This window comes from Taudactylus pleione, unplaced genomic scaffold (assembly GCF_031769625.1).
Source record: "Taudactylus pleione unplaced genomic scaffold, aTauple2 ptg000051l, whole genome shotgun sequence".
Lineage (NCBI taxonomy): Eukaryota > Metazoa > Chordata > Amphibia > Anura > Myobatrachidae > Taudactylus > Taudactylus pleione.
The window spans coordinates 954,392-1,013,198 of record NW_028284453.1 but is presented as its reverse complement, the minus strand read 5'-3'; the positions used below and the strand labels follow the sequence as shown (position 1 = coordinate 1,013,198).

General features: G+C 43.6%; 1 protein-coding gene and 1 pseudogene across 1 annotated transcript; both read left to right on the top strand.

The window, feature by feature from the left end:
- Positions 1-9,401: 9,401 nt before the first annotated feature.
- LOC148535430 (cell adhesion molecule CEACAM7-like) lies at positions 9,402-53,508 on the top strand. The gene is made up of 7 exons (XM_088462620.1): positions 9,402-9,741; positions 14,588-14,854; positions 26,949-27,075; positions 43,364-43,410; positions 48,237-48,259; positions 50,384-50,446; positions 52,978-53,508. The coding sequence occupies exons 1-7, from the start codon at positions 9,402-9,404 to the stop codon at positions 53,065-53,067; spliced, it is 957 nt and encodes a 318-aa protein (XP_088318746.1). The 3' UTR covers positions 53,068-53,508.
- LOC148535431 (uncharacterized) lies at positions 16,497-24,149 on the top strand (annotated as a pseudogene).
- Positions 53,509-58,807: the final 5,299 nt, after the last annotated feature.

Here is a 58,807-nt window from a genome sequence, read left to right as displayed (position 1 = left end):
TTAACTTCACAACTAAAAAAGCTAATAATACTCTGAGCATAGACCAGAATAGTGGGAAATATAAAGGACTCTCAAGTATGTTTATTATCCTCTAACCCTGATGTACATTTGTGCCAACTAGGGGCCTAATACACTACCGATCGCAACTGCGACTACGTATCCAATCGGGCGATTGTTGCGTACTGTGCATGTGTATACATCGCAGTGCATGTGCGTGAACTAGCCGCTGCAATCCAAACTGACTACGCAGACCCATCGCAGAGTGATTGAGGATGTGCTGTTTGTGTGTGGTAATGGGTCGGCAGAGCCGTAACTAGACTTTTTGGTGCCCTGTGCCAGAAAGATCATTGGCACCCCCCCTATTTTTCAAATATGGACCTAACGCACCCGAAAAAGGGACATGGCCTCATGGGTAAGGGCCAGGGAAGAGATAGGGGAGGCCAGGAGATGCTGGGGATGAAATAAAAGGAAGCTAAAAGGAAGTGAGAATGATAATAAACAGAAAATTGACAGCCCCAGACAGCGCACCCTGCTCTGCGGTGCCCTATACCATGGCACGTGCATAAATTAGCCACTGCAATGCCCTACGCAGCCTGAGGTCTCATAGAGTGCGTGGTTGTAAGCAATTTCTGAGAAAGGTCAGGGCTTGTGCAAGTGTGCGTGAGGCTGCAGTGGTGCTCTATTGTACAGATGGTTTCACTATTAAGTATTACGGATGTGTGCAATGTAAAGTGGGCGTCCTTATGTAGTGCTGAGTTTGCATTGCGATTGCAGTGGATTAGCTTGCTATCGCAGTTGAACTGCGTGCGTATGCAATATTGCGATCCGTAATGAATCAGGCTCTAGATTACATTATGAGTTGCCAGGAGGGTGCAGTACATAAGGTACAGTAGGGGCAACCTACTGTTTCCATCTTGAAGCTGTGTTAACTTTTACTAAGGACAAGTGGTAAACTATCAAGTTATCTTGCACCATAATTTAACATATTCAACTCCTAAATTATAAGGTTAAGGCTAATCCTTATCAATAAATCAATTTTCATTCCAGCACGGCAAACATCACTAAAGCACAAAGAGAAAGACAAGTGACTTACTCAGCCCTTATTTAATAAAAATTTCTTAAACCTTTTTAATTTTTTGTCATCCTCAGTTAAGGTGCAAGGTTTCTTGGCACCCTAGGCATTTCTGCAGCCTTACGCCCTCCTGCCCCCACCCTTGATAGCTACACAAGCCCTTATACAGTGCCCCCAGTAGTGGCTCCCCTATGCAGTGCCCCCAGTAGTGGTCCCCCCTATGCAGTGCCCCCAGTAGTGGACCCCCATGCAGTGCCCCCAATATAATTCCCCTTATACAGTGCCCTTTATACAGTGCCCCCAGTAGTAGTCCCCACGTATGCAGTGCCCCTTATATAGTGACCCCAGTAGTAACCCTCCCTATGCAGTGCCCCCAGTAGTGGTCCCCCCGATGCAGTGCTCCCGGTAGTAGTCTCCCCCCCAGCAGTGACTCCAGTAGTAATCCCCCCAGTAGCAGCCCTCACCCAGCAGTAATCCCTCCCTATGCAGAGCCCCCAGTAGTGGTCCCATCAGTGCAGTGCCTCCAGTAGCAGTGTCCCTAGTAGTAACCCCCCCAGCAGTAATCCACCCCTATGTAGTGCCCCCAGTAGTAGTCCTCCCAGCAGTGCTCCAAGTAGCAGTCTGCCCCAGCAGTACCCCCAGTAGCAGTCCCCCCAACAGTACCCCTAGTAGTAATCCCCCTCTATGCAGTGCCCCCAGTAGTACCACAACAGTGCCCCTAGTAGTCCCCACAGCAGTGCCCCCAGTAGTACCACAACAGTGCTCCTAGTAGTCCCTCCAGCAGTGCTCCTAGTAGTACCCCCAGCAGTGCCCATAGTAGTACCCCCATCAGTGCCCCTAGTAGGACCCCCATCAGTGCCCCTAGTAGTACCCCCGTAGTGCCCCATCAGTGCCCCTTGTAGTACCCCATCAGTGCCCCTAGTAGTACCCCCGCAGTGCCCCTAGTAGTACCCCCACAGTACCCCATCAGTGCCCCTAGTAGTACCCCATCAGTGCCCCTAGTAGTACCACTGCAGTGCCCTATCAGTGCCCCTAGTAGTGCCCCATCAGTACCCCTAGTATTACCCCATCAGTGCCCCTAATAGTACCCTTGCAGTGCCCCATCAGTGCCCCCATCAGTGCCCCTAGTAGTAACCCTACCAGTGCCTCTAGTAGTGCCCCTAGTAGTATCCCCATCAGTGCCCCTAATAGTGCCCCCAACGGTGCCCCTATTAGTACCCCCATTAGTGCCCCAAGTAGTGCCCCAGTAGTAGTCCCCCCCCGCCAGACACACACACACACACACACATGAAAAAAAAAAAAGTCCACTTACCTTAATTCCAGCTCTGGCATGCTCCTCCGTCCGGCGTCCTCCCGGGCCGGCCCGCTCTGCATGATTTGAGAGACGTCATGATGTCTCTCCCATCAGCCACTGTGGGAGCCGGAAGCCCGGCTCCGGCAGTGGGCGCAGCAACCGCTGAGAGTCTGTCTGACTCTCATCGGTTGCTAAAACAAGCACACAGCTGCGGGCGGCTGTGTGTTTGTTCCTAGTAGGTAGTGCGGATGGCACTTATGTGTGGTCCACACTACCGCCCTGCAGGGCCGGCGCTCTTAGGCAAATGCCTAAGTTTGCCTAGTGGTAGCGCCGGCCCTGATGCTATAGCAAGGAGACACGTAGTGGTCTATTTACTAAGCAGTGTTAGGAGACAGAGTGAAAAGTAGTAAGGTACCAACCAATCATCTCCCAACTGTCATTTTTCAAACACAGCCTGTTAGATGGCAGGTAGGAGCGGATTGGCTGGCACCTTATCACTTTTTACTCTGTCTCCTAACACTGCTTAGTAAATAGACCCCATAGTCTGGTATATCCCGGCCATAATGTCAACCAGGGAGAAAATATTCACAGCGCTGCAGTCAGGTCAAACATACACAAATATCTACATGAGCAACTATGATGTAATATATATGTGAATGTATTCAATATTACACAGCTAAAATACTAGTGTATGGTTATTAATAGAGATACATAGATTTTTTTGTTTATATGTCACCCCATCATACAGGTGTTTTATTATTTTCCAAAAATTCACAAATCATTAAATTAACCACCAGGGCATCCTATTATTTCAGGGAAAGGGTCATTTACTTCTAATTTATGTTTTTTTGTTGATCACTTTCTAAAGAGAAATATGTTGTTGCTCAGAGGTCGCATATCCGGGATATTATACATCTACTAGAGAAATTGAAAGAAATTACCTGGCGTCCTGGTTATGGGTTTCTAACTCAGGCTCTCTATACAAAATATTCTGCATGAGGTTGGTATCTCTGTGGTAAGGAAGTTATTAGATATAGATACAGATGTGTCCTCATACACCTTTCCTATTTTGCTTCATTTGGCATGTGTTGCCAGCACGGCTAAGACGCTCCACAATGAGTAGCAACTGGATGGATCCCAAATTTTTTTTTGCAAAACTATTCATATAAAGTAGCAGATTAAAGTAGCAAATTTTAAGAAATATTACAAGGTGTGGCTAATTTGCAGATTCAAAGGCATGGCACATTTGGCCATATGGCTCGATTTTAGTAAAGGTGTTTGTGGACACATCTGTACCAATACCTCTGAGGACCAGCAAAATTTTCTATTGAATTGTATTCGGTTTATTTTGACACATAATAATTTTATTTTGACTCCACCAGATTCATGGGACGGCAATGGGCACCAGATTCACTCCGAGGTTTGCTAACATCTATATTGGCCTATTTGAAGATCTACATATATGGGATGGACCAGCCGGAATGAATCTGGTGTTCTATGGCTGGTACATAGATGATTTATTTTTTATTTGGGATGGGGAGGCACCTTCAGTCACTGATTTCACCAGTTTTTTGAACACTAATACAAATTATTTATGTTTCACTTCACATTTTAGTAATTTCTCTATCGATATTTTAGATGTCACCTTATCAGTTACAGATGACAGAATCATTTCAAACCGATACATGAAAAATGTAGCTCCTACTTACATTATAATAGTGGACATTATCGTTCATGGATAAATAACATCCTAAAAAGCCAAATGGGAAGAATTAGATATGATTGTACCAGAGATGACGACTTTCATCTGCATGCAGATAAGCTGAAGCCAACTTTTTGGAATGAGGCTACCCCATGGGACTGGGGCAAAATGCAAAGACTAAAACAATACATAAATGAAATTCTATACAAACCACAGGCTCCTCCACAATGTTGAGTCAGACGGGTTTTGGATCTCGACCATGGTAATACAAAAAGACTTATGAAAAGTGATCCCTCTTTAGTGTTTATTTCACAATATAATAATTAGTCAAGGCAAACAAGCACTATTAATAATAAAAATTATAAGATTCTACATTGTGACCCAGTACTTTCTAATGCCATTGCCTGTATACCGAATATAGTGTTCAAGAAAAATAGGAATCTTAAACGCTTTTTAGCCCCAAGCCTATTGAGGAATGATAAAGATAGCTCAATGGGACCTGGTACTTGGCTTCCAAAGAAACCTAAAGGGTGTTTTTCTTGCAACCACACAAGATGCCTAACTTGTAGACATATTGAAAATAAAAGTAAGCAGGTGACATCAACAAAATCAAATGTTTCCTTTGATATCAACAGCTTTGTCAATTGTCAATCAACATATGTTGTGTATGTACTGAGGGCTTGATTCAGAGCCGGACGCTCTGACCAGAGTGCTCGCTCTGAATCAAGGCCGGCCTAGCTGAAAATGGTGCGGCCTCCTGGCCGCTCGCATAGCTGTGGGTGACCACTCACAGCTTATGCGAGCGGCCAAAAAGATGGTCGCGATGGTCAAGACCATCGCGACCATCAGGCTTGCGACGAGACCCTTGTGGTAGGGTCTCGTCTGCCACAAGCCCGGAGTGCTTTTGGCTCTATCAGAGCCAAAAACACACCCACTGACATCACTAGTGATGTCAGTGGGGCCGGACCCAGACGGTACGCGTTCCCATGGGAACGCCTCTGTCTGGGCAGCCACGCCTCTGGCACGCCCACCAAAGGGGGCATGCTGTCACTCACCATCGACAGCATGCCCCCTTTGGTGCGAGACCCCGAGCGACGGTTTCCCTGTCGCTCGCCGGGTCTCGCGCATGCGCACAACGAAGCAGCCTCCGTTGTGCGCATGTGCATTTGGGAAACATCAACCCGCTTGCGAGCGCTCAGCGCTCGTGAGCGGGTCTGAATGAGACCCTGAGTTGTGACTGTCCAAAACAATATGTGGGTCATGCAACAAGAACACTTAAGGAACGTTTTTGTGAGCATAGACTGAATGTTCAGAAGGGCTTGGAGACGCATAGGGCTCGATCCAATTAGGTGCGAATTGCGATTAGCGAGTTTGTTTCTCCCGAGAATTCTCCAATCCAATTAAAACGCCTATTCGCACTACTCGCAGCAATTAGATTTGCGAGAAATGCATGAAAATGTGGGGAGACCATCCTGGACCCCCCAAAATGGATATTTTCGTTAGCAAGACTGTATAGAAGGCTGTTTGTGGCCATTAGGAAGTTACTGTAGGTTTTGAACTGGTGTCAAATGGCTGATTTGTGCATTTTTTTTTAAATGCAAGAAAATTATAAAAAACAAACTTTTTTGTTTAATCTCAAACTAAACGAAAAATGCAAACAAAACTATGAAAAAGAGTGATTTTGGAGTACTTTGAGGGTACCTTGAAAAATTGTAAAAAAATAATAAAAACAATTATTGTTCAACTAAATAATTATTGTAATTAAATTTGGGGTGCCTAAACTAATGAAAAATTTGTTTTTGGAGTCATTTGAGGAAATTTTCCCCCCCAAGAAAATGACATGTAATTATTGGACTAAATAAGCTAATTAGAAACTTCCAAATGCCTATTTAGTCATTAGTGGGGGGGGGGGGTGTCCAAGGGGTTCAGCACAGTGTCCCCACATTTTAACCTTAAAATAAAGATTTTCCTTTCCATCTCTCACCCTCAAGGAGGTGTGAGTGGAAAGTTGTGAATTCAGTCTGACTGATCAGTGTGAGTTGCTAACTGGATTGCAAAATGAATTCGCTATGTGAATTTGAAGTGAAAATCGCACCTCACATCTCGCAATTCGCACCTAATAAGATTGACCCCATAGTGTCTTAAGGTATTTTTCTGAGGTGCATCAGAAGAATCCTGACTGCTTAAGGTTTACAGGGGTTGAGATTATAGGGAAGACTGTTAGAGGTAACGACAGGTTTACAAAGTTATGCCAGGTGGAATCCAAATGGATTTTTAAACTCCAGACATTGTCACCGGATGGTTTTAATGAAGCATTAGAATTCAGTGATTGAGCCTTCCTGGATTGGGATGTGGGGTGTGTCGTCACTGTTCCATATGTACTGTACGGTCAATGGAGCACCCATGATACCCTCGCCATCCCTGCCCCCACAGAATCTGGATTATTCATATTATTTGGGCTCCTTTCCTAATCCCTTTCCTTCCTGTCATTTATCTATATTATTACCTAATCCTATACTATTGCATGTCTGTTAATAGATTGTAGGTTAGGATATTGTATTCATTTATATGTTATAGGATTTATATGTTATCAGTAGCATATTTATGTGGTTTACATGAGTCTTCTATCCTTACGGTTAATATCAATGGGAATTATTGTCGGTGAAGTTACGAATTTTGACATTTATATGGTTTTAGTATTATAATTGATTAATTTATTTAATATATTCTGATCATTGTACTGATCCAGCTCCTATATAGTAGTACCCCTTATTTGGTGATGGGGTAGCAGAGGGTTGTGAATTTGGTTTTTATTTTAATTTAATCTAATCTAATCATTTCTGCTATGATATTAATTATTTTTCTGTTATACTAATTTTCTATCAATGTGGATAAATTATTTACATAGAAATTAGGTGGGTAGAAAATATAACTCTCCATATACTAATTACTATATATTATACTCTATGTTATATAAATATGAAAATACATGGATATATAAATATAAAAATGTAATAAAATAAAATCCTTTTATAACTGTAAATTAATAATACTATTGCTGACCACACTACATCATGTTTTTGCTGGGATATTACAGATTATAGATTCATGGATATGCAGTGACAACAAAATGATCATATGACTCTTAATAACTTACTTTTATGTATGTGTGTTATTTTTTCTGTTTATTTTTAACAGATATGACATTTTACTAGTGAGAGAGATATTTAATTGTTGCTTAGTTTCTTCATGATCAGACAAAAGTTCTGTCCATAGGATAAACCAGAGGGATTAAGATCAGCTCTGGTAAATATGAGGACATGGACATCTAAACAGTTACATTGGATTAATTTGCTGATCAATGATATATGCCTTTATACTATTTACATTGCCCAATAGGCAAAGGGGATTTCCAGCTTGAAAAAGGCTATGGTGGTAGCCGAAATGTGTTGCTGCTCTCCTTACAGGACACTGGGGATTTTATCCATCTATATACCCATCACAAGCAAGAAGCCATTATTCACTGACACTCACTATCTGCTATCTATCCCAAGCTGTGAACAGTTATTGAGCCTGGAGATGACCGCGGCCGCGACGCTTCATTACACCAAGCCGTCACCTCACACTGTGCCTGGGCAGACTGGCTGTCGGGGGACTAAACAAGCGTGAGTTGCCCACGTTAGACACTACTGTGATCCGGACTACGGATGTGTATTCACGGGATCCACAAAGCAATTGAAGTATAAGGTCACGTAACCTTTTGTCCCGTAATAAATGAGATGTGAAAATACATTATATACTGTTTCGTTCTGATCAACAGTGAGTCCATGGGCTTACTGAGATGGGCTCTGTATCTCCATAAAGCATTAACTGAAGAGCTGGATAATTGTTATGTGCACATGTTAAAAAGTATCCCCAGAGAACTGTTTCTTTTTTAAAAATACAATCTACAACTACGGACCATATTAAATTTGAGGCGAAAAGCCGGAATCCGCGGAAAAGTTTCACCGATGACGTCATTTCGCCAGGCGGAAAAGTATCGCCGTATTCAATTTGAAAGACTTTCCACCTAGGCGGAAAGTCAATGCAATGTAATAGGCGGAAAAGTTTCGCCTATGAATAGCAGGCGGAGAAAAGTGCAGAATTGGGGTTTTGGCGTGCAACGTTGCGGGAACCCCGGTGCAGCCTTCAGACAATCCCCCAAAGGTAAACTGTGTCAAAAATGTTTTAAAAAAACACCTAAGAATACCCCAAAAAATCACTTTGAATTTGGGGGCGAAAAAAAAAATGTAGGGGGACAAAGATAAAAACTAGCAAACTTGACTCTGGGGGGGGGTCCCCAAGTATGCCCCAAGTGTTTTTTTGATTGCAGGGGCTTGCGGAAGGTGGATTTTTCACAATTTTTTCAACTTAACTTTAGCAACTTTAAAATATGCTGACCCCCATTTTCAAGTACCCCAAATTTGCTGGGATAAGTTATTTTCTGGAAAAAATACTCCTAAATACTATTCTGCATCACTTATACAAAAACGCTATTTAACAGCTAGTGAGCACATTTACAAACACCAAATACCTTCAGCAAGCCAAATAGCTAACCCCCATGTCAGAGCATCTTTTCGGAGTGTCTTTCCGCTTATTCAAGTTTCGCCGGGTCCTGTTTTTGCGTACTTTCAAATTGAATACGGGGATACGCGGGCACGCGCGCGATACTTTTCTGCCTACAAAACACGCGATGTAGGAGAAAAGTCCAGGAGGTGGAAAAGTATCGCGGGTCCGCTGAAATTGAATATAGCTCAATGTCAACTTTTTGTGTCTTTAGGAAAACTACAACCTGGAATGAAGATATTGGCTACAGTAACTTATTTTTTGCCTACTGAAAAAGAACTGGCCGAATTTCCACATCTTGTATTAGATTATTAATATTGTTTTTCTAAATTATGAGAAGAGCCTGATCAGCTCTACTTTATGTAACATAACCAATCCACAAGTGGTGTGTGTTATTTGAACCATTTCTTGTGCTTCGAGATGTTCATATTTATGCTTTACTTACTAACCAACGTCCTCTTATGTATATGTCCTAGTTATTTTATTTATTTTGTTTTGAATAAATCCATTTAATTAATATATGGTCAATTTTATGTCCCATCAAAGGTACTTTAGTGAGTGAGGTTGGATAACACCTCTTCTTTTACTGCTGCAGTAATGCCTGATTCCTCCTTAGTAGTATAAGTGCTGTGTGTTTCTCTTTTACTTGGGATTTATGTGCCCATTACCCATGTGATAACTGTGATGGTTCTATACTGCTTTCTCTTCCAGCTCTCCTCAGTCTGTGGATGGATCTGACCAGTGGGATGATCAATATTCAGCTGATCCCTCAGTATCCAGTGATCCAGGAATCTGTCACCTTGAGTGTTACTGGGGTCACTGGGAGGATTCTGGCTGTTACCTGGTATAAAGGACTAAGCACCGGTGCTGGGGATCAAATCCTTTTATATATTCCTGGTGTTACTCCCCCACTAATTCCTGGGCCTTTGAACTTCTCTCGGGCCAGCGCTGTCCCTAATGGCTCATTACTGATCTCAGATCTGCATATAACAGATAGCAGTAACTACACAGTGCTGATACAGACAGAGAAACCAGCAGAACAAGCCTCTGTGACCCTGACCGTCTATGGTGAGTAACATATAATCACTGTGCCAGGCAGAGGTGTAATGTATAATGACCGGTGTCTCCTCTCCTCTGTGTGCGGCTGCCGGGTACAGGGGTAACTCAAGTGCTGAGCTGTTACTCAGTATCCCGGCGCTGCTCATTTGCAAATGAACTGGCTCTATTTATATTACATCAGCCCTTATTACTAAGCCATAGTGCTTATTACTAAACCACAGGGAGAGGTGATGCACTTTATTCAGGTAGGATGAGCTGATTGAAGAGGGTACAGAGGGAGATGGAACACTCTAGCTTCTCTATTTGCAGAGATGTTAGCTTGTGATTGTACTGCCATGTCATTATGCCACTGGATCCAGTGTTAGAAGAACCCAGTGCATATAGGGGTTATTGACACCTGTTAGGAGAGCTACTCAGACAACCATCTTCTTCAGAGTACAAACTACTGTAGAACCTTGTTTTCAGTATATAAACAATAAATAAAATAACCATTAAATTAGAGTGTTTGACATTCCTATACATTTCGTCCAAGCATATTGTAATTTATATTTGTATGACCGCATATTGAAATGTTTAATTAAAACAAATATAATATTATTATCACTGGCTTCATATGTACAGCACCTCACATGCAAATCACCTTGGCAAATGGTAGGGTGCTCTTTAGTCCTTTACCTACATGATAGAGACTGAGGCCCTGATTCAGAGCCGGACGCTCTGACAGAGCGCTCGCTCTGAATCAGGGCCGGTCTTTTTTTTTTTTTAAGAACGGCCTCCTGGCCGCTCGCATAGCTGTGGGTGACCACCCACAGCTATAGCGTGAGCGGCCAGGAAGATAGGTCTCGTTGCCACAAGCCCCAGAGAGATTTCGTCTCTAACCGAGCCAAAATCTGTCCCACTGACATCACTCGTGATGTCAGTGGGGCCGCCCCCAAATGAAGGCGTTCACATGGGAACGCCTCCGTTTGGGCAGCCACTCCCCCGGTCCGCCCACCAAAGGGGGCGTGCTGTCACTCAACATCGACAGCACGTCCCCTTTGTTGCGAGACCCGGAGCGACGGAGTGCCCGTCACTATGCGGGTCTCGCGCATGTGCACGACGGAGCCGGCTCCGTTGTGCGCATGCGCACTGGCCCACCATCGACCCAGTTGCGAGCGCACAGCGCTTGCGACTGGATCTGAATCAGGCCCAGAGCCCAGTATCTTTCTGCTTGTGGTGGGCACATAGTAGCAAAAACTATGGAGGTCTCCTTGCATCATCATTGCCCAGAGAATGACACCTTCTGCAATTCATCTGTGCATTGTCAAACCACTCTTACATCCTCATTTACTAGAGGCTGCCACAGACCAACCCCAGTCCCCAACTCATTTGCTGGCAATCTAGCATGTGTGGCACCATCATATCTAGTAAAGCAGGGTGCAATGTGATGTGATCTTTTTTGCCTGTGCTTAGATGCAGTTCCCAGGAGGCATATTACAATACACAACCAGATGTTTTGTATACACAATAATTGCATGTTTGTATGTATTTAAGATAGGAACTCTGCTGGATCCTAACCCTGATACTTTACACCCAGATGTGTTGAATGATTCTGCCATACTCAACAGTATTTAGGGGTCTATTCGTCAATAATTTGTTTACTTAAAAAAATCTGTGTGATCGCTCCCCCCACAGGCATAGGAGACTGTTGTGGCTGCTGCTCAGCTCCCACTGCAGCCCAGCACACAGCAGTGTGTACTGGGTTGCTGTGAAGGAAGAGGAAGGGGGTGGTGGCCCCAGACCCAGGCCCCCACCAGGCCCCTCCAGCAAGCCCGGAGACAGATAATTAGTACCCACTCCCCTCTCTGCGCCCCTGATTATACCATCTCACAATGGCGTTATATGAAGAAATTCATTAATTATCCCGAAAACTACAGGGCCAGAGGGAAATTTTCCCATATGTCCCTGCGGGATCTTGAAACTCCGCCCCCATCTCTGTCCCTGCTTTGCGGTGACCGCCAGCTGCTAAGTCCAACTAGAGCTTGCCAAAACTGTCTAAACTGATTGAAATGTTCACACAGGATTTATATTAGTCTGTATACATGTATATGTATGTGCTTTTATATCTAAAATGTATATATAAATGTATATATATATATTTTAAAAATAAAAGCACATAAATGTAAATGTATACAGACTAATATAAATCCTGTGTACATATTTTAATAAATTTAGACAGTGTTGACAGGCTGGACATGGACTTACAGTCGGCGGTCACCGCAAAGCAGGGGTGGAGACTATTCCCAAGCGCATGACTGAGCATGTGCAGAAGCAGAAACAGAAGGTTTTGTTTTCGGGAATCCCAAAAACCCCATGCCTTCCGTAACATTGCAGGGACAGTGTGTTAATGAAACTGCTGTCCCTGCATAAAAACTTGCTGAATAGCAGCCATAAATTTAATGATCAATAAACAATTGTAACAATGTTGCCCGATAGTATCATCACATTTACTGAATAGGGCCATTACTGACCCTCCCCTGCCTTTATATTGAACCACTTCTCCCTAACCCACGTTTACAGTTTTCACTGTTCCATCCTACAGCAATTATAGCATCTATCCGGTCACATCAATCCAGGCAGGTACACAGTATTCCTCCTCTTTTTTTGTTTTTCTACTTACAGTAGTTCACACCCAAGTATTGCTCAGTACACAATAATTTCATTTGTCATTGTACTCTATTGATTGGTGATAACTCAATTCTCTCCAATTTTATCTATTTCATTGCAAAGCTGATTTATTTTTTCTGTATACTATGGAGTTTCTACAGCATTAATAAAAGTATTCTTACTGTTTGTTTTTTCATATTACTCCTGCAGACACCCAGTGGATCTCCACATACAGTGTTGCAACTTTTTTCAGATGTATACATATTGTTTACTATTTTCAAAATATCATAATAGCAAAACAGACACCATTGACACATTTAACAATTAATTGAATTGGTTTCCAACAAAGATGATTCCTCTTTGTATTGCATTTGCAGAAAGAACGTTATATAGACTGTCAATCAGCTTCTCCCTAATCGGCATTGTATATAAGAAATCTCCTCCTACCCCGTCTCAGTGTTCTGTTTTATATTTTGTAACATATTTATGTATACTAAATTAACTCTCACTGCATATAATGATTATAGATTAACTTCCATTTGTATCCCATGTACTAATTAAGTGTGGGCATACTTTATCAAGACCTCTAATTCACTACATCACCACTCTGCTCTGAGGAAGTAAGCAAGTCCAATGAAATGTGTAAGGATTTTACTCTACTTTGGCTATAGAACCTCTGTCTATGAATTGCACAAGCTCCATTTATACTGCTAATTTTCAAGTCCGCCATCAGCTGGCAAGTATTGATTGTGCGGGCTCTATTTTGTCTTAATACTTATATTGTGTGTGAGTGCACAGGCAGATATAATAATGCATGACACATGGCTACTTTTATTATGGGCATGTGGTATAATGTGTGGACACAGGCTGGGTTAATAATCTGTGGATACATGGTCAGTGCATTATATGCTGCGTTGAAGGGCTGGTATTACAGTATATGTTTTTCACCAGCTACTATAATAGTTTATATACATATTAGCTGTGCAACACACTATGGGCCCCATTTATAAACGAACGAAAATACCAGCGGCAATTTTCATTTAGTATCACTGTGATACAGATGAAAATGCACTAGAATTTATTAATACTTACCCCTCCGGCGAGGTCTTGCAAAGTCCAGCGAAGTCCTCATCCTCGGCGAGGTCCTCCACTGGGCTGCTGGCAGCCTAACGTGGCACAAAGGGGCTCCAGTGTTATGCGCATGCGCGATGGTCCGCCTGCGCATGTACATGGCACGGGGACCCGGTAGTGCCTGGAAGGCTTTGCTGAAGCCGGAAAGGCACCGCCGGGTCTCTATTGCCGGCAATGGGGACTGCATCACTCTCGCCATCTAAAAGATGGTGAGAGCAATGCTGTGAAAACAGTGGTAATCTTAGATTACCGCAGTTTATTAAATGCAGAAAGGTGGCATAACCCCTTTAGCGAGCTCTAAAGGGGTTATGTTTTGTTAGTAAATGGAGCCCCATGTATGGGCATATGGCTGCTATAGCGCCAAATAGCTTTTCGCCCAAACTGTGCATCTTATACACATAAATCAGTTTTTTCTAGTGTACGCAGACCACTGTGAGTCTGAATCTGTGCAAACAGGGCTTTCCTCATGCCAAGTTATGTTGTGCTAAACAAATCCTGTACAAAGTCGCACCCCAGCATCTGTAGAGCACTGTGAGCGGCTTTTCACGGATTCTGCGATACATGTAATGCACCAAATTTCAAGAAATATATGACACTACTCCTTTCGTAGCGTCTCAGTAGCGCCAGGTGCCTAACGCCATATTGCGCCTAAAGGCTAGGTGTATAAGGACATATCAGTAGAATGTATCACAAAATGGTTAGCTGTCAGAGAGCACTATTTGCTCATTACAAATTTGCTGGCGCCTGTCTTTTTGATAAATTTGCTTGGATTTGCTCTTATAGTTTTCCATAAACGTGATTGCTGGGGATCTATTAGACTTGTGAAGGATGCTCTATTAAATGTATTGATCAGTGCAGATAATGGGCCTGATTCAGCACAGATCGCTATTGCGATCGCAGCTGCGATTACACACTCGGGACCTTATTCAGAGTCAGTCGCGAGCGCTGAGCGCTCGCAACCGACTCGATGTTGGTCCACAGGGCATGCGCACGACGGAGACGCCTCCTAATTAGTTTTATTTCTGTATTATTACAGCAACATGACCTATTACCAGTCCCTATGTTCCCTCATTTACAGAGCGAGTCAGGAAGCCTACGGTCACAGCATCTACCTCCCAGCCCAAGGTAAATGACACATACACCCTGACATGTGACACCAGCAATGCTGAGAGGACACTATGGAGCAGGAACAGTGGCGGCCTCCCCGCTGGAACCAGCTTATCAGCAAATAACAGGACAGTCACTTTCTCCAGTGTCACATGTGCAGACTCAGGAGAGTACAGATGTGAGGCTGAGAACCTTGTCAGTAAGAGTATCAGCGATCCCTACACTGTAACCGTAACCTGTGAGTACTCTGAGATTACTTTATGTTTAAGTAAAGGGGGTGTGGTATATTAAGTCGACTTTCAGAATGCCAACATGTACATAATGTCAACATGTCCAATATTAACATTCACAATGTCAACACTGACATAATGTTTAAATTTTTTCAGAATGTCAACATTGTGAATGTCGGCTGTCAATTTTTCATGCACTTTTCATTTTACACAATCAGAAATGTCGACGTGAAATACATACATTCTCCAGAATACCCACAATATGCTTAAGCTGCCAGAGTGGAGGGTTGGGGTTAGGCTTTGTAAGGTGAGATTTAGGATGAGACACTAGGGAAGGGTTAGGGTTATGCTGTGGTGGGAAGTGGGGTTTAGGACTGGACACTAGGGTTAGGATTCGGCTGTGGGAGGTGGGGGTTAAGTTTAGACACAAAGGGCAATGTTAGGGTTAGGCTGTGTAAGGGGAGAGTTAGGCTGAGACACTAGTGGAGGGTAAGGGTTAGGCTGCGGGAGGTTAGGATTAGTGTTAGGCACTAGGGGAGGGTAAGGGTTATGCTGTGGGAGGGAGGTTAAGGTTAGTATTAGGCACTAGGGGAGGGTAAGGGTTAGGCTGTGGGAAGTTAGGGTTAGTGTTAGGCATTAGGGGAGGGTTAGGCAGTGGTAGATGAGGGTTAGTGTTTGGCACAAGGGGGAGGGTTAGGGTTAGACTGTGTAAGGTGAGAGTTAGGCTGAGACACTAGGGAACAGCTAGGGTTAGGCTGTGGGAGGTAAGGGTTAGTGTTAGGCACTAATGTCAACATTAGGCAGCTGGCCCCTATCTATCCTTCTGTTGGCTGCAGTGTATTATGGTGAGAAGAGACAGGACTCCATGGTCTTGAACTGGTCTTGGTGAATCACCAGTCTCCCAGCCACAACTTCTAGTGTATCCAGAGAGGAAGAGCTCACCCTGACACAGATCAGAGCAGCAATGTTTTTAATTCACTAATCATATATCTAGTAAAGAAGAACTATTACATCTTATATCTAACAAGGGACATCAGCATTGCTCCTTCTTAGAGAAGTAACCTAAGGATATTGCACTATGAGGAAAATAAGGAGCCAGCACTAATTACCACATTTACTGTAGAGCTAAAGTTTATTCTATACAGGGGGAAACACTATTCTAACAACAGGAGTAAATATATACATCTCCCCCTGTGTAACCTAAGCCTAAGGGCCAAATGTAATAGTGTGAGAGTTTAGAAAAAGTGAGAGTTTAGCAGTAAAACTCTCACACAAATACATTGATCAAGTTGTATTTTCAATACCTGGATGAGAGTTTAAGGGGTCTATTTACTAAGCAGTGTTAGGAGAAGTGAAGAGTGAAAAGTGATAAGGTGCCAGCCAATCAGCTCCCAACTGTCATTTTTCAAACACAGCCTGTGAGATGGCAGTTAGGAGCTGATTGGCTGGCACCTTATCACTTTTCACTCATCACCTTTCACTTCTCCTAGCATTGCTTAGTAAATAGACCCCTAAGTCTTGAGAGTTTTTTGAGTCTGAAAAACATGCAAGTTTGCATGTTCTGTGACTTTATTACATTGGCTGAGTTTAAAAATGTGAGTGTTTTTTCTCACATTTTCTAAACACTTACACTATTACATTTAGCCCTCAATGTCTAAACCCTGGTTACATTTTGGAGGCACTGCTGAGATTGGTAAAGACTGAGAGCCTGTTTACCATCTTTGTGTCAACAGTCATTAATTATAGTTGAGTGGGTACTTATTTTCCTAATTCCACATGATGGGCACAGAGAAGAGTCTTTTAACTGTATGAGCAGGCGCAATTAGGGGACTAGAAGCCCATAAGGAACTAGAATGCAATAGGAGGCAAGACTTCAATGAAGGGGATGTGCCAAATCAAAGAGAGTATTTGATTCTAGGTCCTGCAAGAGTAACAGACAAGAGAGGGTTAGAAGAGGTCTTGGTAGAGACAGAAAACATAAATAAAAGCTCAAATGGCAAGAAAGTAAGATTTAGATGTGACAGCAAAGATAGTGATACAAGTGTAATAGAAGAAATAGTTAATACTATGGTCTCTAGTAAGGTTGGTAAAGAACCAGGGGAATTGGAGGACAGACAGTTATGGTAATGTAATGGTGATTGATGAAGCTTTGGAAGCTCCAGAGCAGGAGGATTGGAGCAAACATGAAGTGGAGTTGGGGGAAAGAGACATAGATACCAGAGAACAGAAAATTATTGAAGTTATGTAAATAATATACATGGACCTGAGAGAACACAAAGCGCTTTTAAGGGATAGACCAAATGATGACCAAATAGCTGAGATTAGGTAACACATAGCAAGTATATGGTTGAACTATATCAAATGATTACCAGTATTCTTCAGGAAAAAGTGACTAGGAAGAAATTATCTGATATAACAGAACTGTAAAAGAAACTTGATGAAGTTCAGATGCATAATATTCAATTGATAGAATAATAAAATAACTACACAAGGTGCTTTGTGGGTTAAAGCAAGAACCGCTCCCAGAGGGAAGGCAAAGGCGGATAGAGGAAGAGCAAAATCATAAATGGAGATTGCAGCAAGAGGAAGAAATAAAGTGCTTTTTGGAATCCCAGCTGACAGATGTCCAAACTTTTAGGACCAGCTGAAACAACCCAACACCAGATTTCTATTGGACAATTGCAAGACCAACTAGTGCAGTTGGTTACCTAGAACAAAAGCATTGCTACTGCCACATCCATTGCTAAAGACACTGAAGAAATGACACTCCCATATGGAGCCTTAGCTACTACCCTATAAAAGAGAATCACTGATAGCAGGAATGAATTGGGGGAAATAAAAATCACCAGCCCTAAAATAGTTGGTAAAGAGTAATAAATAATGTAGTGCTCCACTTATGGTTGAGACTGCTCCCAAAAGAAATTGCCAATTCTCTTTTTTAGCTGAAAACAGCTACAAACACAACATCTAATTTAATTGGAGCGCCAATACTAAAAAGCTAAATACAACTCATGGTTTTTGTACAAATAAATTTAATATTCATTAATAATTACAGAACATGTAGAATATAAAGTTAAAAAAGCCTTCAAAAGGACATAAATAAGGACATGATATTTTTCAGCAATAACTGTGAAAAATCAGCTCACAAGGATGAATATCCAATTTAATATTGTTAATTGGAGCAGCTGCCTTGATGCAAATGTATCACTAGAAAAAATATTTCAGCAAACTTACAAATGTCACTAGTAGGTATACACTTGCATTGGCCCAGAACATTTAATGAGAGCTTGGGAAGGTGTATAGTGACTTGCTGCTGTGCTCCTGGTCATGTAGGACAGAACAAATGACCTGACTGCAGCTCCACTTCCAGCTATTCTCCCCATCCATCCTGTCCTTAGCTAACCATAAACTTATGATCAAAAAAACTTACAAACCAAGCGCTTATACAAAAATAAAAATAAACATAAAAGACAGACTTAAAAAATTCAAATATAAGCTATATTTATAGCTGTTTCTATGGATATCCAAAAATTGATATTTTCTGCTAAAAATAGCATTAACTCCACCTTAATAGGGGATTTATGCCCTGTAAAGACTATTAGAGCAATTTTATTAAAGCTGTGATGTTTATAGTCTTTTCAGACCAAATGGTGGAGTGACAGATTTAGAACAGCAGTGTCCCGATGTTATTCGTTCGTGTAGGCAACTTCTACCTGTCCCTACCTTACTGTTCCCCTCTCCGGGGTTCCTCCGTGTGCCGCGGTGCTTGATGGAAGTGATAGCCGTCACGTGGTGGGACCCGCACTGGTGAAGGGTCGCTGAGTACTTTTTCCCACCGGGGATTCTTCCTCGCGGCGCTGTCCTCACAATGCGTGGTACCCATGGCACAGGATGATGACGTCAGACGCCGGGTGGTTCACTCGAGTAAGGTGACCAGTCTGCTGTTGAAAGTCTCTCAATCCTCCTCAACTCTCCAACGCGTTTCGAACCTGATGTGGTTCTTTTTCCAGGATGAGTGTGGTAGTTGTGTAACTGCCTTTAAATACTAAATTTTATTCTCCAAACAGGAAGGGGTAAAACCGGAAATCCTCAAAAATAGCGGCAAAAGCATGTTTTTTGGGACTCCATTAAAATTATTTAAAAAAATAAATAAATAAAAAATGAAAGTTCTGTCTTTTGTTAAAAATGATAAATGTATGATGAAAAATAAAGTACAAAGTGTATAGGAGGGATAATAGGGATATAACATTTTAAAATTAATAATTATAAAAACGCTTTTAATTCTATATCAATATTTAAACCGTTAGGTTCCAATGTGTTGAGGGTAAAAATCCATTTTGTTTCTGCTTTCTTTAACTTCTTTACCAGGTCTTCACCTCTCCAGTTAGTTTTTACTTTCTGAATACCGAGGAATTTTAGTCCTTTTGGGTTTTTTTGATGGTATTTCAAGAAATGGGCTGAGACACTATGTGAACTTAATCCTCTTTTAATATTGTTGATGTGTTCTGAAATTCTTGTCTTTATTTTTCGTTTGGTTTGTCCAATATATTGAAGACCACACGGGCATTCGAGCATATATATTGCTCCTTCTGTCTCGCACGAGATCTCTTCTTTAATTTTGAAGGATGCTCCTGTTTCTTTGGACTGGAATTCCAATGCTGGTTTGGTGCTCTTTGGTTGTTGTTTACAGCCCATACATTTAGTACAGTGGTAGAAGCCATTCCTATTAGTTTTTTGGTTATTTTTAGTCACTGGCAGAAAACTTTGTGTTAATTGTTGTTTTAGGGATTTGGCTTTCCGATATATCACTTTTGGTTTTGGTGGCAAAAATTCTTTAATATCTTGATCCAGTTGTAGTATATGCCAATGCTTGGACAAAATGTTTTCTATCTCTTTATGATTTCCGTTAAATTGTGTGATGAAAATTGGCTGTGTCTCATTTTGTTCTGTCTTTATAGATTTGTATTTGAGCAGTTCTGTGCGATCCAGGTTGGATATTTTTCGAATTTCGACTTCCAATTTTTGTCCTTGATATCCTTTTTCTATGAATTTTCTTTTTAGTTCTTCACTCTGTTTCATATAATTCGTATCATCGGTACAATTCCTTCTAATCCTTCGGAATTGTCCTCCAGGAATATTTTCGATCCAGCTTCGATGATGATTACTGTTATAAGGTAACATATTGTTACCATTACACTCTTTAGTATGTGTTCTTGTGTGAATGTGGTCATCCTTAATAAATATTTCAAGATCTAAAAATATTACTACTTCTTTACTGAAAATGGTTGTAAATTCCAGGTTCATTTGATTTTCATTTAAGTAGATGAGAAACTTCTCAAGGTCTTCCTTCGAGCCACTTCACACAAAGAAAAGGTCGTCTATATATCTTCTCCAACACTTGATATATTTTAGGAAAATATTGTTGCTCCATATGTGCTGGTCCTCCCACCACGCCACAAATAAGTTGGCGTAGCTGGGGGCAAAAGATGTACCCATGGCTGTACCTTGCTCCTGGATAAAATAGTCTCCGCCATACCAAAAATAGTTGTGGCGGAGAATAAAGTCAATATTGTCCATAATGAAATTAATCTGAGTGTTCGATAGTTCTGATTGTGTGGAGAGATAGTGTCTACTGGCTTGGCATCCTATTTCATGATCTATAACTGTGTAAAGTGAAGTTTCTCATCTACTTGAATGAAAATCAAATGAACCTGGAATTTACAACCATTTTCAGTAAAGAAGTAGTAATATTTTTAGATCTTGAAATATTTATTAAGGATGACCACATTCACACAAGAACACATACTAAAGAGTGTAATGGTAACAATATGTTACCTTATAACAGTAATCATCATCGAAGCTGGATCGAAAATATTCCTGGAGGACAATTCCGAAGGATTAGAAGGAATTGTACCGATGATACGAATTATATGAAACAGAGTGAAGAACTAAAAAGAAAATTCATAGAAAAAGGATATCAAGGACAAAAATTGGAAGTCGAAATTCAAAAAATATCCAACCTGGATCGCACAGAACTGCTCAAATACAAATCTATAAAGACAGAACAAAATGAGACACAGCCAATTTTCATCACACAGTTTAACGGAAATCATAAAGAGATAGAAAACATTTTGTCCAAGCATTGGCATATACTACAACTGGATCAAGATATTAAAGAATTTTTGCCACCAAAACCAAAAGTGATATATCGGAAAGCCAAATCCCTAAAACAACAATTAACACAAAGTTTTCTGCCAGTGACTAAAAATAACCAAAAAACTAATAGGAATGGCTTCTACCACTGTACTAAATGTATGGGCTGTAAACAACAACCAAAGAGCACCAAACCAGTATTGGAATTCCAGTCCAAAAAAACAGGAGCATCCTTCAAAATTAAAGATGAGATCTCGTGCGAGACAGAAGGAGCAATATATATGCTCGAATGCCCGTGTGGTCTTCAATATATTGGACAAACCAAACGAAAAATAAAGACAAGAATTTCAGAACACATCTACAATATTAAAAGAGGATTAAGTTCACATAGTGTCTCAGCCCATTTCTTGAAATACCATCAAAAAAACCCAAAAGGACTAAAATTCCTCGGTATTCAGAAAGTAAAAACTAACTGGAGAGGTGAAGACCTGGTAAAGAAGTTAAAGAAAGCAGAAGCAAAATGGATTTTTACCCTCAACACATTGGAACCTAACGGTTTAAATATTGATATAGAATTAAAAGCGTTTCTATAATAATTAATTTTAAAATGTTATATCCCTATTATCCCTCCTATACACTTTGTACTTTCTTTTTCATCATACATTTATCATTTTAAACAAAAGACAGAACTTTCATTTTTTTTTTTTTTTTTTTAAATAATTTTAATGGAGTCCCAAAAAACATGCTTTTGCCGCTATTTTTGAGGATTTCCGGTTTTACCCCTTCCTGTTTGGAGAATAAAATTTAGTATTTAAAGGCAGTTACACAACTACCACACTCATCCTGGAAAAAGAACCACATCAGGTTCGAAACGCGTTGGAGAGTTGAGGAGGATTGAGAGACTTTCAACAGCAGACTGGTCACCTTACTCGAGTGAACCACCCGGCATCTGACGTCATCATCCTGTGCCACGGGTACCACGCATTGTGAGGACAGCGCCGCGAGGAAGAATCCCCGGAGGGAAAAAGTACTCAGCGACCCTTCACCAGTGCGGGTCCCACCACGTGACGGCTATCACTTCCATCAAGCACCACGGCACACGGAGGAACCCCGGAGAGGGGAACAGTAAGGTAGGGACAGGTAGAAGTTGCCTACACGAACGAATAACATCGGGACACTGCTGTTCTAAATCTGTCACTCCACCATTTGGTCTGAAAAGACTATAAACATCACAGCTTTAATAAAATTGTTCTAATAGTCTTTACAGGGCATAAATCCCCTATTAAGGTGGAGTTAATGCTATTTTTGCAGAAAATATCAATTTTTGGATATCCATAGAAACAGCTATAAATATAGCTTATATTTGAATTTTTTAAGTCTGTCTTTTATGTTTATTTTTATTTTTGTATAAGCGCTTGGTTTGTAAGTTTTTTTGATCATGTATAAATTATACTGAGCAGCTAATCACATAAACAATTCTACAAAGCGCAGCACACACACATTGTATTTTAGAACCATAAACTTATATTCCCCACACTCGTCAGTGCTGAAGGGTACTCGCATAAGTCCAGAGATGTGCCGCTTGTGCCTGGCCGCCATAAGATGCAATTAGGGTGGCTGCTCTGTCACTGCTGTGTCCTATTTGTGAGCAAAATAAGATGCAGTAGCCAGCAAAGTTATTTTTCACCTGCTCCAAAGCAGATGCACAATTTGGCCACCTCAGCCTTGATGTAGAGTGCAAAGGCCGGCAAAATAATATATCAGCTGCTCCAAATACAGAAGCACAGTATAGCCAGCCACCTCAGCCTTAACTAGTTTCTCTTTACAGCAAAGTTTCTTCAGAAGGATGAAGGGTGTTGTTTTATTATATGGCAAAAATTGATTTTTGCCCTATAATAAGGGAACCACAGACAACACCCTTCATCCTTCTGAAGAAACTTTGCTGTAAAGAGAAACTAGTTAAGGCTGAGGTGGCTGGCTATACTGTGCATCTGTATTTGGAGCAGCTGATATATTAATTTGCCGGCCTTTGCACTCTACATCAAGGCTGAGGTGGCCAAATTGTGCATCTGCTTTGGAGCAGCTGAAAATGAACTTTGCTGGCTACTGCATCTTATTTTGCTCACAAATAGGACACAGCAGTGACAGAGCAGCTGCCCTAATTGCATCTTGCAATGGCCAGCCACAAGCAGCACATCCCTGGACTTATGTGAGTACCCTTCAGCACTGACAAGTGCGGGGAATATAAGTTTCTGGTTAGCTAAGGACAGTACAGACGGAGAGAATAGCTGGAAGTGGAGCTGCAGTCAGGTCATTTCTTCTGTCCTACACGACCAGGAGCACAGTAGCAAGTCACTATACACCTTCCCAAGCTCCCATTATATGTTCTGGGCCAACACAAGTGTTTACCTCCTAGTGACATTTGTAAGTTTGCTGAAATATTTTTTCTAGTGAGACAGCTGCTCCAATTAACAATATTAAATTGGATATTCATCCGTGTGAGTTGATTTTGCACAGTTATTGCTAAAATAGTTGGTTCAGTTATATAATTTCATGTAAGAAAAGGCTATGTTTCCTAAAATGGCATGACACCAAAAGAAATGTCTTTATCCACTGGGCTGCTATAACAAGAAATAACCCATTGAAACCTCTGCACAGTGTTGAAAGTGGAGAATGTGTAGAGTCTGATGTAGTGGAAGGAAAGAAGGGGGTACAAGCAGCCAATGTGACTGGCCCTGGTGGGGTACCAGTAAAGTTATTTTGCTCCAAATCAGTGATGGAGTCTGTCATCCAAGAAAGAGAGATATTGGAGGAGGACGGCATGTAAATGTCAGTCAAATGAGTGAAGGTGAGATGGAAAATAAAACCTCTTTTTCTCTAAGACAAACATGGCTGTTCCATTCCATTACCAACTGCACTCCTGATGGGGAAACAGAACAAACCAAGCAACAGATCCACCTGATGAAGAGTTATAGCCCAAGAAACCAACATTTTCAGAATATTCCCCAAAGGAAGAAACTATCAAAGTTATTATCCATAAATACCCAGCAACTACATCATCAATATCCCATCATCAGTAAAGTCCAAGAGAAACCTAATAGCTTAGGTGTAAAAATACAAGTTACATCAGTGCAACAAGATCCACTTTGAAAAGAGGCAAAAGAAAAAGATTCTGAAATAAAAGCCCAAAAGAACATAACCAAGGAAAGGTAAACAGACACTGTAGCCCACTCCCTCCCTAGTTGGCTAACTGTTCAGATGATTGAGCTGAATTGGCCAGCTAGTAGTTTTGAGGTGTGAAAAAAACAACAATGAAATATAAAATAAATGTAATGTTTTGATGATTTCAGTATCGTTGGTGATCAGGCTGCTTGATAAATCATTGCTTTGCCAGATCACCAGTGGGAGAGTGTAACCCCTATTTATGGTTAACCCAACAAATAGAAGATCTGACAGTAAAATGTAAAACTATATGAACTGTGTGGTAAAAGTGAGATATAAACATAATATATTTATTATCCATGCTTAGTATGCCTTCTGAGGAAATCGGGGGTTAATGCCTGGAGAAACGCGTTAAGGATCCAGTGCGCTCAGATTACTTTTGCTTTTTCTATTGCCCTCACACTGCTTGTTCGGCTGCCGCTGATTATAATCCCCCACTGGTCCATGAACTCCGGGGAGCATATTGCCCACATTACCGGACCTCCACTATCTGAGCGGGAGAAAGGGGCCATTATCCATCAGCTAATTGGAGAGCCCAGAGAGCCTGTCAGCTCAGGGACACAGGTCTGAGACCGGCGACTAACCCCTGTTTGCATGGCATCTGGACGGCAGACCACACACAAGTCCGGAGGGAGATGCTGCTAAAATAGTCGCATTGCAGTGGATACAGGGGCTGCTGACTTCTATACCTAGACATTCTCAATCTATATAACAGGTCTGCAGGACAAATATTTTGTATCTTGATGACATTACAGGCACTTTGAACCTCATTCAGAGTCGGTCGTTGCGGCTGCATGGTCGTACACCACCGATGTTCGCTGAACTGCGCATGCGTAAAGTTCGCAATGCGCGTGCGCAAACTTGCTGCTACGATCAGAAATTTCTCTCTCCTTGAACACAGCCAGGTCGTTAGTTTGAGTGACAGAATGAGACGTTTGTGGGTGGTAACAGGGGGAAGGTGCTTGAAAACGGGGGAGTGGAGATCCGAACGCAGGCGTGCCTAATTATGCGAACGGCGTTTTATGGGAGTGCATAAATAACAAAGTAGTGTCATGGCACACATGACATGGGTGGTTTGTACACTGACCTGATCGTAGTGCTTAAGAGAGGGTATGGTCAATCTTAAGCTCTACGACCAGTTCCGATGGTTCCCGATGGTCTCGATTAATCCTTATATGGCCGGAGATGACGTGTAATGCGTACGAGAAGGGGGCGTATTTTTTGTCTTCCGGCCGCCTCCTCCCCTTGGTCGCCAGCTAACGATCCGATCTTAGGGACGCAACATGCAAGTGCATCATTTGCATATCTGGCCCCTTTTCCCGTACGACCGTGCGGCCGCAACGACCGACTCTGAATGAGGTCCTTTATCTGGACAGTGAGTATCGATCCATATTGGAAAGTGCAATCAGTGGACATACTTTACAAGAGGTGGACTCTATGCAACTCACTGATATACTAATGTGTGTATTGTATTTTTATGTAATATTAAATTTATTAAAAAAAAGTAATATGTGGTATACTTTTTCAAACAAGTACTGCACTTTTAATGTATTAATAATTGATATACTATATACAGTATATGTGTAGATATATATATATATAATGTACCACAAATATATATTTAAAATATGTGCTTATACATAATTGATGATGTGGGGCAGAGTCTGCCAGAAGGTTCTGGCTGCTTAAAATTGGTTAGGACTAGTTCTGCAGACTGTGCTCACACCAGGGTAAGAGGGGCTAAGGCCCGTATTCAATTAGAGGTGAAAAGTCGGAAAGGTTTCGCCTGCTGTACTTTTTGCCGACTTCACGTGTTTTGGAGGCAATCACTTTTTGTGCGCAGCCCCGCTTTTCACCTCATTCAATTCCAAAGGACACGAAAATGGTACCCGACAAAACTCAAACATGCGAAAAGTGCTGTCAGATTTAAGGAAATCAGCCTGACACCCCCCAAAAGATGGACTAACATTGGGGTTCATTGTTGATGCCCCCGAATAGCCCTAGTACTTAAATGCTCTAATTAGCTGCTAATTTGCGTATTTGCACAAGTGGTGAAGAATAGCATTTAGCAGTTTTTTTTCGAGAAAATAATTAGTCCCAGCAAATTTGGAGTACATGAAAATGGGTGCAAGCATGGTTTAAATTTGCAAAACACACCTTCAGCAACCACCTACAATCAAAAAAACACCACTATCATACTTGCAGACCCCCTAAAAGTCTATTTAGCTACTTTTTAAGTTTGTATCCCAACTTTGTACTTTTTCACCCCCATTTTCAAAGTAATTTTTTGAGGTGTTCTTCAATTTTGGGGGGAATTTGTTTGACACAGTTAACTTTTGGGGGCCTGTCCTAAGGGTGCAGGGTGGTTTCCCCACCTTTGCACTCCAAAACCGCAATTCTGCACTTTTTTCCGCCTGCTTTCATAGGCGAATCTTTTTCGCCTATTCCAATGCATTGACTTTCCGCCGACGCGAAAAGTGTTTATAATTGAATACGGGGATAACTTTTCACCTGGTGAAATGACGTCATCAGCAAAACTTTTCCACCGAAAACGGCTTTTCACTTCTAATTTAATATGCCTCTAAGTCCTAGTTTTGTGACACAGGGTTATGGTTTAACTGAAATAGTCCATTAACTTTCTATTATGCACTTTACCTCAAAGCCAGAAAATGTGGCTTTATTTGTTAATCATATCTAAAATATAATGCATTACAATTTCTTTGCCAGGCTTTTTACAAATAGCAACTTGGATGACCATAGGAAGTATCAGTGGAATTGTGGTTGCTGTCCTGTTATTAGTGGCTGTTGTAACTGTGTTACTTTACCTGTTCATTGTACGCAGACCACACAACAAGTAAGTATCCTCCAATCAATAACATCTCATTTGGTGTAGATAACGCAGACCTACCTGACTGTAGTTTTCCTGTTCCTAACTCTATGTTGTACTATCTTATTACATTATTCACTGTATTAGCTTTCATTATCATGTTTGGAAATTGTCTCTAATTTCTGGAAATGGTTCTGGATTTTAAATTGTTCCCTATTTTTCGGTACTGACCTAATGAACACAAAGGGGCTTTTTCAAAGTTGGTCACAAAGGTAGTTGCAAGATGTGTTTTGACTAAAAGACAACTTTTGACGTCCTATTCTGAGTAAGCTGCATACACAAGGTACGGCCAACTCTGAATAGGTAACAAATGTGACTCCTTTACAGGAGCAAATGCAGCTACAATAGGAGACTGTGAGTTCAAAACATGATAAAAATAGGGTGTAAGGGGGTTCTTTCTTCTTCCCTCCTTGTGTATTTGTCTTGCTGTGTTCTAAATATTCTATTTTTCATTAAATAACTAACATCAGGTTATATATATATATATATCTATATATATATATATATATCTATATATATATATATATATTAGGGGTGAGCGGGTTCGGATTTCTGAAATCCGAACCCCCCCGAGCCCCCCCGGTCCGAATCCGATCCGAATCAGGCTCGACTTTTCCCGCCTGACTCGGATCTGAAATCGAGGCAAAACGTCATCATCCCGCCTTCCGAGTCTCGCGGGTTTTGGATCCTATATAAGGTACCCACGTCGGCGCCATTTTCTCACTCGGCTGTGGACAGTGAAGAGGGAGGGTGGGAGTTAGGGCTGTGTAGTGTAGTGTAGTGCTGCTGTTGTCCACTACTTCAAAGTCCATAGGGGCTGGCTGTGTTGTGCTGTGCTGCTGTTGTTAATAGGGGCTGTGTCCACTACTTCAAAGTCCATAGGGGCTGGCTGGACTGTGTTGTGCAGTCAGTTCTCCATAGGGGCTGTGTCCACTCCAAAGTCCTGTGCAGTGTCCCAGTCCTAAAGAGGTGCTGTAGTGTTGTCCAGGGGGTGCTCTGTCCATCAGGGGTGCTCCCCCCAAGTGCTAAAAAAATAATATATTTTCTGTGTTTGTGAATTGTGTGCGCAGTAGCCGCACGTGCATCAACAAAGTAGTGCCAAGCGTGCGCCTGTGTCATAAGTAAAGGGCCGGCTGGCTTGACCGTTAAAGGGTGCTGTAACCCCCGAAAGTACACTCCAGTCCAAACCAAAAAAAAATTATTTTCTGTGTTTGTGAATTGTGTGCGCAGTAGCCGCACGTGCATCAACAAAGTAGTGCCAAGCGTGCACCTGTGTCATAAGTAAAGGGCCGGCTGGCTTGACCGTTAAGGGTGCTGTAACCCCCGAAAGTACACTCCAGTCCAAACCAAAAAAAAAATTATTTTCTGTGTTTGTGAATTGTGTGCGCAGTAGCCGCACGTGCATCAACAAAGTAGTGCCAAGCGTGCGCCTGTGTCATAAGTAAAGGGCCGGCTGGCTTGACTGTTAAGGGTGCTGTAACCCCCGAAAGTACACTCCAGTCCAAACCAAAAAAAAAATTATTTTCTGTGTTTGTGAATTGTGTGCGCAGTAGCCGCACGTGCATCAACAAAGTAGTGCCAAGCGTGCGCCTGTGTCATAAGTAAAGGGCCGGCTGGCTTGACCGTTAAAGGGTGCTGTAACCCCCAAAGTACACTCCAGTCCAAACCAAAAAAAAAATTATTTTCTGTGTTTGTGAATTGTGTGCGCAGTAGCCGCATGTGCATCAACAAAGTAGTGCCAAGCGTGCGCCTGTGTCATAAGTAAAGGGCCAGCTGGCTTGACCGTTAAAGGGTGCTGTAACCCCCAAAGTACACTCCAGTCCAAACCAAAAAAAAATTTATTTTCTGTGTTTGTGAATTGTGTGCGCAGTAGCCACACGTGCATCAACAAAGTAGTGCCAAGCGTGCGCCTGTGTCATAAGTAAAGGGCCGGCTGGCTTGACCGTTAAGGGTGCTGTAACCCCCGAAAGTACACTCCAGTCCAAACCAAAAAAAAAATTATTTTCTGTGTTTGTGAATTGTGTGCGCAGTAGCCGCACGTGCATCAACAAAGTAGTGCCAAGCGTGCGCCTGTGTCATAAGTAAAGGGCCGGCTGGCTTGACCGTTAAAGGGTGCTGTAACCCCCAAAGTACACTCCAGTCCAAAACGAAAAAAAATTATTTTCTGTGTTTGTGAATTGTGTGCGCAGTAGCCGCACGTGCATCAACAAAGTAGTGCCAAGCGTGCGCCTGTGTCATAAGTAAAGGGCCGGCTGGCTTGACCGTTAAAGGGTTCTGTAACCCCCAAAGTACACTCCAAACCAAAAAAATATATATTTTCTGTGTTTGTGACTTGTGTGCACTGTGGCTGCACGTGCATCAACAAAGGAGCAGCGCCAAGCGTGCGCCTGTGTCCCATAAGTAAAGAGCCGGCTGGCTCATTTCTTAAAGGGTGGTGTAACCCACAAAGTGCACTACTCTCCAGCAAAAATAAAAAAATATTTTCTGTGTTTGTGTGCGCTTTAGCCGCACGTATATATATCAATATAACATAAATGGAGGACCAAACTTTCTCTGATAAAAATAAAATAGGGAAAGATCAAGAACCACTTCCTACTAGTGCTGTTGCTGCTGCTGGGAGTTGTTCATCATCCCAGAGAGGAAGTAGGAACATCACTACTTTTACTAAACAATTGACCCTCCAACAGTCCCTAGCGATGAGGATGAAGTACGACAGCAGTCATCCTGAAGCAAAACGTATAACTGAGGCCTTGACTGCTATGTTGGTGTTAGACGTGCGTCCGGTATCCGACATTAGTGCAGTGGGATTTAGACAATTGAATGAGGTAGTGTGTCCTCGGTTCCAAATCCCGTCTAGATTCCACCTGCATCCTCAAAGCAGCAGCGACAAGCGTGCGTCTGTCTGTTAAAGGGTGGTGACACCCTCAAAGTGTGCTACACAAACAATAAAAATATTCTTCTTCTTTTATCTGTCTATGTGAATTGTGTGGGCTGTAGCCGCACCTGCATCCTTAAAGCAGCAGCGACAAGCGTGCGTCTGTCTGTTAAAGGGTGGTGACACCCTCAAAGTGTTCTACACAAACAATTAAAATATTGTTCTTTTTTTTCGGTCTTTGTGAAATGTGTGGGCTGTAGCCGCACCTGCATCCTCAAAGCAGCAGCGACAAGCGTGCGTCTGTCTGTTAAAGGGTGTTGTAACTCTCAAAGTGCTCCGAAAAATCAAAAAAAAATTTTTAATGTGTTTGTGACTTGTGTGCGTTGTAGCCACACTTGCATCCTCAAAGCAGCAGCGACAAGCGTGCGTCTGTCTGTTAAAGGGTGGTGACACCCTCAAAGTGTGCTCCACAAACAATAAAAATATTCTTCTTTTTTCTGTCTTTGTGAATTGTGTGGGCTGTAGCCGCACCTGCATCCTTAAAGCAGCAGCGACAAGCGTGCGTCTGTCTGTTAAAGGGTGGTGACACCCTCAAAGTGTGCTACACAAACAATTAAAATATTGTTCTTTTTTTTTCGGTCTTTGTGAAATGTGTGGGCTGTAGCCGCACCTGCATCCTTAAAGCAGCAGCGACAAGCGTGCGTCTGTCTGTTAAAGGGTGGTGACACCCTCAAAGTGTGCTACACAAAGAATAAAAATATTCTTCTTCTTTTTTCTGTCTTTGTGAATTGTGTGGGCTGTAGCCGCACTTGCATCCTCAAAGCAGCAGCGACAAGCGTGCGTCTGTCTGTTAGAGGGTGGTGTAACCCTCAAAGTGTGCTCCACAAACAATAAAAATATTCTTTTTTTTTTTCTGTCTTTGTGAATTGTGTGGGCTGTAGCCGCACTTGAATCCTCAAAGCAGCAGCGACAAGCGTGCGTCTGTCTGTTAAAGGATTACATCGGTGACAGCATCCAAGTAGGCATGTCAGACAGTCCGTACCTGTACTGGCAGGAAAAAGAAGCAATTTGGAGGTCCCTGTACAAACTGGCTCTATTTTACCTGAGTTGCCCCCCCTCCAGTGTATACTCCGAAAGAGTGTTTAGTGCAGCCGGGAACCTTGTTAGCGAAAGGCGTAGGAGGTTGCTTCCACAAAATGTGGAGAAGATGATGTTCATAAAATGAATGATCAACTCTTCCAGGGAGACCAGCCTCCAGAACGTACAGAGGGACCTGTGGTTCCAGCAGGGACGAATTAATACTCTGTGAGGATGAGGATGTACATAACACTGAAGAGGGTGAGGAATCTGTGGATGAGGAGGATGAGGACGACTTCTTGCCTCCGTAGAGCCAGTTTGTGCAGGGACAGATTAATTGCCAGCTTGTTTTGTGGGGGCCCAAACGAACCAATCATTTCAGCCACAGTTGTGTGGCAGACCCTGGCGCTGAAATGATTGGTTTGTTAAAGTGTGCATGTCCTGTTTATACAACATAAGGGTGGGTGGGAGGGCCCAAGGACAATTCCATCTTGCACCTCTTTTTTTTCTTTGCATTATGTACAGTTTGGGGCCTAGTTTTTCAATGCCATCCTGTCTGCCACTGCAGTTTCACGCCTAGATGGGTCACGTGTTTGTGCCGCCCACTCGTGTCGCTTAGCATAGTCATCCAGCTACCTCGGTGCAACCTTTTGGACATAAAAACACTATTGTGAGGTGTGAGGTATTCAGAATAGACTGGAAATGAGTGGAAATTAAGGTTATTGAGGTTAATAATAGCATAGGAGCAGAAAAACCTACAAATTCTGTGATTTTAGCTGTTTTTATGCTTTTTTTCAAAAAAATACAGATCCAAAACACAAAACCCAGAACCCAAAACACGGAAGGGTGGTTTTGGCAAAACCAATCCAGATCCAAAACACGAAGAAAGATCCAGATCCAAAACCAAAACACAAAACACGAAAAGTGGCCGGTGCACACCCCTAATATATATATTAGGGGTGTGCACCGGCCACTTTTCGTGTTTTGTGTTTTTGTTTTGGATCTGGATCTTTCTTAGTGTTTTGGATCTGGATTGGTTTTGCCAAAACCACCCTTCCATGTTTTGGGTTCTGGGTTTTGTATTTTGGATCTGTATTTTTTTGAAAAAAAACATAAAAACAGCTAAAATCACAGAATTTGTAGGTTTTTCTGCTCTTATGCTATTATTAACCTCAATAACCTTAATTTCCACTCATTTTCAGTCTATTCTGAACACCTCACACCTCACAATAGTGTTTTTATGTCCAAAAGGTTGCACCGAGGTAGCTGGATGACTATGCTAAGCGACACGAGTGGGCGGCACAAACACGTGACCCATCTAGGCGTGATACTGCAGTGGCAGACAGGATGGCAGTTTGAAAAACTAGGCCCCAAACTGTACATAATGCAAAGAAAAAAAAGAGGTGCAAGATGGAATTGTCCTTGGGCCCTCCCACCCACCCTTATGTTGTATAAACAGGACATGCACACTTTAACAAACCAATCATTTCAGCGCCAGGGTCTGCCACACAACTGTGGCTGAAATGATTGGTTCGTTTGGGCCCCCACAAAACAAGCTGGCAATTAATCTGTCCCTGCACAAACTGGCTCTACGGAGGCAAGATGTCATCCTCATCCTCCTCATCCACCGATTCCTCACCCTCTTCAGTGTGTACATCCTCATCCTCACAAAGTATTAACTCGTCCCCACTTGAATCCACCACCACAGGTCCCTCTGTACGTTCTGGAGGCTGGTCTCCCTGGAAGAGCTGATAATTCATTTTGATGAACATCATCTTCTCCACATTCTGTGGAAGCAACCTCCTATGCCTTTCGCTGACAAGGTTCCCGGCTGCACTAAACACTCTTTCGGAGTACACACTGGAGGGGGGGCAACTCAGGTAAAATAGAGCCAGTTTGTACAGGGGCCTCCAAATTGCCTCTTTTTCCTGCCAGTACAGGTATGGACTGTCTGACATGCCTACTTGGATGCTGTCACCGATGTAATCCTCCACCATTCTGTCAATGGTGACAGTATCATATGCAGTGACAGTAGACATGTCAGAAATTGTTGCCAGGTCCTTCAGTCCGGACCAGATGTCCAAACTTGGTCCTGCCTGCCCTGCATCACCGCCAGCGGGTTGCTTAGGATACCTAAGTTTTTTCCTGGCAGCCCCAGTTGCGGGAGAAAATGAAGAAGGAGCTGTTGACGTGTCACGTTCCGCTTCAGCTGACAGTGTGTTCACCAGCAGGTCTTTGCACTTCTGCAGGCTTGAGTCGGCCGGAAAGAGAGACACCACATAGGCTTTAAACCTAGGATGGAGCATGGTGGCCAAAATGTAGTGGTCTGATTTCAACAGATTGACCACCCTGGAATCCTGGCAAAGCGAATGAAGGGCTTCATCCACAAGTCCCACATGCCGAGCGGAATCGCTCCGTCTTAGCTCCTCCTTCACTTTCTCCAGCTGCTTCTGCAAAAGCCTGATGAGGGGAATGACCTGACTCAAGCTGGCAGTGTCTGAACTGACTTCACGTGTGGCAAGTTCGAAGGGCTGGAGAACCTTGCACAACACGGAAATCTCCAATGCGCTTGAGTCAGGTGCATACCCCCTCCTTTGCCTATGTCATAGGTGGATGTATAGGCTTGAATGGTCTTTTGCTGCTCCTCCATCCTCTGAAGCATATAGAGGGTTGAGTTCCACCGCGTCACAACCTCTTGCTTCAGGTGATGGCGGGGAAGGTTCAAGAGTGTTTGCTGGCACTCCAGTCTTCGGCACGCAGTCGCTGAATGGCGAAAGTGGCCTGAAATTTTTCGGGCCACCCAAAGCGTCTCCTGCACGCCCCTGTCGCTTTTCAGAAAATTCTGCACCACCAAGTTTATTGTGTGAGCAAAACATGGGACGTGCTGGAATTTGCCCAGATGTAATGCCCGCACAATATTGGTGGCGTTGTCAGATATCACAAATCCCCAGGAGAGTCTAAGTGGGGTAAGCCACTGGGCGATGATTTCCCTCAGTTTCTCTAAGAGGTTGTCGGTGGTGTGCCTCTTACTGAAACCGGTGATACACAGCGTAGCCTGCCTTGGAACGAGCTGGCGTTTCTGAGATGCTGCGACTGGTGACGCTGCTGCTATTGCTGCGTAAGGTGATACATCTACCCAGTGAGCTGTCACAGTCATATAGTCCTTAGTCTGCCCTGTTCCACTTGTCCACATGTCCGTGGTTAAGTGGACATTGGGTAAAACGGCATTTTTCAGGACACTGAGGACACTTTTTCTGACGTTTCTGTACAGTCTCGGTATCGCCTGCCTAGTGAAGTGGAATCTAGACGGGATTTGGAACCGGGGACACACTACCTCCAGCAATTGTCTAAATCCCACTGCACTAATGGCGGATACCGGATGCACGTCTAACACCAACATAGCAGTCAAGGCCTCAGTTATACGTTTTGCTTCAGGATGACTGCTGTCGTACTTCATCCTCCTCGCTAAAGACTGTTGGAGGGTCAATTGTTTAGTAAAAGTAGTGGTGTTCCTACTTCCTCTCTGGGATGATGAACGACTCCCAGCAGCAGCAACAGCAGCAGCGGCAGCAGGAGGCATAGCAATGCAGGATCCTCCGGAGGAATCCGGGATAGGAGAGTCAGTCATGCCAGTGACATGGCTTGCAGGACTACTTCCGATCCTGACTAAGGAGGAAATTGACGAGGAGGGAGTTGACGGTGTGGTTTGCAGGCGCTTGGATACAACAGGACAACAGGATTTAGGTGTCCCTGGACTGCTTACGGTCTTAGCCAAAGTTTCTGAACTTGACAGTAACTTATTATGAATGCGCTGCAGGTGCCGTATAAGGGAGGATGTTCCTAGGTGGTTAACGTCCCTACCCCTACTTATTCCACCTTTACATAAGGTACATATGGCAAGACAGTTGTTGTCCGGATTTGGATAGAAATATTGCCAGACCAAAGAGGTGGAATGTTTGGTCTTCTGCCCAGGCATGACCGTGATGGGTTTTTTCATCCCACGGACAACAACTGTCTCCCCCGGAGCCTGATTTAAACAAACCATATCACCATCAGAATCCTCCTCGCCAACTTCCTCCTCAGCGCCAGCTACACCAGTATCCTCATCCTGTTGTACTTCAACAGTGACATCTTCAATTTGCATATCAGCAAGTGGACTGTGGGTGCTCCTTTCAGCACTTGCAGGGGGCGTGCAAATGGTGGAAAGAGCCACCTCTTCCCGTCCAGTGCTGGGAAGGTCAGGCATCGCAACCACCACCATACTTGGACTCTCCTTGGGGATTTGTGATATCTTCTTAGAAAGCACAGTTCTTCGCTGTGCTTTTGCCAGCTTAACTCTTTTGATTTTTTTAGTGGGAGGAGGGCTTCCATCGTCATGTGAAGCTGAACCACTAGTCATGAACATACTAGGGATCGACCTTAGCCGTTCCTTGCCACTCCGTGTCGCAAATGGCATATTGGCAAGTTTACGTTTCTCTTCAGCTGATTTAAATGTTTTTTTCCAGGTCATTTTCCTGAACTTTGTCATTTGGGATTGTATGTGCCCTCTATTATGACATTGGGCATTGGCCTTGGCAGACGACGTTGATGGCATGTTATCGTCTATGTCATGACTAGTGGCAGCAGCTTCAGCACTAGGAGGAAGTGGTTCTTGATCTTTCTCTATTTTATTTTTATCGGAGAAAGTTTGGTCCTCCATTTATGTTATATCGATTTGATATATACATGCGGCTAAACACAGAAAATATTTCTTTATTTTTGCTGGAGAGTAGTGCACTTTGTGGGTTACACCAGCCTTTAAGAAATGAGCCAGCCGGCTCTTTTCTTATGGGACACAGGCGCACGCTTGGCGCTGCTCCTTTGTTGATGCACGTGCGGCTACTGCGCACACAATTCACAAACACAGAAAATAATTTTTTTTTTGGTTTGGACTGGAGTGTACTTTGGGGGTTACAGCACCCTTTAACGGTCAAGTCAGCCGGCCCTTTACTTATGACACAGGCGCACGCTTGGCACTACTTTGTTGATGCACGTGCGGCTACTGCGCACACAATTCACAAACACACAAAAAATATTATTTTTTTGGTTTGAACTGGAGTGTACTTTGGGGGTTACAGCACCCTTTAACGGTCAAGCCAGCCGGCCCTTTACTTATGACACAGGCGCACGCTTGGCACTACTTTGTTGATGCACGTGCGGCTACTGCGCACACAATTCACAAACACAGAAAATAATTTTTTTTTTGGTTTGGACTGGAGTGTACTTTGGGGGTTACAGCACCCTTTAATGGTCAAGCCAGCCGGCCCTTTACTTATGACACAGGCGCACGCTTGGCACTACTTTGTTGATGCACGTGCGGCTACTGCGCACACAATTCACAAACACACAAAAAATATTATTTTTTTGGTTTGAACTGGAGTGTACTTTGGGGGTTACAGCACCCTTTAACGGTCAAGCCAGCCGGCCCTTTACTTATGACACAGGCGCACGCTTGGCACTACTTTGTTGATGCACGTGCGGCTACTGCGCACACAATTCACAAACACAGAAAATAATTTTTTTTTTGGTTTGGACTGGAGTGTACTTTGGGGGTTACAGCACCCTTTAATGGTCAAGCCAGCCGGCCCTTTACTTATGACACAGGCGCACGCTTGGCACTACTTTGTTGATGCACGTGCGGCTACTGCGCACACAATTCACAAACACAGAAAATAATATTTTTTTTGGTTTGGACTGGAGTGTACTTTGGGGGTTACAGCACCCTTTAATGGTCAAGCCAGCCGGCCCTTTACTTATGACACAGGCGCACGCTTGGCACTACTTTGTTGATGCACGTGCGGCTACTGCGCACACAATTCACAAACACAGAAAATATATATTTTTTTGGTTTGGACTGGAGTGTACTTTGGGGGTTACAGCACCCTTTAACGGTCAAGCCAACCGGCCCTTTACTTATGACACAGGTGCACGCTTGGCACTACTTTAATGATGCACGTGCGGCTACTGCGCACACAATTCACAAACACAGAAAATAATTTTTTTTTGGTTTGGACTGGAGTGTACTTTGGGGGTTACAGCACCCTTTAACGGTCAAGCCAGCCGGCCCTTTACTTATGACACAGGCGCACGCTTGGCACTACTTTGTTGATGCACGTGCGGCTACTGCGCACACAATTCACAAACACAGAAAATAATTTTTTTTTTGGTTTGGACTGGAGTGTACTTTGGGGGTTACAGCACCCTTTAACGGTCAAGCCAGCCGGCCCTTTACTTATGACACAGGCGCACGCTTGGCACTACTTTGTTGATGCACGTGCGGCTACTGCGCACACAATTCACAAACACAGAAAATAATTTTTTTTTTGGTTTGGACTGGAGTGTACTTTGGGGGTTACAGCACCCTTTAACGGTCAAGCCAGCTGGCCCTTTACTTATGACACAGGCGCACGCTTGGCACTACTTTGTTGATGCACGTGCGGCTACTGCGCACACAATTCACAAACACACAAAAAATATTATTTTTTTGGTTTGAACTGGAGTGTACTTTGGGGGTTACAGCACCCTTTAACGGTCAAGCCAGCCGGCCCTTTACTTATGACACAGGCGCACGCTTGGCACTACTTTGTTGATGCACATGCGGCTACTGCGCACACAATTCACAAACACAGAAAATAATTTTTTTTTTGGTTTGGACTGGAGTGTACTTTGGGGGTTACAGCATCCTTTAACGGTCAAGCCAGCCGGCCCTTTACTTATGACACAGGCGCACGCTTGGCACTACTTTGTTGATGCACGTGCGGCTACTGCGCACACAATTCACAAACACAGAAAATAATTTTTTTTTTGGTTTGGACTGGAGTGTACTTTGGGGGTTACAGCACCCTTTAACGGTCAAGCCAGCCGGCCCTTTACTTATGACACAGGCGCACGCTTGGCACTACTTTGTTGATGCACGTGCGGCTACTGCGCACACAATTCACAAACACACAAAAAATATTATTTTTTTAGCACTTGGGTGGAGCACCCCTGATGGACAGAGCACCCCCTGGACAACACTACAGCACCCCTTTAGGACTGGGACACTGCTCAGGACTTTGGAGTGGACACAGCCCCTATGGAGAACTGACTGCACAACACAGTCCAGCTAGCCCCTATGGACTTTGAAGTAGTGGACACAGCCCCTATTAACAACAGCAGCACAGCACAACACAGCCAGCCCCTATGGACTTTGAAGTAGTGGACAACAGCATCACAGCGCAGCACAGCACAGCACAACACTACTCTGCACTACACTACACTACACTACACAGCCCAGCCAGCCCTAACTCCCACCTTCCCTCTTCACTGTCCACAGTCGAGTGAGAAAATGGCGCCGACGCGGGTACCTTATATAGGTTCCAAAACCTGCGAGACTCGGAAGGCGGGATGATGACGTTTTGCCTCGATTTCAGATCCGAGTCAGGCGGGAAAAGTCGAGCCTGACTCGGATCTGCCTCGGATCGGGGGGTCTCGGGGGGGTTCGGATTTCAGAAATCCGAACCCGCTCACCCCTAATATATATATATAAATATATATATATATATGAACTCGCAAAAGTGTTAACCAGAATTATATACCTTTTAAATCATTTGGATAATAACATTGCACACAAGATGTGATAAAGTAAAGTGTTTTTATATTCATCAAAACAATCCTCATAAAACAGTATTAATTAAATCAATGCTTGTTCAAATACAATATAACCTATATAAAGATGAGAGAGAAATAGGGGAGAGAGAATAAGAGAGAGAGGAGAAACGTAAAATGGCTGCTGAGAAGGCATGGTGAGAGTGTGTGTGGGGGTTGGTATGGCCCATGTCCTATTGTACAAATCGCATGGTGCCTAGACAAACTCCATTTTGAAAACTCACATAATGTTGTGACTCTTTAAATCACATATCCATTAGTGATCATAATTATAATAACTATGACACTAACACTAAAACTGGGTAGAATTATAACTATGATCACAAGACTAATAATTCACAACTTCCATTGAATCAAGCACATGGTTCAATGGGGGGAGGGGAAGCACATGTAATGCCATTGTCTAACCCGCATGCTGGCAGCCATATTGACTGCAGACTCCTTTACACATGGTAATTATTACTTATAAAAAACCTATTTGTACTATACAATCCTAAAACTATGATAGTATATAACTTCACAATATTATCATAATATGGCTAGTAATCCACAACTCTTATGGAACTACAATTACTATCTGATTTCAACCTGGAATATACACATTCCATAGACTACAATATTTCCACCAGATTCCATTATATAATATTTCAGAAAGTATAAACTACTAAACAGTGTATATAACTTATAGGCTTATTACAATATAATTGACCACTACCGAATTACGGATTCCTTCATCACCAGCTGATATCAAACAATTATATATTCTGCAGATTGCAATATTTCACTCAATTTCCATCCTAACTACACAATGTTACAGCCAGACCACAAGAATACAGCACACACTAAACCTATCTTTCTCAGACAGTGCTATTGTTCAAGCACATGGGAAGGAGGGGGGAAAGAGTATAACTATATAAAACTAATATATATATATATATATATATCACAGCCAGCCATATATATAAAACTGATGAACATTTTACCAAATCACTGCAAACTTGCTACAGACACTACTTGAACAGAAATTATTAACACAGACTTACACTAATTATCCAAGGCATAACCAAAGCATTACAGCTTGATAACCTTGCTGTTATAACCATCACCATGTTACTAACTACAGTAGACATTATTACCCAATATCATTTTGCCATTAATCCATTAATTTATTTCTATCTAGTCAAATACTTAGCACTTTTCCAGGAGTACTTAGGCCCATTTTGGTCGTCTTGTGAAAGAGTACAACCTCTCTCTTCAATGTCTCTATGCGAGTGTGTGTGTCTGCAGAGGAGTAGCGTGGAACCGTGGCGCCCGGAAAAAGTGCATGTCATAGTGCCCCCAGGACTGAACTGTGCCAGAGGGGTATGGCCAGCCTGTGGGTTGGAATACTGAGAAAACAGCAAACAGTGGCAATATCACACTGGGCATTGAGGTCCCATTGGGGGAATAGAATCTGACATTAAGGGTAGCTGCTTTGGCACTGCTTTATTTATGTATAGCACCTAGGATCTGATTTTATCTCCTTAGAATAATTGTTATTAGTCAATAGAGGAGATTGTATTATATATTCTGATAATTTAACTTAAATTGACAGAGTGAATGTGCTAGAGTGAGATTCCACAGGGTGCACAGCTTATTACTGCCCAAGCAGCTATCACTGGAGTGGGGACACCTATGGGAAGCTACCTTCTCAGCTATGCTCCTACAACGCAAATACACATTGCACCCATATTAATTTGAGTACTACTAACCATGTTCTGTCTACCACCATTATTATTATTTCAGTTCTCCTAATATTTTTTAAAAGACCTTCAAATAACACTGTGTGGTCATGCCTGGGAATATCTCATTACATTATATAGAAAAGCAGTGACCTTTTTTAAGCTCATACCTTATAATTGAAGTTTAGGATTTTACCTCAAATGTGTAACTATTAAGTCCATTGAAGCACAAGTCAATAAGAAAAGGAGAGGAGAGGGGCAAAGAGCCAATCACATGGTAGAGAGGGGAGGGAATTAAAGAGGTGAGAAGTGAATGTAATCACTCTGACAGGGAAGGGGAGGTGACAGAAGATGATCACAGAGGAGGGAGGGCTGGAGGAGAGGCAATCTGGGCAGCTTGAGGGAGTGTGAAATGTAGAAACGGATCTCAGATCCGTAAGTTATTTAGGATATAGAGCAAACAAACCGAGATAAAACTAACAGGCGGCCATCACATGTGCAGCGCCCCATGAATTCTGCAACCCTGGATGGCGCCCTCTGGCCATTTTGGCGCCTGGAGCTCATGCTCCACTGGAACCACCCTCGCTACTCCCCTGTGTGTCTGCATCTGTGAATCCCAGCCTGTGTCTCTGTAAGAGTGTCCTCAGTGTGAATGCCATCCTCTGTCTCTGTAAGAGTGTCCTCAGTGTGAATGCCATCCTGTGTCTCTGTAATGGTGCGTACACACTGGGCGATTAAAGTGGACGACTGAACGATAACGATATCGTTATCGTTCAGTCGTCCACTTTATCGTCCATGTTTAACACAAAAAAGATGAACGATGACGACGACGCGCGTTCCCGCGGGTCGTTCGTCATCCTCGTTCATCGGGCTGACATGCAGGCCAACCTGACGACCTCGTCAGGTTGCTGCATGTCAGGGAATGGGTGAGAGAGCCCGGCGCTGAACGATATCGCTAATGATATCGTTCAGCGGCTGTGCTCAATGTCATGAACGACATTGAGCACAGCCTGCCGGGGACACACTAGACGATATCGCTCAGGGAGCATATCGTCTAGTGTGTATGCACCTTAAGAGTGTCCTCAGTGTGAATGCCATCCTGTGTCTCTGTAAGAGTGTCCTCAGTGTGAATGCCATCCTGTGTCTCTGTAAGAGTGTCCTCAGTGTGAATGCCATCCTGTGTCTCTGTAAGAGTGTCCTCAGTGTGAATGCCATCCTGTGTCTCTGTAAGAGTGTCCTCAGTGTGAATGCCATCATGTGTCTCTGTAAGAGTGTCCTCAGTGTGAATGCCATCCTGTGTCTCTGTAAGAGTGTCCTTAGTGTGAACGCCATCCTGTGTGTCTGCAAGAGTGTGTCTTGAGAATCTGCTATTTTTCCCATCCAATCACCTGTGAGGAGGCTTCAAGAGGAAAAGGTCTCTTGTCGGGGGTTTGCTGTGAAGTGTGAACACCTGATTGTGCTACAACAAGAACTAGGCCTTTTGTGTTAAGGCTGGCTATAGGGAAATAAATGCTAATTAGATTGAATTTTGAATTGACCATGTCTATTCATATGCTGGTGTGGACTGGAATAACCAGTTCTCTGGGCTCTGGGATAAGCAACTAATATTATATATTGATTTTAATATACACACTGTAACATAGGGCCACACCTCATAAAAAAATCCTCCACAGGGGGGCGTTGTTGTGCCCCGCAGCCAGGGGCAGACCCGGGGAAAGGGGGGTGCAATCAGAGATGGCTTTCACCCCTCCAATAAGGTGCAGGCAGTCACCCTGTACTCACTGCAGCCCCTGCTGCCACTAACAGGACTAAGAAGGGGATGGCCGGGCCCTCTCCAAAAGCCTGGATAATCAGTTCCCACTCCCTCCCCCTTCTCAGCGTCCCTGACAGTGCATACAGTATAAGTTACATTACATGGTTAGAGAGGGCAGATAATAAGTACCCCAGTCACAGGTAGCATGTGAAATGCAAAAAGAACATGATGCAAATAAGAAATTTTAAAATGATAAACATATGCATCATTCCCGTTTCTAACTTGCTATGTATAGGGGTAAACATACTTTATTTTGTTTTTCAAATGTATTTTTAGCACAGTGTAATCTGACTTTCAAATCACAGTCACAGCACATTAAACATTGCATAAGTGGGTGTGTTTTAGAGGCATTTTACCAATCATATGCAGCCTGCAGCTATCGTCATCCTCTGTTCACAACTTGCACCAGGGTCCAGGTACATGCCAGTAAGGATGGCACCTTTAGTGATTACCATCGATGGCACACAAACTGTCTATAGTGAACCATCTATGGTTTGCACCCTCACGATGGCCACCGCTGTTGGGGGATGCCAGGCTGCGGGACAATCAAAAAACAGTGGGCAGGGCTAAGCTGCCTCCTGTAAAGAGAAGAAAAACATTGGCTCCCCGTCATCCATTGAACCATTGGTTCTCTGCCATCGATGGCAAACCTATAAAATTGGCCAGCCACCATCGATGTTTTGAAATCATCAATGGTCAAAATCATTGATGGACGATTACCATCCCTACATGCAAGTCAGGCCACTCAAAGCAGATCAGAAATAGCAGTATTTTTTCAATGGTCAACTTACGTGTAAAATAAAACATACATGAAAATATTGCAAGTTGAGGGCAAAAAAAAAGACGCAACTTGCATTTATATTCACCTAGGAATAAGGCCCTGAATTCCTATTTTTCTCTATGGTGAATGCAATTCTCTATAGCTAATTTTATTGTTTGATACTTGTACATTAACATTTATGCAAGCAGTGTATTTTCATGTACAGCTTACAGGCAACTTTTCTGAAACAAAGTTTATCTGGAGATTAATGTCAAAATTGGCAACATATATTCTCTGATTAACAAACTTTTTTTTTATTTCAGGACATCTAATGACAAAAATTCAAAGACAGGAATTCCATCCGGAAATGGTAAGTTACTTCACATATTCCGATATTTGGTGTATAGCATGTAATGTCCTCACACACCCGGCAATATTGCAGCCGCTGGCTGTGGATTGAAAAGGATCATTTGGAAACAATGAAGATGATTATCGGGAATGGTGGGAAATGTGGTCAGAGAATGACTGCTGTGATTATCTTCTGACTTATGACCAGCCCCTAATGGTGCCATAAGTGATCTGAGTGATTGGCCTAAGGGTCCAAACAAGTAGAACTAACGTGATATCGCCATCCATGTGTATGAGCAGATTGCAAAGTAACATGGTAGAATCAGCCATGTGTGGCCACTTTTTAATTGCAACCTGAGAATGGTTTACAAACACTGGTGATCTTTCGCAATTGTTAGCAATATTGGCATAAATTACTCTCCTATACAGAAAAAGCCCTTATTCCACATATTTTCAGAGCAATAGACATGTCGATATGAGCATGCCTGCGCATCAGCAGCAAGGACGCTGAAAAGGTGGAATGGAAGGTACCTCCGTTCTACCGGGGCATGCAGTCTAGGAAGCTGGTGTTTGTAGTGCAAACCTCACACAACGTAAAGCCTTGTGCAGCCATTTGCATGGTTCATTCCCACCGCCTGCAGAACCTCATACAAACTGAAGGCGGGGCAGAGATTTCAACTGGGGGGGAGGGGGGGTATGGAGTAGACCTTGCCTCTGGGCACCAACAGTGAACTCCCACCATGAATCGCAATATGCATACAACACTGTATACAGGCCAATATGTACATCTTTTCTATGCCTGCAGACTTGAAGCAATATATGTCTAATGTACTTTCAGTTCTACATCAGCATTTGTATAAGCATTAACTTGGTATTTGTTTGCAGTGCCTTTACCTGTAATAATGGGCCTGATTCAGGGATGCACACACATACTGTTGCGGCTCCGATCCCAGGCCGTGGTTCTGCAAAAACATGCTGTCGCAGCGGCAAGGGTTTGCAGTGAGTCGCTCACTGGCTGTGGTGGATTTAATGGTCAGGCTGCCCCTAGGCACAACGTTATTGGCTGCCCCCACCTCACCATTGGTGCTGCTATTGCTATAAAGGAAAGGACCAGCTGCTGTTCTAATGAAGGAGGGTGGGGGGTGGAGCATAGCTGCAGAGCTGCCCAGTAGCAGTGACAGGCGGCTCTGCATGAACACAGCCATTTCTGGTTCCACCCCCTTCATGACAACCAGGCAGCTGAAGCCTCCAGGACCCAGCATGTTACCCATACTCTACACACACACACACACAATTTGCCAGCTGCTCTGATGCAGACAGGGCCACCAACAAAAATCATGAAGCATAGTGCACCCATGTTTTTGGGGTTCTCCTATCCCCGGGTCCCCAGCAGGTAAAGACCAGTTGCTTGAGGGTCTTCTTTAACTATTTGTGGTTCCTTTGCAATGGGGAAGGGCTGAAGAAATTGTTCCACCTTGGGCAGATGGTGTTTCAGTCAGTATTCACTATTCACGTAGGAGATCACATGGTCCTGTGTAGGAATATAACCAATGTAATCATCATATAGCAGAGGTTCAACAAAATAATACATACTGTAGTAACAGAAGTTTTGGTGCTGGGCAAAATGTGAACTTCCCTGATCAAACAATTTTATATTATTAAAATGTATTTGCTCATTTCAGTAATGTTTCTTTAGAATAGGTGCATTAAAGAAGATTACTGTCCTGACCCTTTTTCTTCAAATCCTGCCAGTTCTGGATAATCTCCAGCCACTTCCTCCCAGTTCTCTTCAGCCTCAACCCTTTTACATCTCTCTGGGTTTTTCCCCCATTGTGTCTATTCAGCCCCCCTTTGTCTCTCCAGCCTCATTCTATGTGTCTCTGTAGCTCCAGCCCCCCTGTGTCTCTCTAGAATCAAAACCCCAAGTATTTTTCCAGCCGCAATGTCTCTCTAGCATTATTCCCCTGTGTTTCTGCAACTCCAGCCCCCTTGTGTTTATCCAGGTTTTGCCCCAATATCTCTTCAGCTCCAGTCCCTTGCGACTCTACAGCACTCTTGTGTCTCTCCAGCCCCCTCCTGATTACCCAGCCCCTTGTGATTCTCATGCCCCCTTCTGTCTCTCTAGTCCCCTTGTTTTCCCAGCTCCAATATGCTTCTGTCTCTCCAGCTTCCTTGTGTCTCTCCAGCCCCAGACCCACAGTGTCTCTTCAGCCCCCAATGTCTCTCCAGCTTCAACCCTCACATCCAACGGCTCCAGTCCCAGTCACTTACCTTCTTATGTGACTTCTCTGACTGCTGCTTATCTTTGGGCTGTAGCTCCTCTACCTCTCAAAGCAGCGGTGTGACACAGAGTGACATCATGATGTCACATGTGCTGCAACAAACAAAAATATTTACCGGCAGCACCTTTCACTGTAGTGGTGCAGGCAGCAGCTAAAGATAGATTTATCTGAAGGGTGGGTGGCAGCTGGCCATGCTTCCCCCAGCAGTTGGCTTCCCTGGGCATGTGCCTCATGCCTAGTGGGAAATCCACCACTGCCCATTGGTGGCATCTCTAATCTGCTGCTTGCATACAAAGATGCACCATCAGTTACACCATCAATCCTCTCAGCAACCCTACGACTGCTAAGAATGACTATCAGACCTAAGACGCCGGGACTAGTGCAGCTGCATAAACAGACGTAATCGGTGCCTGCTACACACCCAAAGCACCCCACGTTTCAATAGCCACCCCCGTACCCTCCAACAAATTGTCATTACATGTCAAATACTCGGTGTTTGGATTCTCGCTCAGTCTGTAATTTATCTTGGCGCATTATATTCAAAATATATAACTGCTGTAACTAATAGGCTGAAATAACTACTGTACAAAAATTCCAAACAGAATGGGAAGCAGCCACTGAGCTCCACTTCTGAAAAACAGAACCACGTGGAGTTGTGTAACCTTGTCTCTAGTGATATTGGCTTGAGGTGTTTCTGTTCCTGATTTTAGTTCTGGTTTCATTCTTTCTCTATCTATTAAAGTATTTCCTATATCTAATAAATTACTAAAGCAAAGCGCAAAAGTCATGTACAGAGCTTTAGTGATGTACACATCCACACACCAGTCACGACACACGCCTCACTTGGACATACACACCTTATTCACCAGGCCAGCACAGACCTTTCTGATCTGCCATAGTGGAAAACCATAAGTGAGTAGGTGAAGCATCTTTTGACTGAAGTGTGTAATATTAATGTATTGGGTGTCATTTTCATAGTTAATATAAATGTATTTTTAATGGCTATATAAGTGCTTGGAATTAGAATTTTTTTCTAGTGTTCCCTGTAGACATTGAGGTTTTACTTGCATCTAGTTGCAATAAAAAATGTTTAGAAATTTATTTAATTTTTTGCATTTATAGGGGTCGATTCAATTAGCCAGGAAAGGGTGCGAGTTTGCCGTTGCAATGGCGTTAAAACACTGGCAACGGACCAGCATCTCGCACCCTTCGCGGCCCGCTCTGAGCCCAAATTCGCAGAATTTTACTTGCAGCTCTATGGGGCTGCGAACAAAATTCCGCGCATTCGGGCTGCCGTAAAGTATGCCCTCTGCCGCGATGACTCGCACCGGCGAGATCATCGCGGCTAATTGGATCGACCCCATAATGTGTAAATGCTCTGGTGAGCTCTTAAGCCATTAATAGTAATAATATATTATTATTATTATATTATCCCCAATAAAGTACAGTGTTTATCCTTATGCCTAACAATTAAAGGCAGATACAGTTTGACTGTGTTCAGTAGTAAACAGCAAAAATCGCATTACCCTGTTTGTGCACATTATAATTAAATACAGTATCCCACATACAAGAGAGGATGTCTTGACAATTATTAACAAATCCAATTAAAACATCATTTAATACAAATATTGCCATCTTTATTTAACTCTTTTATGAGTTAAATGGGATATTTTTTCTGGATAATTATAAGTGGAAATTAAAGTTTTGTGACTTGATATAACATAACGGTATCACTATTGCATTAAGTACTATCTGCCAATACTCAGCCAATCAGAAGTGGCTATTTAGTGGGGCTGATTGTCATCACTACCGCATAGTGTTGCACTATCCCTCCTGTATATACAAGAATTATGCGTCCACAAAGTTGTTTCAAGGGAAGTATTCACATCTAATTCAGTCAAACTTATTTATTTGCTTGCTGAGTTATGTAAAAATTCATAGACAGATGTATGTATACTGTATTTTTTTATTTTGTACACATGTGCATTACAAAACTGCATATGTAACGCAACAACAAACATACATCTTGCTCTAACGTAGACTTATTTTTGTAGCAGAGATGCATGCAGAAAGTTTTTGAGATTAAATTGCAACTTCTGTTATGTTTTCATATTAGAAAACATGCTGGTTCATAGCTACCTACATCTTCACTGGCAGTCCTATCATTATTAAAACTTGTCCCTAGAAATTTTCCAATGTTTACAAAGTGTACAGCGCATTTCTTCTTATTCTCATTAGTGGTTCAAATTTGTAGTATCTTTTCTTACTTTCTGGGATTTGTAATTTAATATTATAAAAGATAAAAAAATATAATGATAAGTAAACATTTAGTAAGTGTAGGGTTTGCCTCTATAGTAAAACGCGTGGCCTCCTTACATCATGACCTGCTTAGCAGTTTGATGATTTTATTTTTGTTTTTTATGAGGGACTTCAACTGTAATTCACCAACAAACAACCACAGACTAACTTATCCATTACTGATTATTGTCTCTGTTATGTTTAGAGACTGTCACAATTATAATGATTTTATTAATAATATACTTTTCTGTATGTCCATTTATTGTAGGTCAGCTGAGCATATCAACCACGGTTAGTAGACCTATTTTTATTATTATTATTATTATTATTATTATTATTATTATTATTATTATTATTATTATTATTATTCCAGTTACCAGTGATGCACAAATTCATTGCTAGATAATAATGTAGTTTGTTAAAACAGAAAAGTATGTAAGTTATGAGTCCTTTACTTCTTCTGATATTCCCTGATGATCTCTTTGAAGTATACAATAGTACAGCTTTTATTTATACTATCTATATGTACTGGGACACACAGGCACTGTTAGCAGGTCATATTCTGGGGAATGTAGAAGAATTATACACAGATCATACTGTAACTTCAGATATGTAAAAAGCTTTTCCAGCAAGTTCACAAATAGCTTTGTCTGACTTCCCCATCTAGAGTCACTGCCAGAGACACACAACCAGCTTCTACATTACGCAATGTAAGGAGGGTCTGTGCAAAATACCAAGCCAGGAAGATGGTTGCTGAGCTTTATAAATGTGCAATGCCGATGCTCAGAGGATAAAGTTGTTATACTAAGCCATAGGCAAACGTGGGTGGGGGGGGTTTCAGTTGCCTGGAAACCCCACCTGCCCAGCCCACACCATGACCAGAATAAAAATACTATATAACACAATGTTACTAGTGCTGCATGTTCTTCTCTGTATCACAAATTAAATAATCAGCACCACCTGTGGATCTTTTGACATGTGTCAGCCAGTAGTAAATAACTTGTGCACTAACTAGGAGATCTAGAAAACATGCACTGTTAGAGGTAAACTCCGATAGACCATAAATAGGGTTACTTATTAATACCATATAATGATACACTATCCAGTGCATAACAAGACCAATATGTACATATATGCCCAGGGCAGAGCTAGGTTCTTCTGCTGCTCCCCAAGACTCACGTACTTGCTCCAATACTCAGCTCAGGAAGGATGGACCTTCTGCCGCATCTAATGGCTTACTGTGATCGCTGGTCCTGTATATGCAGGAATTATGACACACAATACACTTTGAATAATGCATATTAAAGCTGGATAAGTGCTAATTATGCCCTCTTCATGGCCACACTCGCCCTAAAATCAAGCATTTGGGAACCCCCCTTCTAGAAATCGTGCGTTTGCCACTGCTAAGCAGTAGCAGCTCTTACCTGTAACTCCCAGGGGGTCTGCTGTTCTGCTCTCTGCCAATATGAAATGTGCAGTCGGCTTGTATACACAAACCAGGCTCCTAGGGACTGCATCCCTTAGAAGTCAGATAGGGCTGCCATTATAGCAGGGGAATGGCTACCCATTGGTGGTCAGGATGACGGCGGTCAGAATCCCAGCGCTGGAATTCCGACAGCTGTCAGAATACTGGCTCCTGATTCCCGACTGCTGACATCCCGTCAGTAAGTATAAAGGTTAGGTTTAGGGGTTAGGCACTAAGGGAATTGTTAGGCTGTGGCCGGGAGGGTTAGGGTTAGGCTGCGGGAGGGGAGAGTTAGGGTTAAGCTGTAGGAAAGGATGGTTAGGGTAAGAAATGTGCGCTGACCCCCGTGTTTTGGATCCGGATTCATCTTCGTGTTTTGGTTTTGGATCTGTATTTTAAAAAAATAAAAAAAGCTAAAATGACATCATTTTGACCTGTTTACATACAATCCAAAACCCGAGTTTGGTTTTAAAATCTGAGCTCCGATCCACAGGAAGATCTTATCAGGGTCTTGGTTCGGCTCTGTATCCCAAAGTGATTCCAACCTCTAACTCTGTTCGACTTGGAACCCCTAAATTCGGTTGCTGTTGGTTCTCTGAAAACTGAACATCTCTAGTCGGGGTTAGGAGGAGGGTTAGGTGGATTCTGTCAGTATTCTGACCGCTGGCATCCTGACCACGCGATCCCATACACAACCCATATTATGAACGGTTACACATTCTGTTGAGAAGACAAGAGTTCAATAAAATCATTGCAGGCGGTATCACCTCTAGCATGTTGTATGAAATCAATGAAACACAATGAAGAGTCAATAATTTTTAATATACAACTGATGTATGGTGAGAAGCAAAGCTAAATGTATGGAAGGACGTTCTGTGACTAGTACAACTTGGGAAATGACGGCCTGGAAGAGTCAGACTTTAGTAACCAGTATTTAAATTTCATTTCAGGAACCGCATGAGATAGAATACGCTGCTATTGATTTACATAACAACATTCCAAGAAAACAACAGGTTAAGCATGTTCTCTCCCTTATTATAATAAATGTAATGATACTGAATGAACCTGTTGTGGTATAATAGTATAGAATGTCATATAGGCAGTATCATTGATAGACACAAGTTGGTAAATTAAGATTCTCTTTCAAGCAAACTGTTCATAGGTGTAGACCCCCATGTGTTAGATGTGCAAAATAAACCTATAACACCTTTCCTATCTGTAACAGTGTCTATATGCCCCCAGATCTCCTCCTGCTCTTTTCTGTGTGGGCCAGCCACATTCAGGCTATTGTGATCCTCAGTGCTGCGTAATCAGCTTTGAACGGAGTAAACCAGAGTTTCCCAAACTCTGCTCTGCCATTACAGTCCAGCTTTTAAGGATATCCATGCTTAAGCACAGGTGACTCAGGAAGAGATTTATCTAGCTTTGGAGAGTGCTAAAGTGTACGGGGATAAAGTACCAACCAATCCACTCCTAACTGTCATTTTTCAAACTTAGGGGTAGATTTACTAAGACTTGCAGAGAGATAAAGTACCAACAAATCAGCTCCTGTCATTTTTCAAACACATCCTGTAATGTGACAGGAGCTGATTGGTTGGTACTTTATCTCCAAGACTTAGTACATCTCCCCCACAGCCTGTAAAGTGACAGTTATGAGCTGATTGGTTGGTTCTTTACCTCCGTCCACTTTATCTCTCACCAAGGCTTAGTACATAGATCCCTTAATTAGAACCTCAGTCGATTTGATTTAACCATCTGGGCTCAAGCATGAATATCCTTATATCCTGGACCGTAATGGCAGAGTTTGGAAACCTCTTGTGTAGACTGCAAAGTAATTTGTCCTATTCGGTTGTAACTGGACGAAGATGGGTTTTGGTTTAGCAAAAGGGGGACAGAGGGCTGACTATGGCTGAGCCATTAAAGATAACAAGAGCTGCAGGAAAGTAATGCCTATTATATACTTTCTTTTGTAAATATAACACATAAAAAGTCCACAAAGTAAATTTATATTCAAATTCCATGCAATATGAATAAGTTTTTATTTTATAGTTATGGTTATAACTATTGATAAAGAGGAGTTATTCTTTCATGCTGTTTTCTACCTATCTACTTGTGAGCTGAAGATTTCAACAGACTTGTATCAAGTAAGTTTGTAATCTGGTAAATTGTACTCTAGCATTCTCCTCCTGTACCTATTCACTACAATAGGCTGGTATGCTGATACTACTCTTAGTTAAACTGGGGGTTTAGAATTTGTTTTTTCAGCCTTGATTCTGTAGAAAACCAAAACAAAATGACCTGAATGAAATTAATGTAATCTAATACTGTTCTGGGAGCTTTGTTTATTTTATACGTTACTCGCTTTCACATATCCCTAATCAATGGTACGGAAGTAGACATAAGTTAAGAAATGCAACACATGTACAATGAAATAGCAAGGGTGGACCTGATTTAGAGGTTGGCGCTATTGCATCCGAGACAGTGACTTTCTATGGAGTCGCAGCAGTATTAAGGGCATATGTATCAAGCTTGAAGTGAGATAAAATTGTGAGATATATATCACCAACCAATCAGCTTCTAAATTACATTTTGAAGGCTGTGTTTAAGAAATGATAGTTTGGAGCTGATTGGTTGGTGATATATATTTCACAATTTTATCTCACATCAAGTTTTGATACATATGCCCCTAAATATGCAAATGCTAATTTCCAATATCCACAAGGTGAAAGGTACTGTAGCTGACTATAGGAAAGATAAAGTAGCAAACAGGTAAGAATCAAATGAAAAGAATTCCAAATAAATTAACAAAAGATGTGAATTAATAGATGGATAATGCTAACAACCATATAATACATATACATTATCACTCAAGCAATCATATTAAAATATAATGTAATTACAGTTATAAATATTATAAAAACTTGCCTTCACACTGATCATTATTGACTTCCCCAGAACACATTTTTTTAAATATAAAACTTTGTCAAACAAAATGACAATTAAACCAAACATTTCCAAAATACACAAATATATCCTCTAATTTTCATATGTCACCCCAACCAGTGGTGGATTTCTCATTAGGCACATGAGGCACGTCCCTAAGGGTGTCACTAGCTGGGGGCGCAGCAGACCCCATGCATCAAAGCTTTCCCAAGTGCCCTTATTCAGTCGTGGCTATTAGGACACAGAAGCCACAGCTGCAACAGGAACCACATCACCCATGATGCAATGGGAGAGTCTCAGGAGCATGCATAGGCACAGTCCGGAGCACAGAAGACATTCTTAGCCCGCAAAAGGAGAAAAAGAACAGGCAACCGGTGGGGGTGAGTCTCGCCGGAAGCCCTGGGGGTGTGGCCAATAACATTGTGCCTAGGGGTGTTTTGACCACTAAATCCGCCCCTGACCCTGACCTTAGACATACAGTAGTTTGCTATAGTTTGCTAACATTGTAAGTACAGTTATGCTGATCTCTATGGATATATAATACAATACAGTCGTGCTTTGTATTCTGTGCCTAAATTTTCTTTTTTATGTCTTCATTTAGCAACCACCTGGATCATTGTATGAAAATGGGAGCCCAGAGGTGCAGCCTCCACCTGAGAACATTGTTTATTCTGAAATAAGATTACAGTGACTGCTGCTTTCTGAGCAGGAAATAATGTACAACTAGTTTGCCTCCCATCTTCACAATTCTACAGTACATCAGCATCCAGGGGTCACTTATCTACTTACATCTTTGTCAAGAGCACAACAAAGCTATCTGGTACTGACAGGAAGTAAGATCGGTCTGTGCTAGCAGGACAATGAGTCAGTATGACTAGCTGTGTTACCCAACCATTTCCTCAATGTGATGTGATCGCTGTGATGATGGGAAGACTGGTAACATATAACTTACAGTTCAAACTAATCTCAGGTTGTCACTATCTGATGCAGAAAACAGTATGAACGTTTGCCAAATAATGTACATTTGAAATTAGTGCCTCCTAAAATTAGTGCTTCCTATTGTGTTTTTTCTGAAGGTGTAATGTGTCCATGGATTTAACTAGTTTTATTACTTAAGTTTCTATGTATTTATTTTTACTCTAGTACACATGATAGAGATAGATAGTCCATGACATTTATACCAACAGTGCTTAATCCTATGTACTTTCATATTGACAATATACAGTATTATTTGCATACTCGCTACTGAATCTTGGGTGCTGCTCGTAGCTGCCCGGAAGAGCATTCAAATCTCCCAGAAGCTGCAGTGTGCACCACCACGTCCGCCTGGTGCCTCCCTCTTGCTGAGTAAAGTGGGTGGTCCGGGCTACAGCAACATGATTCGCACTGACTTGTGTCACCGTAGTCAAACCGCCCGGTAATTACAGTATTGTAAAGCGGGAAGTGGGGCAACAATGAGGTGATAGTGTCATCACGCCCTCCTCACCACTCTCTTTTTGCCATTCCATCTGCAGTGCCAACCCGGAGTGGCAACCGGAAAGTAACCAACTATGATTACATGTAATGGACAATAGTGGCGAGGTTGGTCTTTTTTAAGCAACATTTGCTTGGTGGAAAAAAAAAAAAAGAAGTGTTTTAAAAGCAGAAGTGAATGTAGTTAGAAGGTAAATTGATAGCTGGAAATTAATTTGTTTACTACTACAGTTGGTCAATATTATATGGGACATGTTCCTATAAAGAAAGGAAAACCTACAAGTAGGCTTCATTTGACTTACTGTTCTTTCGCAATCATTACATGGCTAAACTGGAGAAAGAAGAAGAGGGTATTTTCATACTGGTCTGATATTAAACCTATGACCATCCCTTTGCAATTCTTAATGGTTTCAACAAATAAAGATTCTTTCGGCAAGAAAAGGGAACTCACATAATGAGGCATTCTACTTCACACAATGCTTCAAAAGTAGGTATTGTTATTCTATAAAACTTCCCTATGAGCCATTTTTTCTACTTCAGGGTCCATAGGGTATCCACAGGATACCTTGGGGTATAGGTGTGACGTCAGTCATCGGGCACCATAGAGTTAAGCTTTCAGCCTCCCAGGATGCACTAGGGTCCCCCTCCTATACCCTGCCCCCGAGCCAAGGCATCTCAGTTTAGTTTGGTGCCCGGCCGGAGTCGGGTGCACCTGTTGGAGAAGAGCCCCTGAAGTTTTCTACATGCAGCTGTGGCTGCACATCTGGAAGTACAGCATGGACTGTCAGTACTGACGTCCATGCTGTCTTCCCTACACCCCCGCCGGTACCAGAACGCCGGTACCGATCCGGGGATGCTGGTGAGCATCTGGGGTCACAGCTAGCGGTGACCCTGGATGTTCCGGACCATGGCCGGAATCAAGGGGGACAGCAAGGTAAGCAGCGGGGTCCCGCAGTGGGTCCCCGCTGTTACATGGTCCAGAGTCCCCAGGCAGGGGGCTCCCTGGGGACTGGCTGCAGAGTGGAGCCAGGTATAAAACCTGCGCTTCCACTACCCCCCTGGGACAGCGGACCGCAGCAGAGCGGTAGCGCTGCGGCGTCCTGGGGGTTAAATGCATGCCAGGGGAGCGCGCCTTCCCTGTCTCACAGCCGGCGCCTCCCCCTCTGCACACAGCCCTCTCTGCAACACGCCGACTGGCCCTGTGGCAGCGCTCCTCCCCCAGGCCAGCCTCCTCTCTGCTCCTCGGCGGCCATCTTCTAGAATGCATGGTGAACGCTGCTGGAAGTCTGGACGGAGGCATCGTGGTCTGGGTCCCCCCGCATACCTCTCCTCCGCTGTGGTCAGGTCTGTGTATGCAGCGCTACCAGACTCTGTGTCTGTGTAGTTGATTTATCAGCGCTGGTTAGTGCAGGAATTGAGTTTCTTTGCATTGTGACTGTGCTAGCGCTGCTGCCTGTACTTTTCTTTTCTGACTGTCAGCCTTATTACTGTCCCTGTTCTTTCTGCTAAAGCCCTTGCGGTGCGGTGCTGCAGGGTGGTCTCTCGCCTTTTTAAAACAATTGGTGAGAGGGGTCACATACTTTCTACCATCATGTCTGAAAGTGACTTTCCTCTCCGGCTACAGTGTACTACGTGTAAAGTACCTTTAGCGGAGGGGGAGGGTAACACGGAGGACCTCTGCCGGCAGTGTTTGTCAATGGCGCATCCTATTACGGTTACAGCACCGGTACAGGAGCCGCCCTGGGCTTGTTTCGCTCAGGCGCTTACATCCTTAGTGGGCCAGTTAGCTCCGCAGCCCGCGTTTACGCAGATGGGTTTGTCCCAGCAATCAGTGGTGTCGTCACCCATGCAGGGTTTCCCAAGACAATTGGTGGTACCCCGCAGTCTCCCTATTTCCCCTCTCCCGGTTTCTCAGGAGCCGGCGTGGGTTAACTCCCTGACGAGTTCTGTACAGCACTTGTCGGATGTGTTGCAGGGGGAGGCTGTGATGCGGCCACATAAACAGCCGGTGGCGTCTCTGTCGGCTCCTTATGAGGATGACGAAGGGACGTCTGATGATGGGGAGATTCTGGATCCTTACGATCAGGAACCTCTCCATGCTAAGGACGCAGACGCTAGGTCCAAGGTGTATATTCCTGGACTTATTCGGGCAGTCCACACAGCCTTGGTGATTGAGGACGAAGTTCCCCCAGCGGCTAAATCCAAGTATGCCTTTTTTAAGGATGTGAAGGGCTTTCGGGTCAGTTGGTGGACCATTTAGAGGAGGCGTGGAAACAGCCTGGCAAGCGATACCAGCCGCAGAGGCGCCTGGCGGTGGCTTATCCGTTCGCGGATAATTATTTTGCTAAGTGGGAATCCCCTCCACAGGTGGATTCTCATGTGACATGTCTTGTCCGTAGTGCCACATTACCAATGCCATCCATGTCCTCCATTAAGGATGCTACGGACCGCAAGGTGGAGATCTGCCTGAAGTCCGCTTATTCCCTTGCGGGGGGGGGGGTAGCGCGGCCGGCTATGGCCATTTGCTGGGTTGCCAGAGCTATGGAGCGCTGGGCGGATTCGTTGGAGGCGTCCTTCGATTCCGACTGTCCGGCTGAACAGGCGGAGTTGATTGGTAATCTCCGTGATTCAGCCACTTATATCAACGAGGCGGCCTTAGACATTAGTACCCTGGTGTCTCGAATTTCTTCAGCAGCGGTGGCTGCTCGTCGCACCTTGTGGTTGCGATCCTGGAAGGCGGACGCTGATTCCAAAAAGGGTTTGGAGGCGTTGCCCTTTAACGGACAAGTTCTCTTCGGTCCAGATCTGGACAAGATTGTAGCCACGCTTGCGGCAGCCAAATCGGCATGTCTCCCGTCGGCCGCTGTTCCTTCTGGTTCAGGACCATCATCCTTTCGGTCTTATAGGGCCCAGGGCAGGCCCAAACCACAGTCTTTTTCCCGACAGAAATCGGCCAACCCCCGGAAACAGGCATGGAGTACCAGACATCCGGCCCCTAAGCCAGATGACAAGCCTGCGGCCTGACAGTCCGGGCCTCCCTTTGGGGGATCCCAAAGTGGGAGGCCGCCTGCTGCAGTTCGCCCGGTGTTGGTCGGTCACCACGACAGACACTTGGGTTCTCGAGGTGGTCTCCCACGGGTACAGACCCCCGGCTCGATTTTTCACCACGGGTCTACCATCAGACCGGAACAAGGCCACGGAGCTGCGGAAAGTCTTGCACACTATGCTCCAGGCTGGAGTTATAGTGCCTGTTCCATTCTCCCAGTGGGGCCAGGGTTTCTATTCCAATCTCTTTTTGGTGCAGAAACCCAATGGGTCGTATCGTCCGATTCTCAACCTCAAAGCTCTCAACAAGTCTTTGGGGACTACATGGTGTCATTGGACATACAGGACGCTTACCTGCATGTCCCTATTCTTTTGCGCCATCAACAGTTTCTCAGGTTTGCAATCCGCAGCGACCACTTTCAGTTTCAGGCGTTGCCTGTTGGCCTGGCGTTAGCACCGCGTGTGTTCACCAAGGTGATGGCGGTCATGGCGGCTTCTCTGCGGCAGCAGGGAGTCCGCATGTTGCCGTACTTGGATGACCTTTTATTAGTGGCAGGATCTCCGGAGCTCCTTCTGCGCCACTTGGACCTGACCATTGCGCTACTGCAACAGCACGGCTTGTTAATAAACTGGCAGAAGTCCACTCTAATCCCGTCTCGGCGGATTCTGCACCTCAGAGCCTTATTGGACTCGGGACAGCAAAGGATCTTTGTGACGGGGGAAAAGATCTCTGCTTTACAGTCGAGGGTGCGCAGTTGTCTGCACAGCCGCCGGGTGTCTCTACACTCGGCGATGAGGTTACTGGGCTCCATGGTGTCGGTGTTCGACATGGTGGAATATGCCCAGTTTCACTCCAGACCTCTGCAGCACCTGATCCTGTCCAAGTGGAACGGGCTGCCTCAGTTTCTAAAATCCCAGACGATAGTGCTCACCCCGGAGGTTCGCCTGTCCCTTGCCTGGTGGTTGCAGATGACCCATCTCAACAAGGGACGTCCGTTCAGGGTACAAAATTGGGTCCTGTTGACAACGGACGCCAGTCTTCGGGGCTGGGGAGCAGTTTCGGGTCCACACTTGTTCCAGGGCAGGTGGACTCCGACAGAAGCGGAGCTTCCAATAAATATCTTGGAACTCCGTGCGGTCTTCAATGCCCTCCAGCAGGCACATCAGGTTCTCCAGGGTCGCCCAGTGCAGGTCCAGTCGGACAACGCTACCACCGTGGCCTACATAAACTGGCAAGGAGGAACCCGAAGTCGGGCGGCTCTCATAGAGGTGTCTCGGATCCTGGTATGGGCGGAGTGCAATCTTCCGGCCATATCAGCTGTCTTCATCCCGGGAGTGCTAAATTGGGAGGCGGACTTTCTCAGTCGCCAGGACATTCATCCGGGGGAATGGTCCCTGCACCCGGATGTTTTTCAACTGCTGGTGGACAAGTGGGGTCTTCCAGAGATCGACCTCATGGCGTCCCGGCACAACAACAAGTTGCCGGTGTACGGGTCTCGCACAAGAGACGAAAAGGCATCTCTGGTGGATGCTCTGTCCGTCCGGTGGACGTTCCGGTTCACTTACCTGTTTCCTCCGGTTTCCCTTCTTCCACGGGTAATCCGGAAATTCAAACAGGAAGGAGGGACGCTCCTGTTGATAGCTCCCGCGTGGCCCAGACGGCACTGGTTCTCAGACCTTCAGGGTCTGTCCGAGGACAGTCCTCTGCGGTTGCCGCTACGACCGGACCTTCTGTCGCAGGGTCCTTGTCTTCACCCGGACCTGACTCGGCTGTCTTTGATGGTGTGGCTGTTGAGACAGCCATGTTGAGGTCCAGGGGGTTTTCCAGCTCTGTAGTGCGTACCATGTTACGAGCTCAGAAACCGTCTTCCGCGAGGATATATCATCGCGTGTGGCATACGTTCTTCCAGTGG

What these genes read in the sequence shown, in the direction of transcription:
- LOC148535430 (XM_088462620.1), top strand. Translation starts at nt 9,402, where the DNA reads ATGGATCTGACCAGTGGGATGATCAATATTCAGCTGATCCCTCAGTAT. An exon ending in AGCTGAGCATATCAACCACG is followed by an intron (nt 48,260 to 50,383) that starts GTTAGTAGACCT and finishes ATTTCATTTCAG; the next exon opens with GAACCGCATGAGATAGAATA. An exon ending in ACATTCCAAGAAAACAACAG is followed by an intron (nt 50,447 to 52,977) that starts GTTAAGCATGTT and finishes GTCTTCATTTAG; the next exon opens with CAACCACCTGGATCATTGTA.